This window comes from Lactuca virosa, chromosome 5 (genome assembly GCF_052849685.1).
Source record: "Lactuca virosa cultivar CGN04683 chromosome 5, Lactuca_virosa_CGN04683_v6, whole genome shotgun sequence".
Classification (NCBI taxonomy): Eukaryota; Viridiplantae; Streptophyta; class Magnoliopsida; order Asterales; family Asteraceae; genus Lactuca; species Lactuca virosa.
In genome coordinates, this window is record NC_136430.1 from 398,192,437 (window position 1) to 398,256,566 (window position 64,130).

General features: G+C 38.7%; 2 protein-coding genes, 1 non-coding gene and 1 pseudogene across 5 annotated transcripts; 1 reads left to right on the forward strand and 3 right to left on the reverse strand.

Annotated features, from left to right (window-relative positions):
• Positions 1–18,327: 18,327 nt before the first annotated feature.
• On the reverse strand, positions 18,328–20,316 carry LOC145110923 (putative xyloglucan endotransglucosylase/hydrolase protein 25 pseudogene; annotated as a pseudogene). Its single transcript, XR_013710121.1, has 2 exons — positions 18,754–20,316; positions 18,328–18,624 (listed from the first exon to the last, which is right to left on the reverse strand). The product of XR_013710121.1 is annotated as a putative xyloglucan endotransglucosylase/hydrolase protein 25 pseudogene (transcript).
• LOC145118226 (U2 spliceosomal RNA) lies at positions 18,331–18,527 on the reverse strand. The gene has a single exon (XR_013713191.1). It is a non-coding gene; the product is annotated as a U2 spliceosomal RNA (small nuclear RNA).
• An 8,492-nt stretch (positions 20,317–28,808) lies between the features above and the next one.
• On the reverse strand, positions 28,809–30,955 carry LOC145116581 (uncharacterized). The gene is made up of 6 exons (XM_079052914.1): positions 30,514–30,955; positions 30,088–30,285; positions 29,824–29,952; positions 29,571–29,717; positions 29,247–29,414; positions 28,809–29,151 (listed from the first exon to the last, which is right to left on the reverse strand). The coding sequence occupies exons 1-6, from the start codon at positions 30,724–30,726 to the stop codon at positions 28,885–28,887; spliced, it is 1,122 nt and encodes a 373-aa protein (XP_078909040.1). The 5' UTR covers positions 30,727–30,955; the 3' UTR covers positions 28,809–28,884.
• Positions 30,956–31,634: 679 nt separating this feature from the next.
• LOC145110927 (uncharacterized) lies at positions 31,635–33,918 on the forward strand. Of its 2 annotated transcripts, none has more exons than XM_079047241.1 (3): positions 31,635–31,821; positions 31,912–31,965; positions 32,689–33,918. In XM_079047241.1, the coding sequence occupies exon 3, from the start codon at positions 32,698–32,700 to the stop codon at positions 33,823–33,825; it is 1,128 nt and encodes a 375-aa protein (XP_078903367.1). In that variant the 5' UTR covers positions 31,635–31,821; positions 31,912–31,965; positions 32,689–32,697; the 3' UTR covers positions 33,826–33,918. The 2 variants fall into 2 exon arrangements, with proteins under 2 accessions (XP_078903367.1, XP_078903366.1); XM_079047240.1 differs by having other exon boundaries at positions 31,912–31,954.
• The last annotated feature ends 30,212 nt before the right edge of the window (positions 33,919–64,130 follow it).

Here is a 64,130-nt window from a genome sequence, read left to right on the forward strand (position 1 = left end):
TAAATTGGAAGTTTGTTACAATTAATAACAACTATGTGTATATTTAATGCACATAAATTAATTATCGAGTTTACCTATCGATCATATGAAAAGAGGCGCCAATGTTAAAAAGTTATTTGTCATTGGGACTTAAGTTGGAACGATAAGCTTGCAAGGCTTGATAAAGATCCGTTGGGGTGTAGTATTGTGTAGGGGTAGGTGAGTCGTATAGGCTTGTTGAGGCCAAACCGAGCACAATTCGATTGGGGATGCTTTAAGGAGTCGTTGGTTGCTAGGTTGTCAAAATCGAGATCTTACGTATGATCGTTTTTTGGTTTGCAAGATCAGGACCAGGATCCTAAGATCCCACAAAATAAAACATAAGTTTAACATATAATTTTAAAACATGAAAAATATTTCAAACATTCAGTTTTCCGTTCAAAAGCTATAAAAGCTTCAAAACATTAGTCACACTCACAACACAAAATGATATAGTAAACTGATAAATTATAAAATACATAAAATGATAAATTCATTTTTTCAAAAAAAATCAAGGGAAGGCAAGGTCGGATCGGATCCCGATTCTACAATTCTACCTGTGATCATACCCCAAATACGACCCGACTCGTTTTTTATACGTATACGATGAAGATCGTGATTTTGACAACCTTGTTTGGTCGCGTCTATGGGGCTGATGGGATAAGGACATGTAATTAATGGCCCGCTATTGAGGAGCACAAGCCCACAACGAGTAAGAACTTCAATACATATGTTGGTATTGTTGATTTTTTGCCAATTGGTGGTTGCCTCGTCCGCAACCATGTGAAGATGTAGAGTCGGAACTGTCTTAAGGAGGCCGACACTAGGTTCACCACGGGAGGTTGTTCAGTAGTGATGATGATGATCAGGGGCGGAGGATGGTTAGGGCCAGGAGGGGCTTGATTTTTTGCTTAGAAATAATAATGGCCCAATAACTTTAATATATATTATCCCAAAAAAAAAAAGAAATAGGTTGTGGCCCCCTTGTTATCCGATAGTCCAAAATCCAAAACCAGAATCATTGACTCTCTAACCCTCGCTCGTCCGTCTCCGTCAGACGCCTCCTAATCATCAGACAATGTTGGCAACTCCACCTCTCTCACCTCTGCGCTGGAATCGATCAGGTATGTTCAACACTTCAGTGTTCTTTCCATTTTTCTCTTCTCTTTTCTCCATCGGACCATCGTCCATATTCCTTCATCCCCTCTGCTTTAGTTTTAGTGATTTTTATCTTTATTCGTCATAATGAATTGCAGTTGTTTGTTGTTGTAACATTGGCTAAAACATAAGTATCTTTGTCATCATCTATTCATCCTGTAATACTAGGAGTACTACATTAAGGGGGAGAGAGTTATTAGGGTGTGATTTGCTTAGAGGAAAATGGGTAGTAGATAATTCATACCCACTCTATGCAGCTTCAAGTTGTCCCTTCATTGACTCTGAATTTGATTGTCTTAAACATGGCCGCTGAGACACCCAATATCTCAAGTATGCTTAGAAACCAGACTCATGTAAATTACCCAGGTACATATATCCTCCACCATTCTCCTTCTCTCATATTGGATTGCTAAAGGGTATGCTCTTGTTAAAGATAAGCTAGAGGTCTTGCATAAAACACAGAATGTAGAAATTTATGGTATATGGGATCTTTCTGAAAAAAAAATGTCCTTGTAGTCTTTTAAGGAGAAGAGGTGTGACTAGAATCATTTATCCTGCAAAGGAACAATCTCAGCATAGAGACTTAAATTCCATGTTTGTCTATGTCAAATTTTCATATGGAAACAATTGAGTTTAATTTCTTCCAAGTGTTGTAAACAAGTTCACTAATTTTTGTACTATTTGATAAGCTGGAATATAATATAACTAAGAAACATGTTTGTTAATTTTTGTAGATGTAAATCTTTCATAGCTAGACCTTCTACATATTGTCATGTCTTTGTTTCTATTACCAAGTTGTTGGCAGAAAAGATAAACTAGGAAAAGGACACTAGCAAAAAGAAGAGATGAGTATGAAAATGCTTTAGAAATGACATATAAAATAGAGAAAATACACCTAACATTTTCAGTAGTAAGACTAGCATGCACAATCTTTACTTCCGGCCCCCCAAATTAATTGTTAAAGCTCCGCCACTGGTGATGAGGGTCGTAGATGTTTGAGTTGATGTCACATTTCTTCATGAATAAGCTTCAATCAGCTTCATAGAAGGGTGGAAGTGGATTGGTTTGTTGGATAAAAGTTGCTATATTGTCATAGTTTTTATTAAGACTGACGACAAGACGTCTTCTAGAATGAGGGCGCCAACGTTGCCAAGTTGAACGACTAATGTTTTTAATTCATGACAATAATCAGAGACGTTGGGGAAGACATCAAGTTTAACTCTTGTGACTTGATGTTCGAGGTAAAGTGTTTGGGAGTTCTTGTTATTCTGGACGATACTTGCTAGACATTTCCATGCTTGTTGGATTGTCACATCTGGGTTAAGGAATGTTTTCAAAAGACCACTTGATATGGTGTTGTAGATCCATCGAAGAAGAATGGCATCAAGACAACTCCAAACTTCTTTAATGTCGGCAGTACAATTCAAATACGTATTTAACTCTTTATTTTCTTTTAACCGTAATCTTTTATAATTGACTAATTCATTTTTTGTTGTTTAAATTTATCATCATGAATATTCAAATACAATAAATAATTACCATAACTCCTAATAAATAAAGACTAAGACCATCCAACGAGTACAATTAAAATCCATTACTATACATTATTGCCTACTTGAATATTTACCAACTGTTAGGATTGAGTACTAGCCTACTTGAATATATCATAGAATCTTCATTGAACAAGTTTGATGATGTGCAAGGTCAAATGGTTTCAAGTTGTTGACTCTTATCTTTATCAATGTTCTAGATTAAAGATTTGGTGCCCTTAATATTTGGTGGTTCTTTATTACAATTCATCATTTTATGATTATGGTTATGTAGGGTGTCTCGTTTGCTGCTTGCACTTCGAGTATTTTGTATACTTTTATTTTTTATTTTCCCAATCTTTGGACGGCGTTTTTATCCTTTTAATTTTAATAATATTGTTATTCAAATATATATATATATATATATATATATATATATATATATATATATATATATATATATATATATATATATATATATACTAGGTTACAACCCGTGGGAACCACGGGTAAAAGATTTAGGAAATAAGATAAATTTTTATAGTTCTTAAAACAATTTTTTTGTGCTTTTTATACCATTATAACAATTCTTTTAGGATTGATAAAAAAACATCCAGTTTATGTAACCGTTTAAATATTAATTGAAAATAACGATCACACACTTACAAACAAACATCTATTGTATATAAAAATAACTCTTCGCAAAATTTTGATATTAATTATTACTTTGATTACCAAAGCAATAACCAGGTGACAAATTCTAAAACAATGAAACTACACTGCCCTTTCATTGAAAAAACTATACCAGGTGACAGAAAACTAAAAAACAAAATCAAAGTAAGTTGCCATTTCATTCAAAAACACCATACAGGTGACAAAGAACCTAAGAAATTATATGTTAACAGAAATGGTGCATGTGTAAAAGATCACATAAATGGTCTGTGTGTTAAATTGTATTATATATATATATATATATATATATATATATATATATATATATATATATATATATACTATTATGGTGGCAAAGATGAGGATGAAAAAACAACACTAATGAACATGATGGTGAAGTTTATGCTGAAAGTGCCACAAGATGAATGTACAAATGATCCTCTATATAAAGGATGTTGAAATTTTATGCTTTCATCTTCTCTCTTTCCACCTTTCTTCCTTACCATCATCTTTTCGTTAACAATGAGAAAATCACCATGTCATAAAAAATAATAAAAAAATCCTACATGAAAAAAAAATGCAAATTTGTACAGTGAAGGAACAAACATATTAACATATCAGTAATGGCAGAAATATTAGAGGATGTTTTGGGAAGAAATCACCTGTCAAGCATCTCCAAAGGGTGACATTTCTATAAAATTAGAAAATAATAACCCATTTACCATTTGATTAGGTAAATCAAACAAAATTATAAAATTAGAAGGAAGTAATTAGATTTACCGAACCTTTACATTAAATGTGAAGCTTGGAACCACAATAAATCATGTTTAGACTAATATTGTTTTTTAACTTAAATTATTAATCATTTAATGTGTTATATAGTTGACTTTGTATCATTATTTATAACAGTTCTTAAAAAAACAGGTTCATTTTTTCCAACGGATAAAAAGGAAAAACAGCCCTTTACTTTAATTCAGATGATTGATTTAGTTATTTTTAATCTTTATTCATTCAGCCGTTTGTTTGGATACAACATTTATCTTTTTACTACTTTATCTATACATGATATTATAAGAAAAAAAACATGCCCTTGGTTATAGTGTTAAAATGTTAACTGATTAGTTTAGACACATCTAAGTTTTAGTTGGTAGTTAGGTAGCATCTGTATTCAATAAATATAACCCATGACAACATCTATGAGATGGGAATTATGAAGAAATTGAGAAAAATCACTTACTTGGATCACAAATTTGAATTTCCTAATTTTCGTTGAAGACCTTTTGGTTTCATTAGTTTTTTCTTAGCTTGACATTATCATCCGATGCTTTGAATATGTAAATATGCAGTAGAATAAAAAAGGAAACCTAAAAAGTTTTTTTTTGGAAAGTTCGCAAACTTATTTTCCCAATCTAACTGTTTAAAAAGATTGTTTCATACCATTGATGTAAAAAAAAATTAGTGCATTGTCATGCGTAAAAAGGACAGTTTATTCTTAGGTTAAATGCACAAAAAATAGAACCATATTTTAACCTAATTCTCATTTCAGTTAAAAAATAATTGAAATGGTCCCTGTGTGAAAAAACATAAATGGTATGTGTTTAAAAAATTTACAGAAATAGTCCCTGTTTATAAAAAAAGAAGCATAAATGGTCCATATTTAGAAAAATGCATATATGGTTTGTGTTTAAATAATCCTTCACAAAAGTAGTGCATTTGAATTTTAAATAAGATATATCAAGTCATAAAGAGGGTCTAATACTCTAATTATGATTATATAAAATCTTAATGATCTTCTTTGACTTGTAAAATGCAGACAGAATCTGTTACATAAAAGATTGCACCTATGGCTTGTAGGAAAAAAGTTGGAAATATTTGGAAAAAGTAAGGAGTAAATAATACCAGGAAAATCTCCTAGGTCAAGAGAGTCATCATTCTTCTTTTGAAAATGTTTATAGATCCTGTAAAAGAAGTTACATAAAACTTTAACATATGATAAAGAAAATGAAATGGAGATTGTATTAGAGTGAAGATGTTGAGTTTCTACCCATATGATATGATGCTGAAGGATATTGCAGTACAACAACAACAACAAATAGCTCAACAGTCATGAAATTGCAAAAGAAAAAAAATTGTTTTTTTATTAATCTTTACCAGAACCTGTTGATTTTTTATTGCAAAGAAAATAGAAAATTGGAAAGCAAACAGGTAATAATCATAAATTTTTAAAGAGTAAAACATACCCAACATTAAAGATAATAGGTGGAAGAAGGTAACCGAAGAGAAGGTCTTTAAAGACAAACAGATGTGAATTCATTCCTCCAATACTTAACAAAATAACAACACCAGTGCATTGACGCTGTCATTGTCAATTTGTCATCCACGAAAAAGTAACTATTAAATTCAAAAAAAAAAAATTGCCTTTGATCACCACAAAATAAAATTGATCAAAATTCTAAACTCATGTGATTAACACTGTTACGATTTCATAAAATTCTAGAAAATAAACATATACTCTCCATGATAGACTAATTCATCCATCAACTCTCCCCACAAACAATAAATAAAAATAACGAAACTTAGCAAATTCTAGTGAAAGAACTTCACTATACTACCAGGAAGTCAAAATCTAAGAAAATTTTTAGTAATTGAAGATCATGGATTTTTATAGTAGTAAGAAATGTAAATGGCCTTGAATTTTTGACATAGAAGTTGGAATTGCATTAGACCTTGAAAACCCATGATTCCTCTTCTCTGCACGGTAGACAGATTTGCCCTTGACATTTTACACAGATTTATCCTTAATAAGAAAACTCGCTCAAGATATTAAACAATAGCATATTGAAATACTTTGTTGTTGTAAGTCAGACACATAGATTAAGGTAAGGGGTTGTTTTCTTCATACTTCATGGATTAAGCACCTAATCTGACTTTATATGGTTGTTTCAACAACTTCAGTTATGCAGAACCATGTTACTTAGGCATTGTGAATAAAACCCAAAAAGTTTCATGTTATGTTTGTCAATATGCAATCTTAACTTACTCAGACATAGTAATTTGTTTGACATCAAGCATACATAACATGAGAAATACACCAACTTTGTTAAAATATTATGAAAACCTTTGTATATTGTATTTAGTAGACACACATACCACATAAAGTAATATAATGGATATAAAAGCACTCGAGAGAAAAGTTTTTACTTGATCTTTTCTAAAACAGTCAATAATAAATTCAAATTTAAAGATCTACTACTAATATATAAAATCATCAGTAAATTATAAAACTCATTTCTTAAGTATTACGGGATAACTTCGCTAGTAACTTCATTTATCCAGTAATGAAGACTTCAGTACCTTAGTTTATTAAAAAGAAAAAATTAAATAAATTTACCAACAATTATAAGAGAGAGATAATTCCAATAAAGTCCTTAGATGAAAACCATAAAGGGGCTCTTAATTGATGTTTTTTTTTATCGATTTGCATCCAAATTATTTCAAAATCACACTAAGATCAGATTTGAGGGAAATTCTAAACGTAAAAAGAATAGTCCAGTCACATGTAGATAGCTAAATGTCAACAAATACACATTAAACAAAAAAACCATCGGTACATAGCAATTGTGTTAAACTTGTTAGAAGAATATGCAGGCAATATTTCATTCGTGCATTTCATCGAACACTTCTTGTGCACGTGAAAGGACCAATGTATTGAAACAATCAATAACATTTTTATAAACTAAAATATAGTTGGCATGTGATAAAGAGCAAAATATGCAAAAACATACAAGAAACTTAATAAGACGAGTATGTTTCCAGCGAGATGTTGAAGATTTTGCTAACAATTATTTTAGACGGATCAACTATTCACCTTTCAAACTTGCACTTCACATAGAATCAAAGCACGGTCAATGAAATAGTCAGTGGAAGCAAAAATCATCACATAGAAGCAAAGTATATGATAGATGATAAAAAAAGACCATCAATAATTTCGCCAAAATCAACAGATGGCACAAAAAAGCCAAGAAACCGTTAAGGAAGGAAGATGGGTCGTAGACGGTACTCTAGGGCCATATAGGCAACAATCAACGATGACATATTGGTTTTCTTTCTTCTGGCAACACTCGGGAGAGGTTGAGAGCAAAGGGTAGAAGAAGAAATAGGGTACATGGATTCAAATAAAGCGACGTAAAATCAAGAGCCATAAAAATCGATTTGTAGGCTGTTAAAAGGAAGTAAAAGACTTGCGGCCAGAAGGGGGCGGAAGGCAGGGATTGGGGAAGTAGGACAGATGAAGAGTTAATTGATGACAAAGAAGTAGAAAGTGAAGAAGACATATAACATAGAGGAATCGACGCAATGTACATTGATGAGGGGGAGAATTCAATTTTCAAAAACTGAATCTTTTGGGAAGATCGCGAGAAGAATGCGAGAGGGTCTAACTGCAAGCCAGCTATGTTTCCAAAATGCTGATAATTACGCCCTTGATTTAAGGATTGAGTTTAATTTCGTTGACAATATACAGGAATGTAGGAAACGTAAGGAATAAAAGGGTAAAAGAGTAATTTGACTTAGCATTTCACAAATATTATTGAGATGACACGTATACAATTAAGTTTCTTTTATATATATATATATATATATATATATATAGATATATATATATATAGAGAGAGAGAGAGTTAAGTTTATATGTGGATAAACATCTATTACGCGGACGTATGGACGATGTTATTCTGTTAGAATGACTAAGAGAATTTGTTGTTTAGTAATATTAATATGTTCAACCTTACATAACTATCATCATTATCATGCATTTTGACTAATTAAAACGTCTATAACGATATTATTGACTTTTTTTTATGATTTTCATCCTGTCAGAATATGTTCTTGATAAATCGTATTCTGTAAGAATTAAAATAAGTGAAAAACGATGTGTGAAAACAAAATTGAATAAAATTTGTGAAAATGTATGATAATGATGATACTTATTTGAGGTTGAATGTATTCACATTACCAAATAATCTATTATCTTAGTTATTCTCATAGAATAACATTGTCCACATACATCCGTACAATAGATGTCATCCACATTTTAACCTCGCTCTCTCTCTCTCTCTCTCTCTCTCTCTATATATATATATATATATATATATATATATATATATATATATATATATATATATATATATATATGTGTGTGTGTGTGTGTGTGTGTGTGTGTGGAATTTTGTATCTCAAATCATTGGGCGACCATCACATGGGCTAAAAAGAGGAGTTTATGGGATTTGTTAGATTATATGGTTAGCAAAAAATTCGAGGACCAATGATTAGTCTTAGGATGTGGTTTCATTGGGCATGTAGGAAGAGAGAATAATGGGTATCAATGAGTACACCAATGTTTCAATTTTGGTTCTAGGAACGTTGAGGGTCTTACGTTTCTTGTGTGTGTGTGTGTCAAATCATTGGGCGACCATCGCATGGGCTAAAAAGAGGAGTTTATGGGATTTGTTAGATTATATGGTTAGCAAAAAATTCGAGGACCAATGATTAGTCTTAGGATGTGGTTTCACTGGGCATGTAGGAAGAGAGAATAATGGGTATCAATGAGTACACCAATGTTTCAATTTTGGTTCTAGGAACGTTGAGGGTCTTACGTTTCTTGTGTGTGTGTGTGTCAAATCATTGGGCGACCATCGCATGGGCTAAAAAGAGGAGTTTATGGGATTTGTTAGATTATATGGTTAGCAAAAAATTCGAGGACCAATGATTAGTCTTAGGATGTGGTTTCACTGGGCATGTAGGAAGAGAGAATAATGGGTATCAATGAGTACACCAATGTTTCAATTTTGGTTCTAGGAACGTTGAGGGTCTTACGTTTCTTGAGTTTGTAGAGTTTATTGTTATGTATGATTTGGTGGTCTCAAAATTATTTAAAAATATGGATTTGCATTTGAGTAGTTTTCATAATGGATGACAAGTCACCTACATTGAGTACCTCCCATTTCGTAAATATAAGCTTAGCCCTTAGGACATGTAACGATTGAAATGTGTTACTATAAGAGGTATGTATATCACAGCACAAAAGTATAACACCCCTTTTTTCCTTTTATTAATTATTAAAGGATTACAATAAATGATAAAGATAATGAAACATTTAAGAATAAAATGTTAAAACCAGATAAATAAGTTAAATAAATAAAAAGAGTTATACAAAAGTTTAAAGAGATTAGTTAACTAATAATAATAAAATAATAATAAGTAAACATAAATGGGACAAAATAATTATGAGGGATTAAAATGAGAATTTTAAATACTTAAAATGTTAAATTATTAGTCTTAAGGATCAACTACGCAACTATATAATATCTAGGGGCCATTTGTATCAAATATGAAATTCTTGCATGGAAGCCTTCACTTTTTCCATGTACCATAGCCAAATCGGCTCCCCCGAGCACAAGAGAGGACGAAAGAAGGAAGAATGAACAAAGAAGTATAAAGAATGAGAGTTTGGGGCTGCCATTAAACCACCATCAAGTAAGTTCTAACACTCCTTTTGTTAGACAACAAACACCATCGCAAGCCCATCACCACTGGCAACCTTGGCTGTCAGATTTCACACCACACTATCACCACAATGATGGTTGTAGTTTCCCATCATGTTATTCTCAAAATAAGTTTTCCTTTCCATGTGTTTAATGGATTAATTTAAACCAAAACCTAGTTCTAGACTTATGATTTCATGAGAAGAAACCTAACTATCATCATGATTAATCTTATCCCTAAACCTCTAATGCAAGTTCTTAATACATTACTTAATAGCCTTTTTCATAGCTTATTAGATGCATAACCAAATGGCTTAAGTCTCTAATCTAAACCCTTTAATAATTATACAAGAGAAAACATGTTGTAGCTAAAAATCATAACTTCCCTACAATGTGCACACATGTTTGATAAACCATATAAAATCATAAGAGTGCCCATTAGGGATGATGCCAGAATCACGAGTTAGATACAAAGTCCATTTTACTATTTTTGTAGACTCTGAGACCTTATTCCAACCCCAAATGGGTCTTGACATGCTTTTCCCCAAATTAGCAAATAAGTTTGATAGATTGCAACTGTCATCTTGTAAGAATCATATAAAATCTTTAGGGGAATCCAAATGGCATATAGTCGAGGGCATTATAAAGATGTGTGTGTGTGTGTATGTGTTTGAATGTCTAGTTATACTCCTATATGGACCGTTACACTTAATTCCAAACCTATGTAAGGTTGAAATCTTCAATTTGTATAAGGCGGTCGACTGAATTGTTCAACTTGTAGCTACAATTCGATTCCACCTTGTAAAATTCATATATAATGTTAGAAAGATAAAAACAAGTCTTGAGGTTAATTTCTATAGTTAGGTATGATTGTCTACTTGAAAGCAACTTTGAACCTCATGGCCTAATTCGCACCCCTTGTATGGTGGGAGATGCAATCTTTACAATTTGGTTCAGCAAGTCGATCGATTGTAATCACCAACTTGTAAAAATCATAGAAAAATATAGAAAAATTGTATGAATATGTGCTTTATATCCATATAAAACTAGGAGATTTTCATTTAGTTCCATATAGAAACCATTATGTGAAGGTGATTGTAAGTAGGGTAAAACAGACCACAAGCATATACATACATATTAACTAAAATGAAATACTTAATAATTATTATTGAGTAGAGTTTGAGAATATGAACCAAGTAGTGACTAATGGAACGTTGTGTAGGTTGATCAGAGCTTCGATACTTTCTAGTCCATATCCCAATTGAGATTACAATTGCTCTTCAGATCAGGTGTTTCACGATTATAGGTGTTATTGTATGTTATGTTGTAACATTCTGTTTCGAGAAGCTTATTATTTCGGGATTGTGGGCGATAAATGGAACAAGTAAGGCCTTGGGCTTCAATAGAATAAGGATTAGACACTATTAATGGTGATAATATTGGTTGTGCGATCCAAGCCCTTGATCGTATTTTGGAGTCAAAGGGTAAAACGGGAAAAGTGATGTTTCAGACTTCTTTTATGAATTTAGGATTTAAGTTCGGAAGGTGTTAATGCAAAGGAGACTTGATAGGATTATAGAGCTTCTCATTACCTTTCCGTGGATATAAAGATCGTCGAAATCAGATTTGAAACAAAGAGGTTATGGTCGTTTGAAGTTAGGACGGTTTTGGGTTAAGCCCATATGTTGGGCGTATGGGGAAGTACTTTGGGTGTACTAAAGTATCCCTGGGTATGCTTGGCATACCATAAGTACGTTGGGCATATGCGATCTGGGCCCGAATGCTATTTTCGTGGTTTGAGCCCTATTTAAGATCCTTAACTTTCTCAAACCCATTCCACTCTCAGCCTCCACCTCTCCAACACCCTCCCTTGAAACCCTAACCCTGGTTTGAGCCTTGTGAGCAAAAGGAAGGTGTTTTTAAGTGCTTTGGAATGTTCTTGGTGCATCTTGGAGAAGAAGGAGCTCATTGGAGAAGTGTTGGTTGCATTAGAGCTTGTAGATCCAGACTTTGTTCACCTTGATCTTTCTTCTAGAGGTATAAAGCTTGAATCTTGATGATGCATTTGTTAGATCTAGCTAGTTTTGGGTATTATGATCTTTTAGTCACTTTAGTGCGTAAAGTTTAGATCTTGAAAGTTTATGACCTTGTTATGGATAATGTTGGAAACTTTATCCATCCAACCATCATATTGATTCGGATCTGAAGGTTAGAGACCTGGACTTAATGGATTAAGTTGAAAAAGATGCACTTTTGGTCCCTTGGAGACTTAAAGACTAGATCTTGGTTGTTTGGACCATTCCAATGGATAAAGTTGGAAACATTATCCATTATGGAGTTATTAGGAACCATAAAAATGTGATCTTGGACCTCCTATCCCTTCCATGCAAGAGTTAAGATGTCTTAATGGATAAATAAGTTAGGGTTTTATCTTTTGGACCTTTTCTAACCATGGAAACTCATAAAGGTGGAAACTTTATGACTTAAGTCGATGTTTTGATATTAGATCTAAGTTTGTACATTTTGGTCTTAAGAATTAAGTCCTAAAATGAGAAAATGGTCACCAAGGGGGTACGTTAGGCGTACATATGCGTACACTCAGCGTAATGCATGTTTTCCCCGATATCTTGTTGTGGCGGATTGTACATTAGGCATCAGCATGTAGTACGTGGGGCGTACGAGTCCTGTACGTGGGGCATACTCGTGAAACCCTCTTTTTGGGCCTCGATTCTTTTGGGAGTTGGGCCACGAATTGGTGGGTCAAATATGGTAAGGGTAAAATGGTCTTTTACCCTTGGTGTTGGACAAATAAACTAGATTCCCAGTTATGGTTTATGGCCCAATTATTAATTGGGTTTTATTTGATTGGTTAGCATGTGGATTCTCCGATTCAACAGCCCTAACATCTATTTGACTGACAGCAGACTGAGGTGAGTATGCTCACTATACTGTAGGACTCTAGGATATGTTATGTGCTTATAGTCTTTGTGACTCCTGTTGTATGTGTTGTATGCATGTGTGCTAGGAATGGCAACGGGTCGGGTTCGAGGCGGGGCATGGTTTCCCAAACCTGCCCCGATATCTTTCGGGTATCTTATCGGGGCGCCCCATTGGGTTTCGGGTTTCTTATCGGGTTTATAACATTTCATAATGAAATCTTTGTTCCGTTTTAAGGTACCCCGATGTCTTATAAAAAAATACATGTTCTAGAGTCCCTTGTAAATTAAAAATGTGATGCATCACTTTAATAAAATAAATTGGACCTTATATTAAAAATTATTTGATTTAAGTTTAGCGTAATACGTCAAAACATAAAAAAATGATCATTCACACTAGATTGTTAATAACTAAAAAGATTGTCCACAATAAGTATTTTATCTTTGAACGTGTGCAATTAACATCAAAAGGTTTCGAACATTATATATATAATTAGGGCGAGGATAACCCACTCCCTGCCCCGAACCCGATAAAACCCCGATAACGACCCGTTACCCGACCCGAAATGATCGGGTTTCGGGTTTCCCCGTCGGGTTCGGACATTTTTGCCCTTCCTATTGTGTGCATGTTTGTTATATGTATGTGGGGTGAAATAGACCTGGAGGTGAAATAGACCCGGTACAGCCTTGTGCTGACATATAAGTTGAAATAGACTCAGGGGTGAATAGACCCGGCGGTGAAATAGACATGGCATAACCTTGAGCTGTCATATGAGTTGAAATAGACTCTGGGGTGAAATAGACCCGACACAGCCTTAAGCTAGCATATATGTATGGTATGCGATATTTTGGGGAACTCACTAAGCTTTGTTCTTACAGTTTATGTTTAAAATGTTTTCAGGTATTTTCGGTTTGAAAGGGAAGGGCCCGACTTGATCATAGCGCACCCACCCATGTTTTCGTACTTTATGGTTTTGGAATTGTCCCTGATAACTATTTTTACTCTGATATACTTTTCAATGATTGAAATGATTAAATGGTGTTTATGGTTGAATTAAAAAAATGAAATTTTTACCTTAAAAGTTTTGGGACGTTACAAGTTGGTATCAAAGCCTTGGTTTGAGGGATTCGGGCATACTCTTGGGTGTATCTGAACTCAAACTGAGGATTTGGTAGAGTTTTTTTCCATAAAAAGGAAATGTTTTATTAAATAATTTTCTAATAAAAGAAAGGGGTGGTGCGTGCAATAAGCCAAGCTCAAGTAAGTATTTCCCAAAATACCCATACATGTTTTATGTTTGATGTTCGATGTGAGTATATGAGAATTGCATGCTAGATTAGGCTAAGGATCTGCTTAGAATTGCATGATAGTATGCTAGGAGAGATGCCTTTATATGCCTATTGATTAAGCCTTTGGAATTGCATGCTAGTATGGATTCAAATATTGGATAGAATGGCCTGATTAGGTTATGCTCTGGTTTGGATAACTCGATGCTCGAATGCTGCTTGCTTTGTGCTTTCACAAACCTCCGCTAATATCATGTAACTATTAATCGAATACGTTAGGTTTGTTGCAGGGATTAGATACTTTTAGAAGGTTAGGTTTAACTTTATTATGCAACTCTTGTTTGAGTCCAACCGATGTATTGTGAGACCTTGCAGTCGAAGAATTATCTAGTATATGTGGCATGTAATTGTATTTGTTAAATGTGACTAGAGCATTTGGATCATGTTCATGGAACATTTGGAGCACTTGGAACTAAATGGAGCACTTGGGGTTCATGGAGCATGTGACAAATGAACGGATCATCTGAGAAAGGAATGGATCGTCTGACAAAGGAACGGATAAAGTGTCAAAGGAACGGATCATATAGAAGGGGGTTTGGAGCACTTGGAAGAGGTTTGGAGAACTTGGGAGTGATATGGAGGAACAAGGGGACCTTGTTGTGCCATTTGTTAAAGGGATGGGCCAATAAGGATGTTGTTGCACCAAGGGCACTCCTTCTTGCGCCAAGCTACTCCCACTTGCCCCATGGGGAATCCCTCTTGCTCCATGAGGTACTCTTGTTGCGCCATGAAGTATGATGTTGCTCCAAGCATGGCCTTGTTGTTCCATTCATGTTCTTGTTGCGCCAAGATGGTGATGTTGCTCCAACCTAGAAGTTCTTGCGCTACACTTGAAGCCTGTTGTGCCATCCATACACCTGTTGTGCCATCCATACACTTGTTGTGCTATCGTGGCACAAGATGGACCATCTTGGTCCCTGATGAGCCAAGTATGCTATGAAGTCCTCTATGATGCTCAAGATCGTTAAAGGATGCTCGGAAGTTGGTATTGCTTAAGGATTACACCATGTTGTGCCACCATGATGGATGTTGGGCCATTAGTGTTCATGATGTGCCACTTGTACATCATGATGCTCCACTATGGCACAAAGTGCTCCATCCTTGTACATCATGATGCTCATGAGTTGTATGATATGGAAGAATGTTCCAAAAGATGTTGCATGGCGGATTGTGATTGGTTGACACCTTTCATAGGCCTATGGCCCAATAGGCTTGGCCCATTAGCGTTTTAGGTCTGGTCCCTCAAGTATAAATAGGGATGCATGCTAGGTCATTTTGTATCTTGAATTCTAGAGTGTTAGGTGAATCTCTATGAAATTGTACTTGTAACCTCTGTTTGTGAGCTCTGAAATAAAGAATACTCCCTACCTGCCTATGGACGTAGGTCACCTTGACTGAACCACGTAAATAATGTGTGTCTTGTGTGCTTATACTTTTGCTTGTTATCCGCTTTATTTCCTAACACGTGGTATCAGAGTTGCAGTTTGTATTCCTGTGATTAACGATGTCTACTCACAAGATTGATTTGGAGAAATCCAATGGTTCAAATGACTTCACATTGTGGAATGTGAAGATGAAGGCTCTTCTGGTTCAACAAGGGTGTGTGGCGGTACTGGAATGAGAGGCAAAACTGCCAAAGGACATGGCAGCTGAAAAGAAGGTGGACATTCTGACGAAGGCACATAGTGCCATTCTATTGAGCTTAACAGATGAAGTACTGAGGGAGGTCGTGGATCATACGCGTAAGTGAGCTTCCATGTCATTATACGTGTAAGTGAGCTTCCATGTCATCATATGCGTAAGAGATTCATCCTACTATGTATAGCCTTAGGAGGATTCTTACGCATAAAGAGATGGTCACATCAACCAATATCAACTCCACTAGGTTCTCACCAGCCTTAGGAAATTGTGTTTCAATAGTAAGTTACTAGTAAGTGGAGAGAAGATATATATATATATATATATATATATATATATATATATATATATATATATATAGAGAGAGAGAGAGAGAGAGAGAGAAAGAAAGAGAGGAGGGAGGAAGGGAGGAATGAGAGAGATTGTGAGAAAGCATAGCCTCACTCACAGATGGTCACAAAGTCTCAAGGCATGGGTGATATTCTATTAATAAGTTGGTAGTGAGTGAGCTTCCATGTCATCATACGTGTAAAAAATTCCTCCCACTCTGTATAGCCTTAGGAACATAGTTCCTAATATTTAACTACGGTCCCTTTGATTAGGCCTTTTTGTATATTTAATTCAATGACAATATAAACGTAGGAACATAGTTCCCAATATTTAACTACGGTCCCTGATTAGGACTTTTGTATATTTAATTCAATGACAATATAATTCTATCATCTTAGGACAGTATCTTCATAATAGCTACCAACTTTGGGTTTTTGTCATAACCTAATATATAATGTGAAATTATCCCTTACAAATCAACAAAATCCGTAATTATTCTGTAACAACCAATTTACCAATTAACATTTTGTTTTATTGAAGGGTAAAATGCATAAAACTCAACCATTTATCTACCAACATTCGAAAAAAACTCTTATGTTTTGTTTATATGCAGTCTTGCAGAAAAACCCTTTATATTTTCATTTATATTTCAGATTTACCCAAATATTCATTTTTTTTATGAAGAAACTAGTTGTTTTGTGTCATGACATTTATCTTGTTTGTTTTTAAGTTGTCATTGAAAGAAGAAAATGATGTCGCTTATTTTACCTTAGACAAGAGGCAACGTCATTTTATTTTTGTTTTCATGTTAACCTAAAAACGAAAAATATAAATATTATGTCACAAAACAACCGATAATTTCTTAAAAACGATATTTTGGTTAATGTGAAAGGTAACTGAAAATGTAAGGGTTTTTCTGCATATAAACAAAATGTAAGGGTTTTTTAGAATGTTAGTAGATAAATGGTTGTGCTTTTCTGCATTTTGCCTTTTATTTTATAATAATTAATTTTGTATTTCAACATTTTACATTTTAGAAACACAACCTATGTACTTTCGGGTGTTACAATTTGGTTTCTAGAATAAAACCATAAATGAGTGTGATTGCGTTGTAAATAGAATAAGTTTCGCTTTAAATCGAGAGTGTTTGATGGTCTTTCAATTTATAATGCATTTTTGAATTTTTGATGGTTTTATATATTTGTATTATTCTTATAGATAAGTGAAGTATTGTGTTTGAATCTTTATAACAGTAAATATAAATGATTCATTTTTGTAATTTAAATAGTTTATAATGTTTACACAGTAAGATTATAATTTTCTTTGCATTTGCAATAGTAGTTTTATACATAATGTTTATCTGACTACGAATTAGTAATGACTCAACCGAGTTTTTTTTGGAACCAAGCTTTATTTCGGCCAGAATTTTTGGGTCTATTTGAAGACTAGTTTTTTCTATTGTTGGTGTTTATGTGTGGATGGAAAGAAGTCTTAAATAAAAATAAATTAATGTCAAATTAAAAGCTGTTTAATAGTCATGACTTTTAATCAATGGCCAAACCCTACCTTTATAATACAAAACTTGTTTATTTCATTGTATTTTTATTAATTTATGAAATTCATTAGTATTGAAAATAGACCCTTATTTTATCACTTTGTTTACAAATATTATTGTTCATTGATAATCAATGGTAGCATTAGCACAATGCATAAATATCAAATTTCTAAATTGAAATTCCAAATGAGCAAACATTTTGGAGATATTAATAAATGACAATTTTACCATTTGTTTTATGTTTATATTTTTTATATTAATAAAAAATGGACCCATTATAAACCATCTTACCTCCCCACAGTAGATCATCTTCTGTGGCATTAATAGACTTAAAAGTTAAAACCAAGATAGCAACAACTTTTTAATCAAGATGAATACCTTCTTCCACCCTTATGTTCTATTCAAATAAAAAATGGCATTCATTCCTTAAAACTTTCCATTTTAAGCTTTGAGTATGAAGAAGCTGTGATCTGTTTTGTTGAGAACTTATCTTAACAAATTTCTAAACAATTTTCATTAAAGGAGTTCATAATAGCAATAGTTAGTGAAAATTACCAGAATCACAACAAACAGATGCCAAAATAATACTTTTAACTTAAGGATTGGAGGGGTGAGCCAGGCCTTGGCAGTAGTGTAAGACCAAGGCGACACGTGAAGAACCCCAGCAGCAAGCTACTGTAATGGGCCTTCCCCCATAAAAAATAAGATTAATATCGAGTGAGCCGATGGCCCACATATCAGATATTAAACTGATAAGAACAGATACTACACTTGATCTTAGCCAAAAGGCCGAGAAAGGTATGCTTATTCCGCTGCTTGGCTTCTCCTTTTATACATAGCTTTCTCTTGGCTACTTCCTTCACCCATCCGATGTGGGATACAAAGTCTTCAACGTCTGCCTACCTTTACAACAAAAGTTTGCAAAAAGAACATCATTATTCTTTTTGTTTTCTACTTGTATATCCAAATAATAGTTACAGTGCATATGTGTGTTCATATCTTTATCAAGGTGTACTCGAAACTATCACCTCCAAAGTAAGGCTTGTCTCCAAGCTCTCCTTAAATCTGTTTAAGGGAATCACTGAACTTTTTCCTGGATGCCTCATGTTCTTCCCCTTTTGTTTTGTACAACTTCCTCCCAATTTGGTATACCTACATTTCCTTATACAATGTTAGACAAAAGATTCGATAATCTAAGACCATTTCCCTTGAATACAAGATCTTAACAAACATTGACTTGTTTGAAAGATAGGAAGTTGCATCAAAACAGGTACGAAGTGAATTTCTTGAATATGTAATCATGGATTCAAGATTCGTTGCTCACTGCTGTCTGTGTACAAAGTTACACCCAAATTACATCAAATGGGGTTTGAGTTGTTTAGGTTAAGAAAGAGAAGCTGACTCTTGTTCCTCAAGCCTTCTTCTATGTACTCATATGAAACACACTTCTCAGCAAGAGTGATCCTGATCCTCATCCCATACATGCTTGCCCATAAATTCAGTAGAATCACCTCGGCTTCTTTCGCCATTGTTTGGTTGTTGGGCATATTCACTACGTGTTTATGAGGAAGTCTGTATGATATATGCGTAGTGATGGACTGGACAAAATCCTTGAGTAGGGGTGTGGAAGCGTGCAGATAGATGTATTGGTGCTACATAGGGCTGGGTCAGTTAAATCGGTTTCTAAATCGGGTTTGGTTTCGGTTTATGAATTAAACCAAACCTGAAAGTATTTTTCAACTATCTCATATCCTCACTTAGGCTACAGGGAGTGGGCCTCGCTACGGAGGTCGCCACCAGTCGTCAAGGGCCCTAACACCGCCCCTTGGCTTACGCCAACACCATAACGAGAAGAGAGAGAAAGATATTTGGTGGTTGTTGGCTTGTGGATGCCGTAATCTTCCTCTATAATTGCTCTCTAGAACCCTCCTTCCTCCCATCCATGGCGTCTCCATCTCAGGCAAGTCTCCTTCTCCAAAAAATCTCAAAGGTCTCACCGTTTTCTCGATTCTAGGGTTCCAATTTGCATTCTGGAGGAAACCCTTGAGGAAATATTTTGGAATCTGAGCAGTAATTATAGATCATTTAATTCTTCTGCGCCCATCTTAGCCTTTCCTGCTTTGTGTTATCTAACTCCTCAGATATCCAAGCCTGATTTCCACCGGAAGATGCACCGCATGACGATTTCCCAGAAGAAACGACATAAGCATCGGCCCTAAAGTTTCTGTAGGAAGCCGTAAAGGGAGCTTGAGTCCTTTCGGTTTTCACCGTCAGCATTCCATAAGCTAGAGTGTATTCTCATGGGCTGGTGATACTGACATAATGCGATGAGGGTTCCAAAGGATGGAATAGCTATGGAAATCAGCAGTTGGGTCGAACTACAGATAGAATTGTTGTTCATTGTTGCCTTTGCCTTGGCTGAGTACATTTGTATGGAGAATGTAGGGATCACCACTCAAGTTACCCAAGAAATCAAAGTCGATCTCATCCCAGTTTGACCCTTTTGATGACAACTGCAAATACAATTTTGCAATTAAGATAATTTTTTCCCATATCATCGATTTAATTGATGTTGTTTGGTTGTAATTCATTAGTTTTTATGAATCATAGTTTATTTTTGCGCAGTTTAACCTCTTGATCTTGACTTCTTCCGCCTCTTGAATAGAGATGTAAGTAATCCATAGCCGGTTTGTTTTCTGTAAGGTTTAACCACTCGAGGGCTTCAAGCTCCCCACGGGATCACGATGGAGCAACCCTCCAGATTAGACTCTTGTTTGTGTTCTACCATCGATTTGTTCTACCAAATTACTGTTTTGCCCTTGCATCAATTTATATTATATTAATTTTTTGTGGTTAATTTTTTTTTTTTAATATTTGTATATAAAAAATGGTTGTGTATTGAAATAAAGTAATTTAATTAATATTTATATAGAAGTGAAGATGGCTTCTACTTTGATCCCTCTAGCGATGTGGGACAAAGCTAATACTTGATAAAACTGAAGCGCATGAATGTTGTGCTTATGTAGGCGAGCATATGTAACTATGTTTCAATCATGTGCCGATGTGGGATATGTTTTATCTAGGTACGAAAATAAAAAATGTAAAATCTTATATACAAGTTTCGAACCTGAAACCTCCGGTAAAACAAACTAGAGCCTTACCGACCTGAACCAGACGATGCTTTTGATATAACTTCGTTAAACATGTTTATATTTGTATATAAATTATATAATTTTATAAACGTTATACATAATCGGTTCGGTTCGGTTTCTTTCGGTTTTACCAAAGCCAAAAACCGAACCCAAACCGAAATTTTCGGTTTTCAAAAAATCTAAACCCAAACCGTCGGTTTATGTTTCGGTTTCGATTTTGTCGGTTTTTTTCGGTTTTTCGGTTTTCGGGTTCGGTTTTGCTCACCCCTGCTACAGTTCGAAAATGTGAAAAATATGTTAAATTTATTTAAATTACAGGTTTATGTTAAAATAAAGTTGTGATGGTAAAGACATATTAGGTAGGAAAATTCTATAAAAGTTAACTAGTTTATAAATTTGTTCGGAATTTATTGTTTTTACAATACATATTTGGAAGTGACAAAATTACCAAAATAGTCATTTATTTCTTATTTTACGTGGTTAATATCCAAAGCTTTAAAAAATTACAGATTTGGTAGTAGTTTTGTTGTTGATTCTTCAAGCTAAAAAGACTATTTTACCCATTTCATTTATTTTTCTTACATAGTTTAAATAGTTTTATAAATATTTAATAACTACTAAAATAGAAAAAAAGAAATTAAATTGCTTCCTACTTTTTATACCTACAAATGTTCCTATAAAATTATGACAATTGTCATCATTTCATATTTTTTTAACTAACTCATTAAGGCTATATTATAAATATATCAAATAAAATTAAATTGAATGGTCATTAATTTGTCATAATTTTAGTGGGTAGGAATAATTGTAGGCATAAAAACTAGGAGGTAATTTAATTTCTCCTAGAAAAATACCCCTACACTCTCACACTTTCTTCAAATCCCATCTCCGCCTCAGCATTATTTCCCTTAACCAGATAATACCTCTCCATCAGGCCATAACCACCTCCGGTCACATCACTTCATCGACAGCCACCTTGCACCACCACCCTTAGGCCACCAATTTTATCCAAGGTTGCAGAACTCGCTACTCGGTACCTGCTCGGCCGACTACCGAGTAGCGAGTACTCGGGAGTACTCGGATTCGGTAATTCGTGTAGAAATTCTTTTACGAAAATTTTATATGTAAAAATCATAAGTTAAAATCATAATTTGATTGAAATATATTACAAAATTAGATATATGTGAATACATAAAACCCGAAATACACACAATTGTCTCAATTCGTGAATAATTACTGAAAATTTAAGATATATATATATATATATATATATATATATATATATATATAAATAATCACATGTGTGTATTAAATAATAAATCATTAAGTGTATTATACATATTAATCTTGAAATTCTTGATTTTTTTCTCTTTTTATGACAATTTTGACCCTTTGACCAAGTTTGACCGAGTTGACCGATTTTGATCGAGTTGGCCGAGTTTGACCGAGTAGGCCCGAGTTAGAGAGATATTGACCGATTTTTTACTGAGGTTGACCGATTTTTGACCGAGTTTGACTTAATCCGAGTTTTTTTGCCTAGTTCACAAAACTTGCCTCGGTGGAGGGCCAATTCCGAGTACTCGGCTGAGTAGACCGATTTTTACAACACTGATTTTATCTCGACCCGGATCTACCACTACCATTTCCACCCCACACCTAATCTCACCAAGAAAGCCAACATCTTCCGTGGAGCCTACAAAATAGTACACATACATACAAACCTATAAATCAATTAACACATACCTACACACCTACAAACCAACACACATGTACACACCCACATATCAACATATACATACACACTTGCAAATCAACCAACACACACCCTCCTGCAAATAAACACACATGCATATATACTGAACTTACATACACCCTCGAATCTGGAACCCGATATGCCCTCGAACTTGGAACCAAATAAACCCTTGAATTTGGAACCCAATAAATCCTCGAATCTAGTGCCATTTTTGCACGATTTAAGAACAACAATAAGAAGATGAATCAATTATGGAAGCATTTATCGATCCTCCTGCTGTGTTTGATATGTCAACTTTAAGATCGGTTGTGGCGCGACAATGGATAGGTATTTCTGGTGTTGGGTTGGGAAGGGGGTGAAAGGCATCTGTTGAGGTTTGGTATGTAGAGAGAGACAAGATATGGGAGTAATCATAGGTGACAACGTGATCGACGAAGTGTTCTCAAGCAGGCGACAATGATAGGTGGTGGTCGGCGATGGGAAGAGCATGCCGACAATGTAAGGTTTTGAAGGGGAGAGACATCATTAGACAAAAGAAAGTAAGAGTGAAGGTTGGTTTATTTTGTATTTTAAATGTATTAATTTTGTAGTTAATATTAAATAAGTGTGAAAATTTAATTACAATGGTAAAATAGTCTTTTTAATTTTAAGAGGGACCAAATCCATAACGAAACTAGTGGACAATGACTAAAACTATAACTTTTTAAAGGTTTTGATACTAGCCACATAAAATTAGAAAACATAAGGACCATTTTGCAATTTTGTCTTTTGATGTTGATTAAGACATTGATAGCGGGACCATCTTTAACTTATTGGACATGAATCATAATTCTTATTGATGCAAACCGCAAAAAATAGGAAGTAAACATCTTAAGCAGGAAAATAAAAGAAGATCGTCTGACCATGTACAAATAAAAACCTAATATCACAAATAAATGTCACGAGGCTCTATTCAACTAAATATGAAAATATGAATTGATGATGCTCTACCAGACTATTGTGATGTACTATGCTCAATTCTAAGTTAAATGATGCAAATTTTGAGACTGCTTATAATGTTTATAAATTAAGCTTATAATTTTCTTTGTATTTGTAACATTTGCAATAGTAGTTTTATAAACAATATTATTATGAATTCAGTGGCGGAGCTTGAACAAATTATTTGGGGGGACGAAACTAAAACTATAGTTCTTAAAAAAAAACAGCAGGGGCCAAAGGCTAAATTTTATATTTTCATGTCTAATATATATAAGATATAGTGGGTAAAAAGAAAAAAAAAGGAGGTATGTGTGTGTGTGTGTGGGGGGGGGGGCTTTATATCCTCCGCCCATGTATGAATTAATAATGACTCGATCGGGCTTTTTAGAATTTTTTGGTCTAGTTGAGGATTGAGTTTTCCTTTTTAGGGCACCTGTAGAAGTACCCCACAAACACACACAATAAACCCTTATTAACTCATGTTAGGTTGGCCGCCTATCCTAGATCTTCCCATTTCAAATAAGAGGTCTCCCTCTCTTTGTCTTCTTCTCGCCGCTTTTCTCGCGAAGCGGCGAAGCAAGTGAATGCTAACTTTGGTAAGTTGAGTAACCCTTATTTTTTTCCATAAAAGGACCTTCATCCTTCGACCCTCAAGACCTCTTATATCGCTCTTGCCTTCCAGCTAGCCAAGCCTTTGGAAAGAAGGAGAGCGCTAACTTGTCTTCCCCAGCTTGCCTTTTTAAACTTTCATTTCAATGGAAGACTTTCTAACTATCTAAACTGATAAAACTGTTTTTTTGGGTGACTCACCAACCGACCCAGCAGTGATCGATGACCTTGCTTATTTAATTCATTCAAAGGGCTGATTATTTAGAACCCTGATTTGGCCGTAGAAGGATTGAATTGTATCCGAAGAACAGGGGAATACAAATGCACACTTCTATAAACAACTTCCAGAGAGAAGCGACGACGAGGAGATGGAGATTCCAGAAAAGTCTACGAATAAGTAAGTGAAGGCTTGGCTTACGTGCTCAGCTCAAGCAAGAAGAAGCTAGAAAGTCAAGCCTATTGAATGGTGGCAGAGGGAGTGGAGACGACTTCCCCTCGGAGCATTTTCTCTTTCGTCTAGGCTCCCGGTGCGTCTTCCTTCGGTCGGCTTTGTTTTTCTCTCCTTTCCTATCGGCGAGTTCCGACGGCTTAGACGTGCTGCATAGAGCACACACAACCCATCACCGTTATTGTTGTTTATGATAATCCATGGTAGCATTAGCGCAATGCAAACATATGAAATTTGAATGATGTCCTCTAAATTGAAAATCCAAATGAGCGAACATATAACTTATAATGAGGATCATTTGTAGTATATTGGTTATACTTTCTTTAGGATTTATGTAGTTCAATTTTCGTAATGATTGTTTGTTTGGGGGTCTTGTTTCTAAGAAAAATCAAGAAACTCCTTGGAAACAAATAAGATGGTGTCTCTTTGGAAAAAAAAGAACAAATAATATGGTGTGTGGGTTGCTAGAGTTGCTTTAAAAGGGGTTATTGCCGATGGGTTTGACTTTAAGACTAATATCGAACACATCTCAGTAACTACTATAAGACTAATATAATTCTTTTATCAACAAGGATAACATCGCAACACATTAAAAATAGAGTAAACAACAAATGGGTCTAGTGATTTTTTTTTTCTTTGTTTGTAGGAATTTAAAAAGAAATTAGAAGTTGGTAATTTCTTTTATATCTGACGTTGATAAGGGAAGAAACTTAAAATGGGTTTATAAGTCTTCTCTTTTGATAGACATTTAAAGGTTTTAGTGGATAAATAGATACGCCAAGTCCATACACGTGTCATTGACATTCGTTGACTTTGTGGATAAAGTCGTGGAACATTCTAAAAGCCTCCAAAATCAAGTTTTTGGAGAGTAAGCAACCTCCGATAAGGATTAGATCGACTTAACATGACACATGGTGAGCTGTGGTAGGGTTATCATCATCACATATCAAGATTTTTTGTTGCCTTCTAGGGTTTCTGCAACGATAAATACAACTCCTCAAGAGCTGTTTTGCACACATCAAAAATAAATCTGCTCTCCTCCCTCTCTCTCTCTCTCTCTCTCTCTCTCTCTCTCTCCTATATTTGCAAACTGCAAATTTCTAGTTTCTTTTGTTTTCCGAGTAACCGCTTTGTGTTCATCTCTTCTTCTATAGCTATTGGAACGAAAAATAATATACATCAAATCCTGGGTGTTTACGTTGAAGCTTACAGCTTTAGAAAGACATAAAAACATTTAAGGACGAGAGCTTCTTCGTGTGTTCTTACACGAGTCGACATCAACAACTACGATGTTGGTTTTTATTTTACTGTTATGTTCTTAATTTCGCCCCGACAAGGAGACAGTCTTCCTTTTATCTTTCTTATAATTATATCTAATCGCGAATGATCGATTTAATTTCTAGATGAAATTTGGTAACTACGACCAAACTTGCAAAATTTGTCATTATAAAGGACAAATAAATATTAAAAAAACAACAATTTTACCAGTTGTTTTATATTTTATTATTTGTTTATCAGTTTTAAATCTAAAAGAGAAGACTTATCAGTTTTACCCTTAGTAATTTCTTTTTCTTTTATTTATTTATCAGTTTTAAATCTAAAAAATAAAAAAATAAATCAAATATCCCCTCTCGCCTTCCATTTCCCCATCTCTGCAGCAAGGTTCTCCACAAATAACCCACCACCACCTATCACCGACTGCACCTTCGACACCACCACCTGTCACTGTCATCTCTTCCGACACCACTACCTATCACCGTCATCTCCTCCGGCACAACCATCTATCACCTACAATACCTCCTCAAACTAAAACATAATCTGAAAACTTTACACATTTCGAAAATCGATATGAACACATGTGAAGAAGGAGATCGATCTTAGCATCGTCGATCTGGAAACCCTAGCCAATGGAGATCGATGGCGGCACACAAGTGAATGAGATCCATGGTTTCATGCGTCAGTTTGAAATCCTAAGAGGCGGCGATGATGGTGTTACTGAAAGCTAGATATGCCACCACCTTTCATCTGCACTTTCGGCGACGCCTGAAGCACCACCCTTCATCTGCACTCCGGCCAAACCCTTCTTCTCCGCACCACCGTCACTGTGTTCACCCTCACCCTCAACGACAGAAAAGGAAGAACAAATATGCTATTTTCCGCCTTCATCTTCGATTGTAAACCCTAGTTCTACCTCCAGCTCAGTTCCAAACCCTAGATCTGATGTACGTTCCGCCGGAGTATTACCTGAGGTTTTTATGTTGAATTTGGTAGGGAGGAGCAAATTTTCTTCAGTTTACAAAGGGGTTTTGAGGGACAAATCAGTTGTGGAAGTGTGCGAGTGTGAAGAGTTGCAAGGCTGAGGAAGGTAAGTTTCCGGTGGTGCTGCAGTCTCCCTGTGGTGGTTCAGGCCATAGTGGTGTTGATTTTCACTGATGGTGGTGATTAAAGTGTTGTTTGTTTTTTTTAAAAAACTTCTTCAAACCACTTTCTGCTGCGCGGCGCAGCACACGCGCAACACTTTCCCTCTCGCAACAGTTTGTTTTTTGGAAGACTTCAGACTACAAAACCTATGCGCGTGTGCTGCGTGACGCAGCAGTTGACTTGCCTCTTCAAACCTCTTCAACTTTCATTTTTTTGAAGTGTTTTTTTTAGAATTTTGGTATAACTTTTATTTTAAAAAAAACTTAGATTTTTTTAAACTTTTATTTATGGATTTGATACAATTTCTTATTATAGATTCCACAATTTTTTTAACTTGATTTTTTTTAAAAAAAAAAACTTTAATTTTTTTACCATTTCTGTTAATAATATTTTCAGTTTCAATTTCATCTTTTTTAACGTGTGTAATTATTTACGAACTTTGTAGACATCGTTTGTAATTCTTTCTTAATTATTATTATTATTTTCTTTTTTATGTTTTTTAAAATTAGTTTTTTTCTAGAATAAAGTTGTTAGCTTCTTTTATATTTTTATAAGTTTTTTTTAAGAAGTTTTATATTTTTGTTTTTTTACATGTTCTTTTTAATATTCTTTCAATGTTTTAAGACTAGAATTATTTAAATTTCGGTGTTAAAAACTATTTTCAGTTTATAAAATTAATTTATTTAAATTTCAGTTTACTGCAGATGTTAAAAAACAAACATGTTTCTTATTATGAGCTGCAGCCGTTTGTTCCACCTTTTCTGCTACAGAAGATTGCAGAGGTGGTCCGCAGACTTCACAAATTTTTGCTTCGAAAAAACAAACAACACCTAACTGTTCTTCAAACAATAGAGAGAGAGAGGGTTCGCTAGAGATGGTGATGGACGCAAAGAGGGTTCATCGGAGAGATTATCCACCGACGGTGGCATAAGGATGAATGGCTGTAGGGTTTTTTGAAAACTTTAGAGAAGAAAGACAACAACGGGAAGGTGGGTTGGGTAGGGAGGTGGGGTTGGATATGAAGTGGGACCATATTTTTTTTCTTTTTATTTTTAATTAATAATAATAACAATAACATAAAATTAATTAGAAAAGAAATACATAAAGGGCATTATGGTCATTTCAAATATGGCACAGACTAAATTCGCAATAAAATCACATATTAGGGACGAAGCATGCACATTTAAAACAAAAGAGGTACGGTCCGAGTTAATTTTTGAAAATAGGGAGTAAACGTGTTTTTCGGCACTTGGGCGAGGGAAAATTGGTGTAATTTACCCTAATAAAAATAGACACGATAAACCCTCCCACACGGTGGATCAAGAAAGAACAGATCAAGAAAGAAAGAAATGTGAAGAACAAAAGCAACTAAACAAATATAGGCAAGAAACCAAAAAATTAAAACCAAGATGTATTAACAAGTTTTTAATCAAGACGAACACCTTCTTCCTCCCTTATTTTCTGTTCAAATAAAAAATGGCCTTAATTTCCATACACTTTCCATGATCTGTTTGTGTGGCTAAATCCATGTTGAGAACTTATCTTGACAGAAGTTATTTATTTATTAAATGCTGTTGTATATAAAGAATCACATAAACCGTAGTAACCCGATTGTCATTAAAAAGAAAAACCCATATATGATATAACTAACTAAAAAAGATAATGAAATTAAGAATGCCACAATCATAACAAATTGGTAGAAAACCTAAAAGAAAAAGATAATAATTAAAATCAAACAAATATGTATATAAATTAATCAATGTTAATAATATCCATGCATAAACATTGAAAAAATCGATCATACACTCTTAGCAGTAGTAAGCCGTGGTCGTTGGGAGGTATCCGGATCCATTGGGCGGGACCAAGCAGAAGCAGAAACAGAAGCAGGGGTAGATAGGTCAATTTGAACTTCTTGGGTGACGTCATCCCAATACACCAAATCTTGCATGCTCAGTTGGTGGTATTCAATGATCTCTCTCAAATGCCTGTTCTCACGTGCGTACACTGAATTATCATGTGCCAAACGCCCTTTTTCTGCTAATAACGTCTCCAGCTGAATCCGTATCTAAATTCATAAATAAACAATCCAATTAATTTCTTTCAATTATAACTGTTAATTACTACTAGTAATTAAATTAAAATCAAGACATACATACATACCATGTCATCATCATCATCATGTGCATGTGCAGGGTGGTCGCCCTCTCGGAGCATTTTGTTTTCTTCTTCCAGCTCAGAGCATCGTTTTTTTGCAGAATCCAAATCCGCCTTCACTCTTTTCAGCTCCCGAAGAAGCACTTTTGCTTTGGCAGCTGTTGCAATTGCCACCTGTCACCCATGCAATCCAACAAACAAACACCATCATACATACAATACATACCTACATATATGATATATCTCATATCTCATATATAATATTATCATTGACATGTCCATCATGCATGCATGATGCATCATGATTCATGCATGCATTTGCCACCTTACGTCGCGAGAAACCTTCAGTTGAGTTTCTGGATCCATCTGGACTTTCTTTCCTTCATTATTCTTTCCCCTGCCTCTTCTCATCTGCATTAATTCCTGCATCAATTCTTCATCGCTTTTCATGTCTCTCATGCTTTTTCTATTTCCTTCCTGAATGTAAAAAAAAAAAAAAAAAGATAATTACTTTGATAGATATATATCTAAAAACATGTACAATAATTCATAATTACTTTTAACTAACAATAACAAGATTTACCTCCAAAGCATTCCCAATGGTCTCACCAATTTGATTGAGGGAACAAGATGTGAGTCTATCCAAACCGTGAATCTTTAATCTTGGAGGAGCCTCCATTTTCTTCGAATGCTCAAATTGAATACCATTGAACTACAAACCAACATTGTATCTTACTGATATATGAAAAATCTTATACTAGCTAATTGATAATGTGGTATACATTAATTAATCAACAAATAAAGAAATTAACTATATATGAAATTGAAAAAGTGATATATATAGCACCTGGTTACTTGTTGAGAAACTAACTGCTTCTGGCTTCGCAATGCTAGGAGTATTTGATTGTTTAGGACTTCCATTATGATCAAGAATGGATTTAGCTTTCCTTGCTATAACGCCCCAAAAGCCTCCTGGTTCATTTGTGCTCTTCATTGAAGTATAATCATATGTCGTAGCAGAACTTTTTTTTTCTACGAATCCTGACTGAAATCGTAATAATGTTCAAACCAATTAAAGCTAGAAATAAGGAAAAAGGGGTAATATCAAATATATACACACAATGGTGACATTTATGCAGTTCCTTTAACACGAGGAAAATTTATCTATATACATTCATTCACACATATGTGTATGAATGTTGTTAAACAAGAATAGAACAGAAAACGTGTAATTTAGCATAAAAACAAACTAAAAGTAAAAGTAATGAAAAACCTTGGTTCGATTTTTGAAAGAGGCGTGAAAGGCACCGGAGGATTGAAAAGATTGGAGACGAGGGTCGGTAGGTCTGTTTGGCTGAGGGGCGAGAGGTGACGAAGGAGTGGCTGCGGCGGAGGATGTGGTGGTTTCATCTTGGTCTCGCGGATGGAGAATCCCTTCGTTAAACGTGGAAGACCTAGAAAGTCCTTGCCTTCTACGATACGCCATCTTTGATTATACAAATATATACAAATACACAGTTAGCAGGCAACGAGGGAGAAACAATGGAGACGTAGTAGGGCATCGGAATGACCCACCGCCGGGCACCAGAACGGCAATCCAGCGATCGGAGGAGATGAAAGGCTTTCAGATCATGAAAAACACCGGAAACACGTCTTTTTGTTTTCTAACAAACTCGCCAAATTTGGTCTCACGAATTCTATTTCAATTTTTGAGGGAAAACATTAATGTATGCGATAGCGTTCTTTCAATTAAAACACCAATTTATACATGTTTGCCCTCCACTATTCATTACATGCAAATTTGGTCCTCTTAAATGTTTTTCTTCATTATCAGCCCAACATCGTCAATATCGTTTCGTTTGATATGCCAATAATTTCATTGCCATTTTGTATCATTTTTTTTTTGTATTAATTCGTTAACTTTTTACTTTAAAAAACAAAAATTTCAAGTGAAATATTTTTTTTCAATTTATTTAGAGCTACATTATCTTATAGACTTATTTATCAAATACCAAAATCAATGTTATACTGTATAAAACAATTACAACACCCTTCAAAACCTTGAGAATAACAAACACCCAATTAAAACTTAACGTATAATGAAAGTTTGCAACAATTTAAAAAATTCTAAAACCTCAACAAGGTGTTTAGTAGAACCAAACCACTAATTAAAAATAGTTTTATGGTACGTCAAACATGAAAAAATCTTGATATCAAAGTCCACGATATCAATTGTTGAATATATCAATTTGTCATCGTGCTCTTATATTCACCACTTAATATTTTAATTACAATCTTCAAGAGTTGAATAAATTGTATAATTTTTTAAGTCCAGGATTTTAAATGATAATTCGCTATTTGTTAAAAAAAATATATTAATACATATTTGTAAATTTCCTTCAAGGTATGGCGGCATAAAAGAGATAAGGGGAACTTTTTCTTGCGTCAGACAACTAATGAATGGACCCAAAACAAGAAAGCAACCAATCGTGGGAATTTCTGACACTCTCCATCGCGTTTACCCCTTCTTCTCGATCTTCTTCTTTGATTTTGGTTGCCGCAAATCCCTGATAAATTTGAGGTTATTTGTCTTCTGATCATAGGCTTCTTTTTAATATTCATGAACTTTATTTCAAAACGTGGTCAACGATTCGTATGTCTTTCAATTCAGGTGAGGAAATTGATGATCCCTGGTGCGGAATTGATTTTTACAAGTAAGTATCTGGTAAATTTATGGGTATCCCTTTCCCTTATATATGAAATCAGTATTAGGGTAGGGAGATTCGCATGTATATCCAGTTTAACCATTTGGGTTGTATCAATGCTAGTGAACACCACATTTCTATATGTAATAATAAACGTTGACCTTTCACAAAACGTTTGAATATCTTTTTTATCATACAAAATGGATATAGGAAATGGAGGATTACGAAATGCCACCACTAGTTTAATTATATGCCTTCATCTGTGACATGATTCAAGTTGATCTCTTTCATCCTGTGTGTTAATGACTATTTTATCTCTTCTCATTGGGCTGGATATATGGAGGCAAAGGTTGATCATTTTGGTGGATTGGAACTACTTTTGATAAAAAGCACACAAATTGGAACAAAATTCTTCAATTTCACACTCCAGATAGGAGTTCTAAATTGATTGCTTTGTTATTTTTCTATATGCTAAATTAACATAAACGTCACTTATCCATTATTTTATTCTCTTAAGTGGAGTTTGTGTGCTGGCTTTCTTCACATCTGACAATAATCCCATTATTTGTTTGTTAACTGTATGTTGTTTTAACAAACAAAAGTAGCACTAAAAGTGGATTATGAGTTATGACAGATTGTGGGAAACAACAATGATAAATGAGTTAAAGCTAATAATCAAACATCCATAGCTTCTATGTATCTTATGGACATGAATTGACTAATCACAGCATGTACTTTTGCAGCTGTAACTTATGGACATGAATGACACATTAGCCATTGAACCAAAGAGGTGTTGCCTGTGTCATAGAATTCTTTCATCTGAGGGGATGGTTGAACCCATGGCCATGAACATATGTGGGGATTGTAAGTTTTTGTTTGTGGAGGACACAGACACCCTCACACTCACACAACACTCAACTCCTACCACAAGGTACAACAGCAGTCCAGAATCTATAGAAAATATATTATCACAAGAATTTCCAGATATGATCAATCTAGCCAGACATATGCAGCCTATAGTCTCTGATCATGACCATGGGTATCAATCCAGATCAAGACAATGGAGGAGAGTTTTATCTGATACGGAAAGTGATGACTTTGATTCTGTTTTTGAGGAAACTGATATCTTTCCATATTCTAATTCCAATTCTGGAAGTTATGACACAGATTCAGACTCCATCCACGGTGATCTTAACCAATGGAACTCTGATGATGATGATGATGATGGTGATGGTGAAAACACACATGGAAGTTTGTTGGGTGGGGCTCGGCTGCACAGATCATTGGCGACAAATGGACGGAATCTCTCGGTGGATTGGCTTAGGGAGGTTCTGTCTCCCGAGGCCGGAATCGGAATAGGAATCAGTGAAAGGAGAGGAATTGATGGTAACTTGGAGGAGCAAGTGACATGGCGTAGTGTTGGAGAGTATCTTGATGGTGAGATTGATAGAGGGGCGCCTCCTGCATCAGCTTCATTTGTGAAGAATCTTGAACATGTGGTGGTTGGAGATGATGACGTGGAGGGTTTGGGTTTGGTGTGTGTGATTTGTAAGGATAGTGTGTGTGTTGGGAGTGTAGTGAATCGACTTCCTTGTTTACATGTGTACCATTCTTCATGTATTACACCATGGTTAAATGCACACAATACTTGTCCCCTTTGTAGATACGAGCTTCCGACAGATAGTGACAGGAGGAGACCAGACAGAAGCCATGCATTGGTGGGGCGGAGTGAGAACGTGAGTGGTGGTGGTAGAGGAGGAGGGTGGTGGTTTGTGGTGGCTCCGCTAGTGAGTGTGGTGAGTATTGGTCTTATACTGTGGTTGGGGGGAAGGAGTAGTGGAATGGAGAACAGAAGCAGGAGATGGTGGTCTCTCTTGTAGTATTGAATTTTGGTTTTCCTTCATGTCTGGTTGTACAGAGATTTGGTTCATCATCATTGATTTTACTTAATTTCAAGGAAAGAAATTAGTTAAGTTATGCTGTTAAATATCCCATAATAAAATTTAATGTTAAACTTAGAGTTGTTCGAAATATAGAAAATTGGGTTGGTGTATGTAGGTCACTGCTTCCAAACATCATAAAGAAAATATCAGACTATAATGTTCAGTGAAAAACATGTTGGTAACTCAATAAAACTCTCATAGAAATTTGTGGACTATTTTTCCCATAAACCAGATACCTTGCATTGGTGTAATCATTAGGGGTGACCAAAAACCAAACGGATCTAAACAAACCAATAAAAAACTGACGCTGTGGTTTTTATTTTGACAAAAACCGACTAAATTTGATGCCGTGCGGCAGTTTTACCCTAGAAACCGAACCCCACGACTTTAATTATATGTATATTCAAAAAAAATATGTTATTATGGATCTTTAAGTTAAAACGGTCATTTCTTTTGTTGGTAAATCAAAATATCAAATGCATCACTATAACTCATATTAGTTTAAGAGTCATTGTGTTTGTGGACAAGAGTCCAAAATTATGATTTCATAAAACTTTAGATTGTAGGGTAATAAAAGGTAAAAAAAAAACAAAAAACAAAAACCAAAAAAAAAAACAAAAGTTGCTTCATATTTCTAGTCTTAGCGTGTTGGGTAAGTGCTAAACGCTAAAATTTTAATCAAATAATGTTTCACAGTAGAAAATCATATCATTTCATTATGCGGTTTAAAACCGAAATCATATCACTTGAAAGTTGAAACCACACCACTTTAAAAACTGTACATTGTGGTTTTAAGATTACAAAAACTGATACATGCAGTTTGCGATTTGATTTTGGCATAAAACCACACCAAAACGCACTATGATTACCACTAAAAAAAATCATGCATTGTGGTTTTAAGATTATGGCGTTGTGTAACGCCTGTTTTCCCGTATGTGCTTATTTTAGGATCTTGAGGAAATGAGATTGAGGAGTTTGGGAAAAACCCTTGTTCGCGACGAGCTTAATGGATAAGCACGACACGTGTCACGTCATAAATCACACAACAACTAAGCATAGGTCGCGACGCGAAGCCACATAAATCCCAAACTCTAATCTTGGGCCTTGAGGCTTATATAAGGACACTAATTTCTAAGGTTAGTCATTTTTCTTCAGCCTCCATCCCATAAGAGCGAAACCTCGAAACCCTAGCCTCTATTGCCTTATTTCCTTAAAGTATGGAGCTTTTGATGGTTCTTGAAGAAGAAGCAAGCTCCTTGGTGCATAATGAAGCATTCCAGAGTTATTCCAACATTTCATAGCCTTCTGGACCTTTGTAAGTCATCAAAATCAAACATGTATGCGTCTTCTCCTTATATCTAGGTTTTTAGCTTGATTAGTCCCCTCTTTGTCATGATTCTTGAGAGTTTGGAAAAGTCCATGTCCAAAGGTGATTTTTTTGATCTTCTAGACCCTTTGAGGTGTTTTTAGTTCATGTATGTCTTCCCAAATGATCCATGCATGGGGTTTGAGGCATTTTGTCCCATTTTAGACCTAGGTTTAGAGATTGTGTTATTTGAACCATGCAAATGGATAAAGTTGGAAAGTTTATCCATTAAGACATTGTTTTGATGTAATCTGGAAAATTGGAGCCTTAGTCTTAAGGGACTAAGTGATTACAAGAAAGACGGATTTGACCTTGAGTTCGCGAGGCGACCAAGGAAGGGTCGTGGTGCGTGTTTTGAACTAAGGTCACGAGTGTTTTGTCATCTAGTGGTAGCAAAGCGGCTAGGAGTTGGGTCGCGCTGCAAACAGTCATTGACCGTTGACTTTGAACATTTGATCGTTGACTTTTTGGCCGATTTAATATTTGGTCAAACTTTGATTGGTTTGAGGATTAGATCTTCTAGACCCTTTGAGGTGTTTTGACTTCATGTGTGTCTTCCCTAATGATCTTTTAGACCCTTTAACTTCTTGACCGTTGACTTTTTGACAAGTTTAACTTTTAGTCAAACTCTGAACAGTCCAGGACCAAAGGTGGTTTTGTTTGATCTTATAGACCCTTTGAGGTGTTTTTACTTCATGCTTGTCTTCCCAAATGTTCCATGCATGGGGTTTGAGGCATATTCCCCCCTTTTAGACCTAGGTTTAGAGATGAAGTTATTTAAACCATGCAAATTGATAAAGTTGGAAATTTTATCCATTAAAACATTGTTTTGATGTGATCTGGAAAATTGGAGCCTTAGTTTTAATGGATTAAGTGCTTACTGTAAATAATGATTTGGCCTCGAAGTTCGTCACGCGACCAAAAGATTGACAGATATGGAACCACTGCCACGAATCATGGTATCAAACCATGCTATCTTCCCCGACCAGCTCCTTAGAATCCCCAAAATTTTTCTCGGTTCGAGTATGGATCATGTGCTTCCAGTAGTACGGGCCCAATACTACCTTCCACACCTATCCATACTTTCCTCAAGAATCATCCCGAGTCTTCTAAGTCATCTATTCATAATAATATTCCCAATACCTGCTCAACAGTGTTACAACCACATTAAAGCACTTCCTATGCCCTCCTAGGATTACCCCATGTGACATCCCCAATTTCACGGCCAGAAAAGACCGATTCATTTATGCGTTATTTAAAAATCAGAGTATCATTTTGATCAAATATGTTGCGAAATTTGTTCCCAAAAATTATGATAAAGAATTTATCAAAGCATTTCCGAAGAAATGTATTTTCATTATATTAAAAACTCGGGATGTCATTGTCAATACAGATCAAAAGCATAAACAGAAACAACATAGGCCTTACAACATTCTATTTATTTCTATTGGCCTATAATCCATAATCTCTCATCAGATCATCGCACCTATGCTCTTGTGCCACTACCTGTAATACAAGAAACTGAGTGGGTTGGGCTTGGGAGTCTGGTGAGCACATAGGATTTTCAACCCACAATAATTAACTTTATTAATTTCATCAAATCAATCAACCCGATTATCCGTTCCCGTTATCCTCACTTTTTGTCCCTAAAGCATCTATATTAAGGGACCTAGCCTAAGGATCATCATTAGGATAGACAATACTACTTAGGGGATTCCTCATCAATATATGTTAGTAAGGCAACCATGAGGAGGATGGAGTACACTGGTGAACACATCGTTCACAAACACCTACAGGTTGCGAGCCTCCCATCGTTCCACTAGACTGTCTAGAATAGTCCATGGTCGTCATCTATACTCCGCTAGATGACTAAGTCAGCTTAAACATCGAGGCCTCTCATCATTTTATTTCATCTCTCATCATCTATTTCATCTACCCATCTTTACCCATCATAATTATAGGTATAAAATACATATACAATTTAAATCAAATAAAACATTAATATTTTGTTCATCCAGCATAAATATCAACAACACAGATAATATGCACACATAGCACGTAATTTATATTAAATACTTCAAATCTATGTGTAAGATGAAAGTAACTATGCACTCACTTGTTAAATTGATGATTCCAAACTCGGCAACGTTACACTTCTAACAATTTTATTTTCCTTCGACGAAACCTAGTATCATTACCGCGAGATTTTAGTCTAAATTATATTGCGACTAATTATTAGCTCTACGAGCTATATTGTTTTATAAGTGTTAAACAATACTTTTCAACTACTATGTACAGACAGGGGCCAAACATGAAACACCGGAGGGCAGGACATTTTGGCATTTAAGCTGTTCTGAAATTCAACAACCCTATGCGGCCCTTCAAACCAGATTCCCCGTATCGCGAGTAGTTAAAAGATATTATAATAACACTTTATATTTAATAATACTTAGCACATATATTTTTTATAGGTTCATAATAACGATAATAAACTTAAACATAAGCTATACTTAAAGTATGGTAAGCATAACTTACTTATAAGAGGGTTTGGCTAGGAACCGGGCTCTGCGGGGGCAGAACTTCCGAGCCGAAAGCTCTTCTTCTCGGAGCCTTCTGACGCTCCTGGACTCGCCTCTAGTACTTAGGAGTTACTTGGGATTAAGAGGGGTTTAGATAGATGTTTGAGAGAGAAAGAAGGGTGAAGGTGTGAAGAAAAATGAGGAACCTCACATCCTATTTATAGGCTGAGATCCTCGGTTACGTTGGGCGTACCCTTCGGAGTACGCTGCGTATACGAGGGGGCAACTGTCATTCTTCGGATGGGGCGACGTGGAGGCTGCTGTGATCGCGCATGCGAGTGCGCGGGGCGTAATGTCTACTACGTGGGGCGTACATGAAGGCCAGCTGTCAGCTCCGCATGCGAGACCGTGGGGAGAAAGCAAGGGCCGAGATTAAGCCACATGTCCCCCTTCGCATCAGCCTATTCACGAATTCTAAATTTCGTAACGTTCGCATACGAGCTCCGCTTTTGACATTCTTTATATCCACGCGTAGGTGGCGACGTAATCTACAACTTTCGTTTAGATCGCTAAGACTAAAAAGTATTTTATCGCAAACTCACTTTTTACGTCACACAACGTCATTTCGGTTTAGTCGTAAAACTTCGTCGGATCATAACTTCTTCGTTATAAGTCGGATTTCAGTGTTCCTTATATCCCCGAAATCCTTGTTACGACTACTTCAAATTTCTTCATAGATATTGGGTCTATCTATTATTTTATTTTTGACGCTTATTTTTATTATTATTTTATTACATCGTTAATAGCAAGTATAATGCACATAAATCTTATAATTCACATAATACTCAAATAATTTCCCTTCATTACTTCAAAGTAGGTTACAATTGTTGACCCTAACTATTACATCGTTATATTAATGCTTAGCCTAGAAACACGGGCGTTACACACACCTCCCCTGCCATGAGCTGCTAAAGAACCCTATTAATGTCAGGTAACCACTTCATGGATACAATTACATACAACAAAACTTAAATAATATTTCGACTAAAAGACTCAACCCTACTACGGTTAGAATCAAACGGGAGATGCGCAATAGGACCAAATCCTTCACTCTATGACTATTTAACCTTCATAGCATGTAATTTAACATATTCATTTGATAGTTAGCTCACGCCAATATGGGTCCCATAAAGCACAAAGCAAGCAACATTCGAACAGTGGAGTCGACTGTCACTAAGACACACTAAAATCAGGCAGATCCTCATACGAAATTCCCGACCTCTTGGCCCTAGCATCTAGGATACATATTCATCTTTTCCTCATCTCTCAAGAGTGGCTAATCATTCCTCATGCTATCCTGCTATGAACCGTACCCACCCATAAAACTTCCACCAACCCTGCAGCCTCTCGTGCATGCTAATTGTACATTGTAACACCCGGTTTCAGGTACGTATTTAAATTCAAGCAAAACTTCATATTTTACACTGGGACTCGGCGAGTTGGAGGCCCAACTCGTCGAGTAGGTTCGAGTTCGGATCGGGGGGTTAAGTGACTTACTCGACGAGTCGGGAGACCGACTCGGCGAGTAGGAGTTGTCTGAATGAAACCCTAAATTTGAAGGTTTGCACCCTATTTAAACAACTTATCTTCTCCCATATCAGCCTCCATCGTCCCTCACACTTCCAGAAGACCTTAAACTGAAACCCTAGCCTTGTTTGAGTGCTCTTAAGCCATTTTTATGCATTTTTGGTGGTTATGAAGCTTGAGAAGAAGAAAGGAGCTTGGGAGTTCAAGTTGAAACTAGAAGACCCAGAGATTGTGTTCCATTTCCAGCTCATTTAAGGTAAAAAGCTTCAATCTTGACTTTCCATGTGTTTAATCCTCTTTAGGGCTTGGAACTTGACATATTTGGGACATTTCTAAGCCATTTTCGGGTTTTAGGGTGTAATGTAGAGTAAGGGCTTCAGATCTTGAACCTTGGAGGGTTCTCATGGCATAAAGGTGCCAACTTTATGCCCATGAGAGCCCCATGCATCTTGTAGACCTCATTTTTGGGTCTTTTGAGCTTAAAGACCCATGCATGGACGTAAAGTTCGTGACTTTACGTATTATATCGACCATAGGGGGTCAGATCTACCCTTTGGATGAGATGAGCTCAACAGAAATCGAGTTTATGGACATGGACTTTGGGAGACTCGACGAGTCGTTCATGGGACTCGGCGAGTCGGGTATTGGTTCCCCAACCTTTTCTGTTTCTGAGGAATCTAGTCGAGTCTAGAAGGGGACTCAACAAGATGGACGTGATTATGGACCTGGAAATCATGGGACTCGGCGAGTGTATGAACAAACTCGGCGAGTCCAAGGCAATCTCCCAACCCATGAAGACAGACTCGACGAGTTGTTCATATAACTCGGCGAGTCATATACTGGACACATTCATATGATGAAGATGAAATCGACGAGTTCAAGGATGAACTCAGCAAGTCGGTTGAAGATGGTCCCGATATTATGGTTGAAGGAGAACTCGTCAAGTTCTTGCTAGACTCGACGAGTAGAGTCGGGGTTGTATCATTTTGAAAGAATAGGGACTCGGGCAAGGTCACCGGTCGAGAGGACCGAAGGGGTAAGTCGGGCACCCAGATATGCCGACAATATGTATGTTATGTGATTGTATGGTATGTGGTATGATGGGGGAACTCACTAAGCTTTGTGCTTACAGTTTTCAGTTTGTTTCGGGTACCTCTTCAGCGAAGGGGAAGGAGTCGGCGCGGTAGCGGCACATCACACACACACAGGATTTCCGCACTATGAGATTCTTGGGATTGTACTCTGATTTTGTTACTATTTTGATGACATGAGGTTATGGATTTACGAAATGATGTGACTCGATGTTGTTTTCTTAAAAATGTTTTCTAAGTTAGTATATCAAAAACGAAATTTTTGGCTTGAAAAATTGGGATGTTACTAGTTGGTATCAGAGCCTTAGTTTGAGGGATTCGGATACACTCTCGGGTGTGTCTGAACTCAGACTAAAGACGTGGTATAAAAATTTTCAAAAGAAAAATCATTTTTATAAAAGAAGTTTGAAAAGAGAAGAACTTTGAAAAAGAACAAGATGTGTGATGTGCGCGACCGGCCGAGCTCAAGTAAGTTTTCCCCAAGATACCCATACATGTTATGATATGATATGATTATGAGAACTGCATGCTAGATTAGGGCTAAGGATCTAGGAAGGATGCCTTATATGCCTACTGTATATGTATGAGAACTGCATGCTAGATTAGGGCTAAGGATCTAGGAAGGATGCCTTATATGCCAACTGTATATGTATGAGAACTGCATGGTAGATTAGGGCTAAGGATCTAGGAAGATGCTTGATATGCCTACTATATGTGTTTATTGAGCTGCAAGATAATACTGATTAGTCAGTTATATGATAGCTTGGATAGAGTATGTTTGATTGGATTACTTAATGCCCGAATGCTGCTTGCTTTGTGCTAATAGGAGTTCTAGTTATCTTTACTTAACTAATAAACGAATACATTACATTACATTTTGTGAGGATTAAATAATTTCAGAAGGTTAGGTTTAGCCCTACTTCACAGCTCTTGTTTGAGTCCAACCGTTGTAGGGCAGGACCCCTCATTCGAAGAATTATCTGGTCTTAGTGATATGTGATGGTATTCGCAAGTTAGTTAGGTTAAGGTAGCAGGGACTTCTTATGCAGCTGATGGCGGAGGGTGGTTTGGAGAGTTACCCTAGGGTAAGCCTAGGATGAGATTAGCAAAGAGTGCAGCAATAGTAGAAGGGACTTGGTGAAGTCGAAGCGATCCTTGAGGAAAGTACGGATAGATGTGGAAGGTAGTATGGGCCCGTACTACTGAAAGCAGAGGATATGTACTCGAGTCAAGGAGGGCTAAGATGGAATCAGGGAACTGTAGAGTGTATGAGACTTCCCGAGATTTATGTATGATTTTGATGATTATGTGTTCTATTTTAGAATGGTGATGATCACACGTCATGAAGGGGGGAGGTTCAGGATTAGGATCAGGTTCGGGTGCAGGTTCCGAGCCAGTGGATGAGGGACTACGCGAGTTCATTGCGTCCGAGATCACGAGAGGCATCCTTGATTCGACCCCGGTGATTTTCGGGTCGATCAAGGAAGGGATCATAGAGCCAATGGAGGATCGCCTCAAGGCGTTCAGGAGCGACATGGCACTCAGCCAGTCAGGATCATGCACACTGTCCTTCAAGGACTTCAGGGGCAGTGGTGCGCCGAATTTCCATGGGATGAAGGACCCCATTGCTACCAGACGATGGATTGCAGACATGGAGTCTGCACAGCTGACGAGCTTCTGCCCTGAGGGGTCGAAGGTTCGTTATGCTATGGGATGTTTGAGGGACAGAGCTAGAGACTGGTGGGAGTCAGTTGGTGATTCCTTGGGAGCCTCAGCCATTGAGGCTATGACATGGTCTAACTTTGTGACTAGGTTTAGGGCGGAGTTTGCGCCGGCTGTGGAGCTTCAACAGCTGGCCAGGGAGTTTCTCGACATGAGGCAGACGACTGAGTCAGTGGCGGAGATCACCGCCAAATTTCGGGAGATGGCGTTGTTGGTGCCCCAGTATGCGGGGGACGAGGAGATGCGGAGGACCCGCTACCATGACATGTTGAAACCTGACATCCGGGAGCATGTCAGCTTCTCAGCATGTCCGACCCTGGATTCCATGATTGCCAGGGCGATGGAGAGGGAGATTGACTTAGTACACATCAGGAAGAGGAAGGCGGATGAGGGGCATGTGACTGGGGCTTCGGGGAAGAAGCCCAAGGGATCCGACTCTAGGTCGAAGGGCCAACAGGGCCGGGGCCGCTGCTGAAAGTGCGGCAAGACTCATGAGGGGGTTTATAGGTTGGGATCATCGGGTTGCTACAAGTGCGGCAAGACGGGGCACTTCAGCAGGGATTGTACCGCCCCTGCGCCCACTTTCCAGAAATCGGAGTTGTTGTGTTTCCACTGCAACCAGCGAGGCCATAAAAAGGCCAATTTCCCTCAGTTGACAGCAGCAGCGCCAGTGATGGCGCCAGCTCCAGCGACCCTGCGGATTACTGATGGCCGGCAAGGCAAGACAGAGGCTCCAGTGGTGAGGAGCCGAGCCTTCCTGTTAACTACCGAGGAGGCACGCGCCGCACCCGATGTGGTGACGGGTATGATTTCTTCTCCCTAGCCTTTATTATATGTTGTTTATGATATTGATATATCATGTCGTATGTTGGTTTAGGATCATTCCATGTGAACGGTATCCCGGTACAGGTGTTGTTCGATTCAGGTGCCACTCGATCATTTGTTTCTCTTGCACTTAGCAAGAGGTTCCCTGAGTCTTCGGGCATGTTGGATTGCCCTCTAGAGGTTGAGATTGTCGATGACCGATCAGTGCGAGCGTCAGCGGTTTTCAAGGATTGTGTTATGAGGCTATTCGAGGAGCGCTACATGGTAGACTTGGTTCCCATTCTGTTGCGTGGGAACAAGGTGATTATAGGCATGGATTGGTTGAGCCCCAACGGGGCAGTGATCGACTGCGTGCAGCAGTTGGTTCGGATCAGGACCCCGAGTGGAAGAGAGCTGGTGATTCAGGGCAAGAGGCCACAGCACGGACCAGCCTTATGTTCAGTAGCGAGGGCTAGGCGCTACCTACAGCAGGGTTGCACTGGGTATGTCGCCTATGTTATGGATACCCGAGAGGCGGGTAAGGCGACGGTGAGCGAGGTTCCAGTGGTGCGAGATTACGCAGATGTTTTCCCCAAGGAGCTTCCGGGGATACCTCTGGAGCGACAGGTGGAGTTCAGGATCCACCTAGTCCCTGGTGCGGCTCCGATAGCCAAGGCACCATATCGGTTGGCTCCTCCCGAGATGCAGGAGTTGTCTACGCAGCTGCAGGAGCTGCTAGACAAGAGATTTATCAGGCCGAGTAGTTCGCCTTAGGGAGCCCCGATACTGTTTGTCAGGAAGAAGGACGGGTCGCATCGCATGTGCATAGATTACTGGGAGCTGAACAAGGTAACGGTGAAGAACCGTTACCCACTCCTGAGGATAGATGACTTGTTCGACCAGCTTCAGGGAGCATCTTGGTTTTCCAAGATAGACTTGCGGTCAGGCTACCATCAGATGAGGGTCAGGGAGCAGGATATACAGAAGACTGCTTTCCGGACTCGCTATGTCCACTACGAGTTCGTGGTGATGCCCTTCGGGCTCACCAATGCTCCTGCCGCATTCATGGACCTCATGAACCGCGTGTGCGGACCGATGTTGGATCGGTCTGTGATTGTTTTCATTAATGATATCTTGGTCTACTACAAGACGCAAGAGCAGCATGAAGAGCATCTGCGAGAGATTTTGGATACTCTAAGGAGGGAGAGCTTGTACGCCAAGTTCTCCAAGTGTGAGTTCTGGTTGCTTGAGGTGCAGTTTCTTGGACACCTTGTCAACCAGAACGGTATTCTGGTCGACCCGGCCAAAGTGGAGGCCGTGATGAGATGGGAGGTTCTGAAGTCTCCATCTGAGATTCGGAATTTCCTAGGGTTAGCAGGTTATTACCGGAGGTTCATTCAGGACTTCTCCAAGATAGTCGTACCCTTGACCCGGCTGACAAAGAAGGTCGTTGTCTTTCGCTGGGGGCCTGAGCAGCAGGCAGCATTCGAGACACTGAGACAGAGACTATGCGAGGCGCCGATCCTCGCCCTACCAGAGGGCGTGGAGAATTTTGTAGTATACTGTGATGCGTCCATTTCGGGTTTAGGCGCAGTGTTGATGCAGAAAGGGCATGTCATCGCCTAAGCCTCGAGGCAGCTGAAGCCTCACGAGGCTAACTACCCGACGCATGATTTGGAGTTGGGGGTGGTCATTTTCGCCCTCAAGATTTGGCGATACTACCTCTATTGTCACAACTAGCGTTTTAGCTAGGAAATTCTATTCCTATGTAACCATTCAACTATTGTAAATCTTATACTCTTAGTAAATCTCACTCAATGCTCATTTAGATTCATCAATTATGTTCCTCAAAGATTCTGAAGCCCTGAGAACCATGGTTTGAGTCCATATTAGACTAGGATTTCCTTATTGGGCCTAATGGACCAATAAGCACCCAATTCAACTTTATTGGGCTTAGAAGCCCTAATTGGATCCTAATTGGACCCAATTTATAAATCTAAAACATTTTGGACCATTTGGGCCTAGAATGATTCATTCTAACCCTAATGGGCCTTATTGGGCCATAACTAATCCAATTAACCATTAGTGAGCCATAAGCCCATTCTTTTATTCTAATTGGGCCGTGAATGCTTCCAAGAGCCCAATGGGCCGAAAATTTTTATGTTTAGGATCCAAATATCCTAGCTAAAGTTAATGGGCCCAATCTACTCCACTCTTTCTTCTTGGCCCAAAATCTCGGCCCATGTATGAACAAAAAAAAAGAGGAAAAAGAGGAGAATTAAAGGGGTTGACTTTGAAGGTGCCACCTCCACAAAATCCAACATGCATCTAGGCTTTAAACCACCATGCAACCAAGCTAGTCATCTCACCCCTCTCTCTCCCCTCTCATCTTCTATTCTCGGCCGAAGACAACAAACACACACACACATTACACCAAATTCTCTCCATTTCTCTCAAGGATCATCCATCTTCTTCCTCCAAAATTCTCAAGATTTTGCTTAGGTTTTAAGAGGATTTTCACAAGATAATCATCATTCTTGGTAAGCCTTTACACATTCAAGTTTTATAACTCCATCTTTATGATAGATCATCCTTTTAAACAAAGTTTTTGGTGATCATACTCCTAGAAATCTTCTTAAGTTCGATATCTACTCAAGGGAGTTGCTAGGGCCGAAAATCACTTCATCTTTTCCACTTCTTCTTCAAAAACTGAAACATCAAGCAAAAGGTGAGTTCATACCCCCTTGTTTTCGGTTTTCATAAGATTTTTGGGGGAGAATGCAAGTAAAATGTGTAGATCTATGTGTTATATGCATGTTTTGTGTGAATCCTTAGTTTGTTTGGTAATAATGGGTTAGATCTTAGCAAATCTCGAAATTTTAAGTATTATTTAACAAAGATCTATGAACCATGACATGATCTACATTACATTATCAAACCAAAAGTGAATACATGTTTAAGATGCAAAAGAATTCAACAAAAACCTTGTTAAAGGTCAAAATTGTCAAGAAACCAAAAGATAAGGGTAAAAAGTGAAAATTATGTTTTTAAAGGGGCCAAACAGGTCCTACATGTATAAAAAGGTATTTTTATGCTAAACATACTTTTAAAAGGGCCATAAATGCAAATTTTAGCTTAATGGGCCAAAACTTTTGGGCCTCACGGTTTGGGCCCAATTTGCGAAAAAAATGAGTTTTGGGGTTAAAAATGTTATTTGGCCAAAGATTGAGTCATAAATGTAAATAAACCAAATTTAGAGGTGAAAATGTCATTTATTTTCAAATTGGACCAAAAATGTAAAGTTTTCCAAAAATCGGGCCGAAAGTGTAAACTTTTACAAACAAGGGCTGAAAATGTATTTTTCTGCAAAATAGAGTTCTAAATGTGAAAATATAACATTTTGGGTTAAAACCGTAAATTTATAGACATTTGGGACAAAATTGCAAACTTTTATAAATTATGGACCAAAGTGTCATTTTTACAAAACTTTGGGCCTAATTTAAAATTTTGAGGATTATTGGCCAAAAACGTCGTTTTTACAAAAATAGGATTTTTATCACCAATCTATTGAACTTCAAGTCAAAACAAACAACGGAATAAAACAAAATGAACGAAATACAGCAATAACTATTTATTGGGCCTAATATACCCGTTACTTGGCCATTGGTCCTAAGGGCCCAATTAAGTGTATATTGAGCCCAATGTTTTCCATGATGTGTTTATTGGGTCTTGCGACCCATTTACATGTTAATTTGGGCCTAAGTATTGGATTACATGTTATTGGGCTTTTGTGGCCCATTTACATGCCTATTGGGCCTAAATTACCCTATTACATGTTATTGGGCCTTTGTGGTCTAACTACATGCTAATAGGGCTTGGAATGGAAATTTCACATGTTAATAGGCCGTAACTATACCTTTGCGAAATCATTAAATGTCGTATACTTATATATGTACCTTTCGAATACAAAAACATACCACATATACGTAAACATTAAACATAGAACAAAAAGGGGTTGAGAATCTAGTGCGACTTGTCGGTTGGCACCACTGAGTGTACAATCGTAGCATGTAGTTATAATCAGAGTTTCCTGGTAGGAAAGCGGGAGTTTGTGTATAGATCTATACGGGGTGACCCCCCACGCCTTAGCTGTTCGCTACAGCTAGACTAGGCCAGTCTAGGGCGATAACATCCTTAGCAAGACCGGCATTTGGAAAAATACCAAGACGGGCGACCTAGTCATTATCATGCATGGTTATAACGGCTCATAAAGGGATTCAATACCAAAAGTTTAACCTTTTGAAGATAAACTCTTTAATTGTGTCAATGCAAAACGACTTAACTAGCGATACAAGAATATAGACGTTGTTATAAAACAGAAAATATCGGATTTTCTGGGGAAATTATTCATACACACTTATCATTTATTCAAAATACAATGAATCTAAACTACACTCATACAAGTTTTAACTATGAAATTCACACATGCATTATACTTGATTTCCACATCATTTTCAAACATTTTACAGAAGATATCGGATTTTCTGGGTTTTTATGAAAGATTACAAAACTTTTTACTCAAACATACTTATGAACTCACCGACATTATATATGTTGATCGTTTTCAAAATAACTTATATTCTCAGGTAATCGTTAAGCCGGAAGATATGCAAGTGTGTATGGTTTCATTTTATGTAATAGCACTTATCGTACTTTTAACAATTTGAACTTATGTATTTTAACAATGTACTTGATGTGAACAATGTTGGTTGTAATATGTAATGTTGGTGATGAATGTGTTATGTTTCATGTATATTCATTGTGATGATTATTCAATTGTTAGTCACACGAACCTCCAGACGTTTCCGCCGTCTGGTTCGGGGGTGTGAATCTATGGGGTCCGATGTACCATTTACATGGACCACAAGAGTTTTAGGTACCTCATGGATCAGCCGAATCTGAACATGAGGCAGCGTCGGTGGTTAGACGTGGTGAAGGATTATGATTTTGAGATCCTTTACCACCCGGGGAAGGCCAATGTTGTGGCCGATGCGCTTAGCCGCATGGCAGCGCCGATCAGAGACATCTGTATGCGGATGACAGTGGTGACTTCACTATTGGAGCAGATCCGAGAGGCCCAACAGGAGGCTATGAAGGAGGAATATCGGAAGAGTGAGCGTATTGTGGGTCAGGTTTCCTCCTTTGACTACGACAACTGAGGGTTATTGACACTACACCGCAGGGCGTGGGTTCCATACCACGGGGGTGTGCGCCAGGTTCTGATGGAGGAGGCGCACAAATCCCGATTTTCCATTCATCCCGGGGCGACGAAGATGCACAGAGATCTTCGTCCTGATTATTGGTGGCCCTGCATGAAGCGGGATGTAGCCTGGTACGTCGAGAGATACCTGACCTGTAGGAAGGTCAAGGCCGATCACCAGAGGCCTCACGGCAAGACGCAACCGTTGGATATCCCTATGTGGAAATGGGAAGATATTACTATGGATTTCATCACAAAGCTTCCCAGGACCGCACGGGGAGTGGATTCGATTTGGGTCATCGTGGATCGGTTGACCAAGAGTGCCCACTTCATACCGATCCAGGAGAGCATCTTGGCCGAGAAGCTGGCCGATATCTACATCCGAGAGGTAGTAGCTCGACACGGAGTGCCGGTCTCCGTGATTTCAGACAGAGATGTACGGTTCACTTCCAGATTTTGGAAGAAATTCCATGACGAGTTGGGTACTCGTCTGCACTTTAGCACCACTTTTTCACCCGCAGACGGATGGTCATAGCGAGAGGACCATCCAAACTTTGGAGGATATGCTGCGGGCATGTGTTCTAGACTTCGGTGGTAGGTGGGATACCTATCTTCCATTATCTGAGTTCTCCTACAACAACAACTATCACGCGAGTATCGATCGTCCTCCCTTTGAGATGTTGTACGGGAGGAAGTGCAGGACCCCGATATGTTGGGGTGAAGTCAGACAGAGGGTCATGAGGAGCACCGAAGTGGTGCTCAAGACGACAGAGAGGATTCATCAGGTTAGGAGCAGGCTTCAGACTGCTCAGAGTCGGCAGAAAAGTTATGCCGACAAGCACCGCTCGGACCTGAAATTCCAGGTCGGGGATATGGTCCTCCTGAAGGTGTCGCCTTGGAAAGGCGTCATCCGATTCAGGAAGCGGGGGAAGTTGGGCCCCAGGTATATTGGACCTTTCAGGGTTGTCGCCCGGGTGGGCAAGGTGGCATATAGACTGGACCTGCCAGCCGAACTCAGTCAGATTCACAGTACGTTTCACGTCTCCCAGTTACGGAAGTGCCTGGTGGACCACTCGGCAGTGGTGCCCTTAGAGGATATTCAGGTGGATGAAAGTCTGAACTACATCGAGCGGCCAGTGGCGATCCTCGACAGGAAGTCGAAGGATCTGAGGAACAAGAGGGTGAAACTGGTGAAGGTGCAATGGCAACACCGCAAGGGGTCGGAATGGACATGGGGGCTGGAGGAAGATATGAGGGAGCACTACCCCGAGCTTTTTCAGGACTCGGCAGCAAACTTCGAGGACGAAGTCTAAAATAAGTGGAGGAGAGTTGTAACACTCAATTTCAGGTACATATTTAAATTCAAGCAAAACTTCATATTTTACACTGGGACTCGGCGAGTTGGAGGCCCAACTCGTCGAGTAGGTTCGACTTTGGATCGGGGGGGGGGGAGGGGGGTTAAGTGACCTACTCGACGAGTCGGGAGACCGACTCGGCGAGTAGGAGCTGTCTGAATGAAACGCTAAATTTGAGGGTTTGCACCCTATTTAAACAACTTATCTTCTCCCATATCAGTCTCCATCGGCCCTCACACTTCCAGAAGACCTTAAACTGAAACCATAGCCTTGTTTGAGTTCTCTTAAGCCATTTTTGTGCATTTTTGGTGGTTGTGGAGCTTGAGAAGAAGAAAGGAGCTTGGGAGTTCAAGTTGAAACTAGAAGACCCAGAGATTGCGTTCCATTTCCAGCTCATTTAAGGTAAAAAGCTTCAATCTTGACTTTCCATGTGTTTAATCCTCTTTAGGGCTTGGAACTTGACATCTTTGGGACATTTCTAAGCCATTTTCGGGTTTTAGGGTGTAATGTAGAGTAAGGGCTTCAGATCTTGAACCTTGGAGGGTTCTCATGGCATAAAGGTGCCAACTTTATGCCCATGAGATCCCCATGCATCTTGTAGACCTCATTTTTGGGTCTTTTGAGCTTAAAGACCCATGCATGGACGTAAAGTTCGTGAATTTACGTATTATATCGACCCTAGGGGGTCAGATCTACCCTTTGGATGAGATGAGCTTAACAGAAATCGAGTTTATGGAAATGGACTTTGGGGGACTCGACGAGTCGTTCATGGGACTCGGCGAGTCGGGTATTGGTTCCCCAACCTTTTCTGTTTCTGAGGAATCTGGTCGAGTCTAGAAGGGGACTCAACAAGATGGACGTGATTATGGACCTGGAAATCATGGGACTCGGTGAGTGTATGAACAAACTCGGCGAGTCCAAGGCAATCTCCCAACCCATGAAGACGGACTCGACGAGTTGTTCATATAACTCGGCGAGTCATATACTGGACACATTCATATGATGAAGATGAACTCGACGAGTTCAAGGATGAACTCGACGAGTCGGTTGAAGATGGTCCCGATATTATGGTTGAAGGAGAACTCGTCAAGTTCTTGCTAGACTTGACGAGTAGAGTCGGGGTTGTATCATTTTGAAAGAATAGGGACTCGACGAGTTGGAAGACCAACTCAGCGAGTCAAGTCAACTGGAGGTTGACTTTGACCAAAGTTGACTTTGACTTTGAATTTGACCCGGACTTGAGTTGACCCTTGTAAAGGAAGATTGGGGTACGAATTAGTAATCAAGGAGGTTTGTTGTGTAGGGATTGAGGGGTTGAGACGAGAGGATTTCAGTACCGAGGATTGTGCAGACATCGAGGTGAGTTACCTTCCGGTAGCGGTGGGTCTATGGCCACAATGCCGGCCCACCAGTAGGAGTGTATGTTAGACAATGGTCTTTGTGATAATTGTCTGTGTTTACTGCTACTTGATATGTTTATGTGTTAGCATGTTATGATATTATGTGATCGTAGCAGTAGGGGGAGATAGTCCCCAAGTTACCGGCCGATAGGGCCGAAGGGGTAGCTTAGTACCCAGCTATGCTAGATAGATTATGATTATGTGATATGATGTTATGTGATAGTAGCAGGGGGTGAAATACTCCCCCGAGACCGGTCGAGAGGACCGAAGGGGTAGGCCAGCACCCAGATATGCTAGGCAAGGTCACCGGTCGAGAGGACCGAAGGGGTAGGTCGGGCACCCAGATATGTCGGCAGTATGTATGTTATGTGATTGTATGGTATGTGGTATGATGGGGGAACTCACTAAGCTTTGTGCTTACAGTTTTCAGTTTGTTTCAGGTACCTCTTCAGCGAAGGGGAAGGAGCCGACGCAGTAGCGACACATCACACACACACAGGATTTCCGCACTATGAGATTCTTGGGATTGTACTCTGATTTTGTTACTATTTTGATGACATGATTTTGAGACATGAGGTTATGGATTTATGAAATGATGTGACTCGATGTTGTTTTCTTAAAAATGTTTTCTAAGTTAGTATATCAAAAACGAAATTTTTGGCTTGAAAAATTGGGATGTTACATACATAATGTTGGATCCCATAGACAGTCGAATACTTGACTCTACCCTAAGCCCTTAATCAAACAAGGACAGGAAATAAAGCTAAATCAAATATTCCCAGGCTATAGAATCTTTGTTATGTACAACGATGATGCACACACTAAGCGACCATAATAATGATGTCAATTTCATCTAGCATATAAGAAGTCCTCCTAGGCTATCAGGCATCATACATCAGGCAATTCTATCATGGAATTCCTGAAGATCCCTAGCCTATCACTATCATGCAGTTCATATCATAACAAATAACAATGTGGTAACTTGGGGTATACTTACTGGCTCCGGTTGATCGTACACTTCACACCCTTCCTTGGTTACTTTTGAAAATCATTTTAAAACCTTTGCAGTTCCTTCGTTTGAGCCTGGATTCACACGGATGTTCCTCCAATTCGCTCAAACCAAGGCTATGATACCAACTTGTAACACTCCAAAAATCACAATAAATTTAAATTTTTTAAACCAACCATGAATCAATATTGTTTACAAAAAGAGTCATTGTTTCAAAAGCATTATTTCAAAGCAGAGTTTTGGTGGATTAGGTGTCTAAGCCCATAACTATAATTGGTATGTACTTGATTTGATAGTAGCATGGTCCTTTTGGGTTGTCTTCACTCATGCAACTTGACAGGATAACTAGTGGAGAGAGAGTAAAATTTATTATTTGAAATAATAAATTGGTACTCAAAATGATTTTATTAATATCTTACAAGATTAATATATTATTTGGGAATCATATTATTAATTGGTAATTAATCAAAAATTAATTTGATATTAATTTTGGGATTAAAGAAACTGATTAATAATGGAGGGGTTGTTTTGCAAATCATTGATAGTTGTGAAATTGGGCTTAAGGACTCCTTGGAAAGGAGTGGACGAAATTTATAGGGTGGCCCTATAAGATTTCGTCCAAGGGCTTCCTAAGAAGAGGTCCATGGGTTGTTTAGGGCTTTGGATGGGAACTAGGGTTTCCTTATTCAAGTCCGGCTTTAAGATTAAGCAACCTAGCCCTATATAAACCCTCCCAAACCCTTAGAATTTCGGCCTAAGCATATGGTTTCTAACCCTATCCGATTTTTTTGTGTCTCTCCTCTCATCCTCTTGCATAGAGTGTTTGTGAGCTACTAGAGGTGCAACATTTAAGGCACTAAGCTTTCAAGAGTCAAGGGTCTTCAAGGTTGTTCTTGTTATTACTACATAACAAGTAAGGTAATCTTCTAACCCTAATTTATACATGAATTTCGATTTGTATGATAGTTCCTAGGTTTATTGCTTTGGTATTCAATTTGCATGTTCAATTAGTGAAAAACTTAGATCCAAAGTAATTAGGGTTGCATGATCACATAGGATTGTAGATATGCTCAAAACCCAACAGTGGTATCAGGGCCGAGGATGTTTTTTAATTGAATTTGATGCAATAGTGAACTGTCCAAAGAAGAAGCAAATTGAAATTGCTACCTGTTCCAGGAACTCGACGAGTTGACTTGCCAGATCCGTGATTTTTCGATTTTGATATCTTCGTTTGATTAGGATAATTGCTTTAATTCGTTTTTAATGCCTAAAACTGAATTTTATGAAAGGTAATTAGATATCCTTACCATAATTAAAGGATTTGGTTAAATTTGGATAATGATAAGATTATTTTCCTATTTAAAATTTAACCCAGTATTTTGAAAAGTTTTAAAATACACCTTTTTGGTTTCATAATTTAAATTTGAAATTAAAAGTTTAATTTTGGAAATTTAAATTTAAAACCTTAGAAGATATCCTTGTTGTAACATCCGAACTGACAGGTATCTTTATTACTCCATTAGATTCATGTTTTAAGGTCTACTCGACGAGTTGACGCTGTGAATCGTCGAGTAGCAGCGGGTCAGGACACGTCATTTAATGAGCGACTCGGCGAGTCGGCATGGGGACTCGACGAGTAGGAGCTAGCAGAGGAAACCCTAAATTTCAGGGTTTTTGCACTATATATATTGGACCATTAGCGCCTCCCACTGTCCTCTATCACCCCTTGAGAGCCAGAAACCCTAATTTTCGTGAGTGTGAGCTTGGAGAGTGTTTTGGAGCTTTGGGAAGTGATTTTGTGAAGGAAACTTGTAGATCAAGAGGCTAGCATCAAGGATTTCGTGTGGATCGAGAGTCTACTTCAGCTTGGGCGCGTTTTGGAGGTAACAAGCTGTTACCTTAGACTTCTTTTCTTCTAGAACCTTTCATATGAGAAGATTAGAGCTTTCTTTAGCTATTCATTAAGGGATCTTGGTATGGGGGTTAGATCTGAAGTTGAAACTTCAGATCTGAACCTCTTTTGAGCCCTAAGTTCATAAAGTTCCTAATAGGGTCATGAAGGAACCCTTGTTTGTGAGTAAAGTCCCATTTCAAGCTTAGATGTGGAATTTGGGCCATGCAAATACGTAAAGGTAGCAACTTTACGTTGCTAATGCACTCTAGGGACCTAGATCTACTGATTGGAACAAAGGGGTAGTTCAGAATCGTTTGATCATGAGAGTATGTGTATGGACTCGGCGAGTCTGGGAGACGACTCGGCGAGTCGGGTAGGGTTTTGTCCAAATTGGTCCCGCATGGACTCGGCAAGGTCTGGGAGATGACCCGGCGAGGTAGTTTGGACCTCCAAGCTGGGTCGCATATCGACTCGGCGAGTCTGCTAGAGACTCGGCGAGTCTGCTAGAGACTCGACGAGTCGAGTCGAGAAATTCTGGAATCAGGAGGGACTCGAAGCAGAGAAAGTTATATTCAGCAAATAGGTCAACATGGACTGTTGACCATTGACCAATGACTTGACTTGACTGTGGGATGTCTTGTACCTCCCAAGGGCGTTTTGGTAATTTGAGTGATTATTGAGTGGACCACTTATGGGTACAGGCGAGGTGGTTGGAGCTATATCTGGAGGTGTGGGCAGTATCATTCCGAGCTACTAGCAAGGTGAGTTATCCTCACTATATCAATAGGGTCTAAGGCACCAAGGTCGGCCCTTTTAGTTGTTATCTTGGTTACAGTATGCTACATGTGGTTATGACCTGTTAGTTCAGTATCAGGATAGACAGTATGTTGTTATGCTCTTATGATCCGTTAGGATTGGTATGTTATTGACCTGGTTAGGTCGGTGCTCTGATTATGAGAGATTGTTATGATCGATGATCTGTGAGATAATTATATCTGATATCTGTATATCCTAGTATATGTTAGTTATTTGCACATGGTTATTTGCTTGATGTTTGGGTTGAGGCGGTCCTACTTTGTGCTGAAGGCCAACATACCCTACTAGCGGGCCGGATAGACTGTAGGCCCGTATGGCGGTCCAGTCATACCGAAGGCTCGGGATAGACCCAGATAGACTGTAGGCCCTGCAGGGCGGTCCAATCAGGCGGAAGGCCCAGTATGCATGGTGTTGATTATCTGTTATTGATATGGTATTATCGGTGTGGTATTGGTATTTTGGGGGTAGCTCACTAAGCCCTCGGGATTACAGTTTCAGTTTATTGTTTTAGGTACTTCCGGAGATCATGGCAAGGCGAAGGCTTGACCGTACCGCTCCTCATCTGTATGATTTTATTTCTGGGACACTCTGATGAATAATATTTTGAAAACATTTTGTAAAATACTATTTGGTTTCGTGGTTGAAAAAGTTTAAATTTGGCTTAAAATTTTTGGATGTTACAAGTTGGTATCAGAGCCTTGGTTTGAGTGAATTGGAGGAACACTCGTGTGAATCCAGTCTCAAATTAAGGAAATTTTTAGAATAAATTCTAAAGTGGTTTTCAAAATAAGGGATGGAGGAACATCATTACTGTAGTTGTTTAGTGTATGCATCACGGCTGTGCATAATCAAGATCTTATAGCATGAGAATGTTTGATTCGACCTTAGGGTAGGATTAGACATTCGAAAGTCTATCAGGTCCAGCGTTATGTGTGGCTAGCATACACTAATGCTGCATGGTTGATGGAAGTTTCATGGATGGATGGGTCGTGAGAAGCCGAAAGGCTAGTTGTGAGATAGTTTCACATTCCTCTAGGAGTGAGGGTTGAGCGCTTGCTATGTTGATGTCTATTGTTAGGGCGTTGTGGTGATACTTGAGACAAATATGGGTAGGTGTGGAAGGTAGTATGGGCCCGTACTAGTGAAAGCACAGGACCCATACGCGTAGCAAGGAAGTCACAATCCCTAGTGTTTGTGGGAATTGGTCTCCCTATATTATGTTGTTTATCTGACGTCCTGGGTATATTTTCAGTATGGTGATGACGAGACGCTTTACAACTGGATCCGGATCAGGATCAGGATCAGGGGGCGGAGGCCCAGATGCGCCTATAGCACCTGAGCCCGTGGTGCAGATAGGGACAGAGGAGTTGGATGCCAGGATTCGGGAGATCCTGCATGATGAGATTGCTGCTGCGTTTCGAGCGCAACTACCAGAGATGTTTGGGTCGATCAAGACCGCTATGGTCGAGTACTTTGATGAGTGTTATGCAGCCTTAGCAGAGACGGCTGCCGCTGCAGCCACGTCGGCTGTAACAGCGACAGGGGGTGGAGGAGGATCCAGTCGGGCTTTCCAGTACCGGGACTTCGATAACACGAAGCCCCCGATGTTTGATGGTACACGGGATGCGATCAAGGTTATGAGGTGGTTATCTGACGTGGAGGGTTGTTTCTTCACGTGCTCGTGTCCTACTGACCAGAAGGTCAGGTGTGTCATGAACCTGCTGAGGCTTGGGGCCAAGGACTGGTGGAGACTGACGACCGGGTCGTACACCGACGATCAGAGAGCTGCTATTACTTGGGAGCAGTTCATGGATATGCTCCGCACCCGCTACGTTCCACGCGTGGAGCGGGAGCGGCTATGTTTTGCCCGCATGTTCACGGAGAGGGCTATGTTTTGCCCGGAGTTTGCTTCCGAGCAGTCTCAGATGACCCGTTATCTGAGCATGCTCAAGACCGATATCCGTCAGTTTGTTGCTACGCAACGTTGTGATACTCTTCTGGATCTTCAGGAAGCCGCGAGGCAGCGTGAGTTGGAGATAGAGCTGCAGTTGAAGGAGCAGCGTCAGGTTCCGACACAGTCTCAGCCGGCACCTAAGCGGTCTAAGACCGCTCATACTAGGACCGGAGGTCAGCATAGCCGCACCTGTGGAAAGTGTGGCAGGGGTCATTCTGGAGTTTGTCGAGCAGGTGGTGGGTGCCACAAATGTGGCAAGGAAGGGCACTATGTCAGGGACTGTCGCCAGTCCGCTCTGCCGGCAGATATGAGGATATGTTATCACTGTCACCAGGTTGGTCATGTGAAGACCAACTGTCCGCAGCTCGTCGCCAAGCCGGTGCAGGTTCCCACACCAGCTACTTTGAGGATTGCGGATGTGAGGCCAGTCAAGGCGGAGCCTCCGAAGGCTCAGGGGCGTGCTTTCCAGCTCACGACCGAGGAGGCCAGGGCAGCACCAGATGTGGTTGCTGGTACGTTTTTAGTAAACTCTTTTCCTGCATTGGTTTTATTCGACTCGGGGGCGAGTTGGTCGTTTGTATCTCAGACTTTCAGTAGAGGGTTCAGTGTGCCAGTAGATGAGCTTGAGTGTCCGTTGCGAGTTTCTATCGCCAACGAACACGGGGTTTCTGCTTCTTCGGTCTACCGGGGAAGTGAGTTGGAGATTTTTGGGGTATCCTTCCCGATAGATTTGATTCCTATTCCCATGGGGGAGTATGTGTGATCGTGGGGATGGATTGGCTCAGTCGATTTGGCATCATGATCGATTGTGAGGGGCAGCGAGTAGTAGTTCGAACCCTAAGTTAACAGTGAAAAACCGTTATCCCCTCCCGAGGATAGATGATCTTTTCGATCAGTTGCAGGGTGCATCTTGGTTTTCCAAGATCGATTTGAGATCCGGATATCACCAGGTCAGGGTGAGAGAGGAAGACGTGGAGAAGACCGTGTTTCGGACTCGTTATGGTCATTACGAGTTCGTGGTGATGCCGTTTGCGCTCACCAACGCTCCGGCAGTGTTCATGGATCTGATGAATCGGGTCTGCAGACCGATGCTCGATCGCTCGGTCATTGTGTTCATAGATGATATCTTGGTGTATTCCAAGACCCGAGAGCATCACGAGGAGCACCTCAGGGAACTGTTGGGAGTTTTGAGGCGAGAACGGCTTTATGCCAAGTTCTCGAAGTGTGAGTTTTGGTTGCGAGAGGTCCAGTTCCTTGGGCACCTCATTAACCAAGAGGGGATTTTGGTCGATCCGGCCAAAGTTGAGGCGGTTATGCAGTGGGAGATTCCGAAATCTCCCTATATCAGAAGCTTCTTGGGATTAGCAGGGTACTACCGGAGATTCATTCGAGATTTCTCCAAGGTTGCAGTACCCCTCACTCGTCTAACGAGGAAGGGGCTGGACTTCCGGTGGGGCCCTGAGCAGCAGAGGGCGTTTGAGACCCTCCGACAGTGTTTATGCGAGGCGCCAGTGTTAACACTCCCCGAGGGAGTTGAGGATTTTGTAGTATTATGTGATGCATCCATCACAGGTTTGGGGGCAGTCCTCATGCAGAGAGGATGAGTGATAGCCTATGCATCGCAGCAACTGAAGCCGCATGAGACGAGATACCCTACGCACGATCTGGAGTTGGGAGCGGTGGTATTCGCTCTCAAGATTTGGAGGCATTACCTATATGGGGTCTTTTGTACCATATACACGGATCACAAGAGTTTGAGGCACATCATGGATCAGCTAAACCTGAATATGAGGCAGCGCAAGTGGCTGGATGTTGTCAAGGACTACGACTGTGAGATCCTTTACCACCCCGGTAAGGCGAATGTGGTTGCGGACGCTTTGAGCCGCAAGTCAGCTGGGTATTCTACCCCAGCAAGGTGCATGAGGATAGCGGTGGATTCCCCACTTGTGAGTTTGATTAGAGATGCCCAGGTGGAGGGCATGCGGCCAGAGAACTGGAAGTTGGAAAGGGTCAAGGGCGAGAGCGCCCGGTTTGTTCAGGATAGCCGTGGATTATTAACCCGATAAGGTCGGGTTTGGGTTCCGATGTCTGGTGGGGTCAGGCAGACAGTGATGGAGGAGGCTCATAAGTCTCATTTTTCCATACACCCGGGGGCCACCAAGATGTACCGCGATCTGAGTTTGAGTTACTGGTGGCCATGTATGAAGAGAGAGATCGCTTGGTATGTCGAGAGGTGCTTGACCTGTAGAATGGTCAAGGCCGAACATCAGAGGCCGCATGGTAAGCTACAGCCTCTAGAAATTCCCATGTGGAAATGGGAGCAGATCACGATGGACTTCATTACGAAGCTGCCGAGGACGGCGAAGGGGTTCGACGCTATATGGGTCATCGTGGATCGATTGACCAAGAGTGCCCATTTCTTGGCAATTAGGGAGAGTTCGTCGGCTGAGAAATTGGCCGACATATACGTCCGCGAGATTGTCTCTCGCCATGGGGTTCCGGTCTCCATCGTTTCCGACCGGGATGTCAGGTTTACCTCCCGTTTCTGGCAGAAGTTCCATGAGGAACTGGGTACGCGGCTGCACTTTGGTATAGCGTTTCATCCACAGACCGACGGGCAGAGCGAGCGGACCATTCAGACCCTCGAGGATATGTTGAGGGCGTGTGCTATTGACTTCGGAGGGAGTTGGGATTCCCATCTACCTCTTACAGAGTTCGCTTACAACAACAGTTATCATTCCAGTATTGGCGCCCCCGCCTTTTGAGCTGTTGTATGGTCGGAAATGTAGAACCCCGATCTGTTGGGGTGAGGTTGGACACAGAGTGATGGGTCGGACGGAGGTAGTTTTGCAGACTACCGAAAAGATCCAGCAGATCAGGCAGCAGCTTCAGACCGCCCAGAGTCGACAAAAGAGTTACGCTGATAGACATCGATCAGATTTGGAGTTTCGGGTTGATGACATGGTGCTCTTGAAGGTCTCACCCTGGAAGGGCGTGATTCGCTTCAGAAAAAGGGGAAAGTTGGGTCCCCGCTACATTGGGTCGTTCAGGGTCATCGCCAGGATTGGTAAAGTGGCGTACAGGCTGGAATTACCGGATGAGCTCAGTCGGATTCACAACACCTTTCACGTTTCGTAATTACGAAAGGGCATCATGGACCCGGAGGCAATGGTGTCACTGGATGACATTCAGGTTGATGAGCGTCTGAATTATATTGAGAGGTCGATGGCCATTTTGGAAAGGAAAGTGAAAGTCCTGCGCAACAAGGAGGTTCCGTTGGTGAAGATACAATGGGAGCATCGGAGGGGATCCGAGTGGACATGGGAGTCGGAGGCTGAGATGCGGGAGCATTACCCGGAGTTATTCACTACAGCAGACTTCGAGGACGACGTCTAAGTTAAGTGGGGGAGAATTGTAACATCCCAATTGACAAGTATCTTTATTACTCCATTAGATTCATGTTTTAAGGTCTACTCGACGAGTTGACGCCGTGACTCGTCGAGTAGCAGCGGGTCAGGACACGTCATTTAATGAGCGACTCGGCGAGTCGGCATGGGGACTCGACGAGTAGGAGCTAGCAGAGGAAACCCTAAATTTCAGGGTTTTTACACTATATATATTGGACCATTAGCGCCTCCCACTGTCCTCTATCACCCCTTGAGAGCCAGAAACCCTAATTTCCCTAAGTGTGAGCTTGGAGAGTGTTTTGGAGCTTTGGGAAGTGATTTTGTGAAGGAAACTTGTAGATCAAGAGGCTAGCATCAAGGATTTCGTATGGATCCAGAGTCTACTTCAGCTTGGGCGCGTTTTGGAGGTAACAAGCTGTTACCTTGACTTCTTTTCTTCTAGAACCTTTCATATGAGAAGATTAGGGCTTTCTTTAGCTATTCATGAAGGGATCTTGGTATGGGGGTTAGATCTGAAGTTGATGTTGGGTTATGAGCATTCTAACACTCCTAAGTGTACATGCAACCCTAAATACCTTGGATCTATATTTTCTCTATTATACATACAATTATGAACATCCAAGGTATTATCCTAATCTAGCATACAAAATAATAAATATAACAAGATAGAATACATACCTCTTTGATGTAGAATGTCTTCATGAAGCTTGAGTGCCTAGTGCCCCAAGTGTGACACCTCAAATGGTTCACACAACACCAAATACACTTGGAATAACTTGAGAGAAACTTGAACACTCCTTTAAATCGTCTAGCCCTCACACTCACACATTAGTGCACGATTTCTTGAGCCATGAGATTCTTTTATATGGTGGCTATTAGGGTTACACCATGTAACTCATAACTTTACCCATTCCTTATGCTCCATGGATTTTAACCTCCATGGAGTATCCATGGGTCACCCCATGGACTTAGTCCAACATAAGGAACCTTGGATCACAAGCCCACATATATAAGAATGAATGATTTACACAATCAACCCATATATTTAATTAGTCTCCTTTTGATCACTTAATTAATTCCAAATTAATTCTTGATCAATACTAATTAAATAACCTTATTAATGTATTAGAACTTATAATATATTAACCAACCTTAAGTGTTATTTCTCTCATTATAGTCTATCCAAATGCATGATGCCATGCAACCTAAATGGACCATGCTGGGTCGGGTCAAGTCTTACCAATTATAGTTATGGACTTAGACATTAATCCAACAGTCTCCCACTTGGATAAGTCTAAAACTATTATTGCGTATGACTTCAGGAACGGATCAGCAATCATAGCTCTCAAAAGCTTCTGTCGAACTCTGACCTTGTCGATGAACTCTGACCTTTGTCAATAACTTGTCCATTAGATAAGGGATCATATATTCCTCCATTCTAGATATCATATGGACTGAGACATGGATTATCAATCATTCTCTCTGTCCATTTGTTGTTTCCCGATTTCCGATTCATGATGACTGACTGATTGACCAAATCAAATCAGTCCTGGCTTGGCCAAGCACTCACATGTATCATCTTTAAATCATCGAGGGCCCCACAGATATCGCTTTTATCCCGAAGGTAAAAGGAATGGATAAACTTCGACTCATATGGCTTGTTCTACTACTTGTTGAATCATACACAAAGGCACGTTTTATAACATCGAGTTACCAACGCGTTTTCGTGCAATCAATGTATAACCAACTCATAGTAACAACTCATATCTCTAGGTTTGAAGAATATAAGATATTATCGTCTCATGATCACTCGTGATAAAATCCATGAAGTGATTCAAATGAGCGCGGGTTGAATCCAATACTCAGAACTTATGAGCACTCATGAGTGTTGTAGCACCACTTTGTCCACCAACTTGGACCTCTACAAACCAACCCATGACAGTCTTGATTCATATCTACTTCCAACATATGACCGACTGTGGATGGTTTGAATAACTTAATCATTCAGGAAGAGCGACTTAGTTATTCTGGAAGTCAAAACATGCAAAGTGAAACACAAGAATAAATGAATCAAATATGGTATCAAACCCTATGAATATAAATAAACACTTTCATTTATCACCATACTGATTACTCATTATTCATTGTTTCGGTTTTATCAACTTTATACTTGAATTTAAAACAATAGTTGTCCCATGCTCCAAGCATGTACACTATGTTTTCTAAACACTAGTCATGCTATACACCAAGTATGCATACTATGTTTGTCTATGATCTTTACTTTGTAAAATAGATCAATTGAACATCACTCCAATGATCCTCTTTTCACAGTCCCAAATCCTTACTGCAAATGCAAGAATTCCAAATTCATGCCATTTACTGAAATCTGTTAGATTCTAAACTTATATGCATTGATCCTCTTAATGATTATGCACGAAGTCAGAAAGACTTGACAACAATCATTACAGAGCATTCCAAAGGAGATCAGCTCCTTGGAAACATCCTTCTTTCATTAAGTTTCCTAATCTTACACAGATTGAATAATTTCTAACTTTGAAACATTTCCATATTCCATTTTGACTATCACTTCTGAACAAGAGTTGCCTCCTTACAGATTATGTCAATATGGTCCTTCCAGAATTAACATTATACTTCCAACTGTCCTTGAGCAACCAATCTTTGGTAAACCTTAGATTGTCCTCGACAATTGCTTAATCATTTTAGTCATATCCAATTCTAGACCTTTTCCCTTCATAATGCCCCAGGCATTTGGAAAATTTTAGAAAGGATGAATATAGCACATGTAATCGATCCTATATCCGAAGCATATGGGACACGATTCATGATGTCTCACATAAAGACTAAACCAGTCTTTTGCTATAATATTTCCATTTCAATTTGCCAAGTTCTCAAAATTCAGATTATGAAAAGGGATGTCGTAATCATAATCGAATTTTAGAACGCAAATAATGGAACCATATATAGAATTTCCTTATGTTGAGCCATTCCAACATGAATTCATATATATATCCTTGGTTAAATACGATTAAAATCTCAATCTAAGCTTTTAGAATTGAAATGAAGTATAATTTCCTCTCCCTTAATTATAGCAAAACAACTTTTTCAACCCCTGCAACCTCACGAATTGAAACTTTTGTTTTCTATAATTAACATTGCTAACTTGCAACGTTTGTCATAATTATTATGCTCCCACTAACATGATGATTATTAGCATAACACTTATGCTCCCACTAGCTTTGACATGTACTCAGAAATCAGCTGACTTTCTTACCAAAGTTCAGATTTCTGATACTAGATTGTTTTGATAAAACTTTATCAAAATCATACACCTCTCTTAGATAGCTCACATGTGTGTCTAAACAATTTTAGAACTATGAAAAGGGATGCCGTAATCATAGTCTCAATTGTTTAGACCTTTGCCACTTCTCACAAGTCCATGTTAGTGTGCCGGTAAACCACACACGCTCCACTAACGACTTTGAGAATGCAAATATCACAATTGCTATCTAGCTAATATCTACTTAGTGAAAGTGTTTCCTCACCATCATTTTCATGAATCAGAGAGAAACCTTATGACACTTAGATTTAATAGTGTATGTGTTCTTATCCATGTGAATTTGTCAAAACCATAATCACAAGACAAGGTTAGTGACAAATCCAAACTCATATTGATTAAACTTGTGCAATCTTAAATTCTTGCCATTTGGCAGCTCAGGTGCCTGCCATTGCTTCCAAGTAGTTGTGCAACCAATTGAGAACTCTCAGAACTCCTGTGCAAAGCCAACTTGAATAGGCACAAAAATTTCAACACGATAGGTTATAAACCTCAAGTCGTGTGCTAGTGAAGGACTTTAGGTTTTATTCTTGATTAAGTCTTGAAACTTTCAAGAGCTTTAAGACTCTCACTGTCCTCTTGACATATAAGACTCCCTTGTCAAATATTCAAGAGATAGTGCGGATTCTTTATCAAGACTAACACTTTACACAATTGGCCTAAGTTGGTCTCTGTTTTATCCAAAACATCACAACTTACCAAT

Coding starts and splice junctions, on each gene's coding strand:
- LOC145116581 (XM_079052914.1), bottom strand. CDS start 30,726: ATGGCGTATCGTAGAAGGCAAGGACTTTCTAGGTCTTCCACGTTTAAC. Junction 29,718..29,823: donor CCATTGGGAATGCTTTGGAG/GTAAATCTTGTT, acceptor TTTTACATTCAG/GAAGGAAATAGAAAAAGCAT. Junction 29,415..29,570: donor AACTGAAGGTTTCTCGCGAC/GTAAGGTGGCAA, acceptor CATGGGTGACAG/GTGGCAATTGCAACAGCTGC.
- LOC145110927 (XM_079047241.1), top strand. CDS start 32,698: ATGGACATGAATGACACATTAGCCATTGAACCAAAGAGGTGTTGCCTG.